This window comes from Anolis carolinensis, chromosome 6 (genome assembly GCF_035594765.1).
Source record: "Anolis carolinensis isolate JA03-04 chromosome 6, rAnoCar3.1.pri, whole genome shotgun sequence".
Lineage (NCBI taxonomy): Eukaryota > Metazoa > Chordata > Lepidosauria > Squamata > Dactyloidae > Anolis > Anolis carolinensis.
This window is the reverse complement of record NC_085846.1, coordinates 96448005-96520093: the sequence shown is the minus strand read 5'-3', so window position 1 is coordinate 96520093 and position 72089 is coordinate 96448005. Positions and strand designations below refer to the sequence as shown.

Below are 72089 nucleotides of genomic sequence, written 5' to 3'. Positions count from 1 at the left end.
CCTACTGTGCTGTGAATTTTAGATTCACATTAATGGAGAGAGCTTGCTTGAGATGGAGGAAGAAAATGCACATGTTGGGAGAGCATATTTGTTTGCTCAGCAGGAGGCACTCTCAGAATGATAGGTCTTGGCTCCCAGTCTCACATGTATGAAAATTCTTCATATAGAGATTGGAACTGTAATTTCCCTCTGTTTCATTTATTTACTGGTTTGTACACAGTATTATATGAAATGAGCTCCAATTAGCCCCCTTGTAGTCATTCTCCGTGTTAATTGCTTACAATGCTAAGCATGTGGATAATGAAGTGAATTTATCTTTCTCCTCTCTCTACACCTTTTGCTCCCAGTCCCTACCACTCCTTGGAATGTTAAAATCAAGCACATTGAATCCACGAGATTTAGAAAAGCGATGTCTTACTTTATTTTGATTGGAACTTGCAAATTGATTAATGTTTAATATTCTCTCTGGAATTGTGGTGGTAATTAATTACTTTTTTAAAGGAACTTTCCAAGCTCTGAATATGGTAAGAATGGAATTTAAAAAATTTGGAATAGTTTTAACCATGTCAACTCAAAAATTTGCCATTGGTGGCTGCGCGGAACCCTATCATATATGAAACAGGAGAATATTCTTAATTTTACTCAGAATCCAACAAAGCTGGAATAATGTGTTGTCAAAGGCTTTTATGGCTGGAATCACTGGGTTGCTGTGAGTTTTCCAGGCTGTATGGTCATGTTCCAGAAGCATTTTCTCCTGACGTTTCTCCCACATCTATGGCAGGCATCCTCAGAGATTGAGAGGTCTGTTGGAAACTAGACAAGTGGAGTTTATATATCTATGTAAGGTCCAGGGCAGGAGAAAGAAGTCTTGTCTGTTTGAGACAAGTGTGAATGTTGCAATTGGACATCTTGATCAGCATTGAATAGCCTTGCAGCTCCAAACCCTGTCTGCTTCCTGCCTGAGGGGAATTCTTTGTTGGGAGGTGGTAGCTGGTCTTGGTTGTTTTCTGTCTGAAATTCCCCTGTTTTTGAGTGTTGTTCTTTATTTGCTTACTTATTTATTTATAGCCAGAAGAGACAAGGAACTATTTTTAAACAAGCAATGCATGGAAGTGGAAGAAGACAATAGAATAGGAAGGACAAGAGACCTCTTCCAGAAAATCAGAAACATCAAATTGCCATCAGATTGGAAAAAATCAATTTATATCCCCATACAAAAAAAGGGAAACACTAAGGAATGCTCAAACTTCCGTACAGTGGCACTTATTTCCCATGCCAGTAAGGTAATGCTCAAGATTCTGCAAGGCAGACTCCAGCAATACATGGAGCGAGAGTTGCCAGATGTCCAAGCTGGATTAAGAAAAGGCAGAGGAACGAGAGACCAAATTGCCAATATCCGCTGGACAATGGAGGAAGCCAAGGAGTTTCAGAAAAACATCTATTTCTGCTTTATTGACTATTCTAAAGCCTTCAACTGTGTGGATCATAATAAACTGTGGCATGTTCTTGGTGGTCTGGGGATACCAAGTCACCTTGTCTGTCTCCTGAGAAATCTGTATAAAGACCAAGTAGCCACAGTAAGAACAGATCACGGAACAACAGACTGGTTCAAGATTGGGAAAGGAGTGCAGCAGGGCTGTATACTCTCACCCTCCCTATTCAACTTGTACGCAGAACACAGCATGCGACGTGCGGGGCCTGACGAATCCAAGGCCGGAGTTAAAATTGCTGGAAGAAACATTAACAACCTTAGGTATGCAGATGATACCACTCTGATGGCTGAAAGTGAGGAAGAGCTGAGGAGCCTTATCACCAAGGTGAACGAAGAAAGTGCAAAAGCTGGGCTGCAGTTAAACATCAAGAAAACCAAGATTATGGCAACCAGACTGATTGATAACTGGCAAATAGAGGGAGAGAACATGGAGGCAGTGACAGACTTTATATTTCTAGGGGCGAAGATCACTGCAGATGCAGACTGCAGCCAGGAAATCAGAAGATGTTTACTTCTTGGGAGGAGAACAATGGCCAACCTCGATAAAATACTGAAAAGCAGAGACATCACACTGGCAACGAAGGTCCGCATAGTGAAAGCAATAGTATCCCCCATAGTAACCAATGGTTGCAAGAGCTGAACCATAAGGAAGGCTGAGCAAAGGAAGATAGACGCTTTTGAACTCTGGTGCTGGAGGAAAATCCTGAGAGTGCCTTGGACCGCAAGAAGATCCAACCAGTCCATCCTCCAGGAAATAATGCCCGGCTGCTCACTGGAAGGAAGGATATTAGAGGCAAAGATGAAGTATTTTGGCCACATCATGAAAAGGCAGGAAAGCTTGGAAAAGATCATGATGCTGGGGAAAATGGAAGGAAAAAGGAAGAGAGGCCGACCAAGGGCAAGATGGATGGACGGTATCCTTGAAGTGACTGGCTTGACCCTGAAGGAACTGGGGGCGGTGATGGCCGACAGGAAGCTCTGGCGTGGCCTGGTCCATGAGGTCACAAAGAGTCGGAAACAACTGTGTGAATGAAGAAGAAGATAAATTGCCTTCTGCCTCAGACAAGGTCAGCTAGGCTCCTTCTACACTGCCATATAATCCAGATTATCAAAACAGATATTTCACATTATCTGCTTTGAACTGGATTATATGAATCTACACTGCCATATAATACAGTTCAAAGCAGGTAATCTGGATTTTATATGGCAGTGTAGATGCTTTAGATGCTTTCTGAGCCCCCCCCCCAATTCCAATTTCTAAAAACCACAGGAAGACTGGAAATATGTGTGATATCGTGGAGAGGGGAATCAGAGGTCACTGACTGCATTATAGGGAGTAATATACCATGCACATACTCTGTGATATACACATTTTCAGAATTTATTAATGTATTTTCTCTCACAATAACAAAGTGAATTCAATTATTCAGGATTATTTATCATTTTATACATTGGTCATTAGTTAAAAGAGGAGCCAACTATACCAAACCGGCGTTCAGTATTTTGCCAGATATGAATAGATTTGAGGAGCCTTGTTTCTCTAAATGAATTATATGTATCTAAATGAACACCCAAGAAGAGAGGTTTTGTTTCCAAAAATCTCAGATTGCTTGGCAGTTAATCAAACAACTACAGTCAGGAATAACTTATTGTTTTTTTCACAGACATTGCATTTTACAGAAATTGGCTTTCTAAAACTGGGAGTCTTTTAAATGTGTTGGATGACAACTCGCATCATTCCCAGCTACCATGGTATTTGTTGGCAATAATGGGAGTTTTAGTCCATCACATCTGGAAGATGCTATGGTTGGGAAGGCTGGACAGAAACAATTCATGGAGTTTGCAGAAATAGGTCTTATGTTCAGAATAGCTTTCCAGTCATAAAATTTATATTCAGTGCAGATAAGGTCCAAGCTTGTCCCTGCTAGCCTTGGTGGATACCAACATCGTGATATTTTCTTTTGTTAAGCAGGCTTTATCTGTTGAACTCACCTTGCGTACTCACAGCTCTGTATAAATAATAACCCAAGCCTTTTCTTTTTCAGTGCACAAAATGTTCCAGGGGAGATAATGTCTGCTTTCAACAATAATAGTCAGGGGTCAAGAACATGGAAAATGGCAACTAAAGTTGGGGAGAGATACCATTCATGGTACTCCTGTGAAACCACCATTATCAGGACTAGCTCTCACCCAAGAGTTAGCAAATGCTTGGAAAAGGTAGCCTACATATCCTAAGAAACCCTTGTTAGTTCTTAATTTATTTTTGTTATTGACAAAGTGAATTTGAAAGAGGGCAGCGTCTATGTAGCAACAAGCACAACCAACAAATGAAGTTCATTTTTAAAGGATCCTTTACAAGGATCCATGCCACTTGTTGGGAGACATTTTGCAAGTATCTATGTACAAGTATCCAAGTTTCTCTTGGAGCCCCAAGAAATGTTTATATTATATGTTATATATTATATAACAGGCATGGGCAAACTTTTGGACACAGCGGTCGCAATGGGTTTTAAAATTTGACAGATAGGTCGGCCAGGGGCAGATGGATGGAGAATGTTTGTGTGAACTAATTTTTAAAAAATGAACAAATTCCTAAGCACACTGCACATATCCCCCCCCCCCCGAAAGAAAGAAAGAAAGAAAGAAAGAAAGAAAGAAAGAAACAAACAAACAAACAAACAAACAAACAAACAAACAATAGGTCAAGGTAAAGGTTGTGTCCAACTCTGGGGGTTGATGCTCATTTCCATTTCTAAGCCAAAGAGCCGGTGTTGTCCGTAGACACCTCCAAGGTCATGTGGCCGGCATGACTCCATGGAGCGCCGTTACCTTCCCACCAGAGTGGTACCTATTGATCTACTCACATATGCATGTTTTCAAACCCCCCAGATATGAACCTCCGACCTTTTGGTCAGCAATACTGCCATTGTGCACTTTTGGAGGAAGAGGAAGAAAGATGAGAGTGGAGGGCAGCCTGAGGTGTGCTCTTGGAGCAGGAGGAAGAGGATGAAAGAGAAGGGAGGAGGAAAACAGCATGACGGCACCACCATGTGCCCTTGGAAGAGGAGGAGGGGGAGGAGGAGGAGGAGGTGGTGGAGGAGGAGGTGGTGGTGGAGCAGGAGGAGGAGGATGAAAGAGAAGGGAGGAGGAAAACAGCATGACGGCACCACCATGTGCCCTTGGAAGAGGAGGAGGAGGAGGAGCAGGAGGAGGAGGAGGAGGAGGGAAGTGCAGAGCCCCTCGATATGCCTCACGGAGTCCCAAGGGCTCTGTGGAGTACACTTTAAGAACCACATTACACCAAGTGTAATGATTCTGGCTTGAGGTGAGCAAGACCTTTGTGGATCAGAGAAACTAGCAAGGTTCACTCCAGATAATTTTTACTACAACTCCTATGATCAGTGACTGTTGACCACACTGTCTGAGGCTCATAAATGTTGTGTGGGAAACACCTGTGGACACAAGACTGCCTAGCCTTACTGCCGCTTTTGCTTTTTCAATGTATAGAATTGCACAGTGTGGATGTAATTGGTTTAGTGGTAGTAGTGAATAGCAAACAAGTTGAACATGATGTATACCTCTATATATTTTTTATTATATTGTAAAAACTAATAACCAATATTTATGTTGCCACAAAGATTGTTGATGATACTATTCTAACTCTTTCTACAGGAGGAAATTACAGCACAGATATTGCTTGATTTTAGATAATTGGTTTTGACAGATTGGCCATAACAGCATTGCTACTTGTGCCACTGCTTCCAGCTATGCCCAGCTTCTGACACAGAGGGCAAGCCTAGCACCTACAGAATAATTGGCATATTGAAAAGAATTGGGCAAATGTAAGTCGAATAGGTTTGTTTCCCAGAGGATTTCATTGCGTTGGCTTGTACACTTAACAGCAGCGTTAGAAGTAATTGCTCCTCCTGAGTCCAACATCATGCCAGTAGCCTGTTAGGATCTCTCAGAGAGTTATGCACTATGTTTAATTTGCATTCACAGCGAGCTTCATAATAATTCCTTGAGAATTCATGCTGTGAGTGTGTACGAACAGCAGAGCAGATTTGGAGGCTGTGTTGTAAATGTTCGCATTCCAAAAAAACAAAAACAAAACCCTCCACTACACCCAGGCTAATTTAGTCTACAGACTCCTGGAAAGAAAGAATAAATTGTATTTGCTTCTTTGTTGGTAGTATGGGGAATATAGTATACAGAAGAAAAATGTGGATGATGGAGAAAGAAAGAGATTCCTTGGGAATAAAGACTGGATTGCTGTCTGGTTGCTTTGCAATGTATTACCTTACCTCTTCAGAATTCTCATCCATAGCTTTATGTTCCTTCATATGTAATCTAAACAGGATGTTGTCCTTAAAACATCTGCTTTAGCTAGTTAATTGTGATGGTAGAATAGAGGTGGGCCACTGTGGAAGGCTTGCAGGCTATATAATTGGTTGCTTACTGCTGATTTTTTATTTTTTTAAAAAGGTTATTTTAGCACCGAAAATGGGCTCACGATGGACAGTTATATTCCCTGGGGGTTTCTTAGACTGGAGTTTTCCAATTTTAGAGGCACTGATGGAGTGATTGGGGTCTTCAGAGACATAACTGGAGAACTTTAGTAAGCCTCGGACTGAGCTTTCAGTAAGAAGGTTCATCCAGTGCAAACTCTTGGATAAGCAACCTCATATGGCATGGCTAAGTCCTTAAGCATAGCTTGGAAAAGTGAGGTTTCTGAGAAGTAACTCAAGAAATCCACAATACAAAATGTGCACTGTTGATCTTGGGAGTTGCTTTCTACATCAAAACTTTTCTAAGTGCCGAAAAAAGACTCCAGAAAGAGACTTCAGCAACGTTTTGCTAAATATATCCAGAATATAGCTGTTAGCATCCTGTCTGGTTGTTCCATGATTGATTGATTTCTCTCCTTCTCAATTGACAAAGAAGCTCAAGATAATTTACGAGAAAAAAATGAAATTTTATTACATTACATTAGGGCTGCATCTAATTCTAGGATTCATAGAATTGCTTTGTGATAGCAAATGTTTCCCTTCTAAAACTCCCAATGTTTCATCCCATCTCACTTTTGTGATTTCTCACGAGTGGTTGGCCTGTTACTTATCTATGTGTCATGGGATCACATGAAGATGCCTTATGCAAGAAACAACCTGCCCTGTATGAGTCAGAACACTGGTCCAGCGGGTCTTCCCATCAGATTTGATGGATTACAACTCTCATCACTAACCATGACTGCACCCTAGACATCATATGGAGGGCACAGAGTTGCAGATGATCAGCCTGTACTTCCTGGTAGTAACTCTCCATACTTCCAGCTCTGCCTGGAGATGCTGGAGTTTCAGCTTGGTTCTTTTCCATTCAAAGCATTTATCCTGCATGTACTGAACTACGGTTCTTCTTCAAGCTTTCCATTCTTTTCACAGCACATAAATCCAGTGATTCTCAACCTGTGGGTCCCCAGGTGTTTTGGCCTACAACTCCCAGAAATCCCAGCCAGCTTACCAGCCAGTTTACCAACTTGGCATAAGCCAAAAAGGAGGGAGTTTAGGATTTATTTCATAGAAAAAATGGAATTTGCAGTGGATTCATTTAGATAATGATGATGTGTTAAAGTGCAATCCACAATAAAAAAAACCCTCTTATCTGATCTTTTCTTTTGTCTTGAACCTTCACCATCAAATGTGGCTTTGCTGTTTGTGGTTAAGCAATAAACTCAGAAATACATTTCTTCACACCCACATGACAGTCCTTCAAATATTTAAGGACAGCTATCATTTCACTTCTGAATGTTCTGTTTTCTAGATTAAAGATATCCAACATGCCATTTAGAGGAAGAGAGAATTATGACAGCCTCGTGACTGAGATGCTGGAGATTGAATCTGGCAGTCATGGCACAAATGTGGTCCACCACTAACCTCTCCCTTTTACTTGTTATCATCGGCCATAGCATTACCAGTAAAATGGACAGAACACCGGCACCACTTTTATCAGATCATTCTATCACGTATGTCTATATCCATCTTTCAGTTTCCAAGTCAACCTCCAAAAGTACAGGCCATAAAAACCAGTGACAAAGCTTCTGTTGGTCAAAGAGGATTGCCAGGCTGTTTGGAGAATTCGAGGAGTTGCAGTCCAAAATGTAACTTTTCTAAATTATATTATATTAGTCAAGGCTTTCAATAAAGCAGTCAGATTTTGCACCAGAAGAGTTGCAAATATAATTGTGTGTGTGTGTGTGTGGGGGGGGGGGGGTTGTAAATGGAAGCATTAAAATAAATTGATACTAAAAATAGTATTCTTCACAATTCAGAGCTAGTCAGATGATTCTCTGCCCTTTTACCAGCTTGTCCTCACTTTATTCGTGCACTTTGCTTTTATGATAGGCACTCTATCCAAGCATTCCTATAATTGGAGGGTCTGGCTGAATGTGGAATTGTGATTTCTGCTCCATGAGCAGCTAAAAGATGTGTATAGCTATGGCTAGGAAAGGAACTTAGAAGAGTGTGGCATCCTTAGGCACATTTCTCTGGAATCTCATTGAACAATCCAGGATCTTTAGATGTATATTCATGTACACATATGATTAATTCTATATTCCATTTATTTCTGCTAATTTTTATTTTTGAGTAAACATGTGTAGGATCAGGCTGTCTATGTATGAATGAGGCATTCACTTGGGCTTGATTTGGAAATCCCAGAACTGTGATAGCCAGATGGAATTATCCTTGTTTAGAAACAGTAGACTATGAATGCCCAGTATCCGGGTGCCAGATGCCAGGGTCAGACAATAAGAGAGAGCTGCTAACTAATGACTTCACGCCTTATTGGGAAGTCCACCAGAAGCATCTGGCTAAATAGAGTTGGAGACAGGATGGTGGGCTAGATAAATAATGTCCTGATTCAGCAAAACCTCTTTTTATGTGCTTAATCTCTTCCTAGGCTTCATTTCTGCTCCACTGAATGTCCCATCATAGCTATTTCGAATATACCATAAAATAGCTTTGGCATTCCAGATGCTCAGAACTGCCTGCCTTGCTAAGTTATGCCGGAGTTTATTTCAAATGTTTTGGGATGCTTTTCCTGTGTTGCTTTGAAGTCTTGGTTAGCATTCTATATTTCAGTGCTGGATATAAGTCTCCATTATGAAAAAGTTCCTGATCCCTGTCTCCTTAGGTTCACTTATGCACACAAAAATGCCAACTCAGTAGGTCATACTTTGGGATGATGGTAGAAATGGGAGTGAGGGGGCAGGTGAATGGGAACTTGTTTGAGGTTCTTAATTTACAACATGCTAAAAATAGATGTTCTCTAGAGCACCAAAAGACTCCTCAAGCATTGTACCAATGCCTCTGAAGGACAGAAATAAATCAAAGTTCATTTGATTGGATCATCCTTATCCTTCCTGTTCCTTCCAGTATCCAGGTGTAAGTGTGGATCTCTATGTGCCCAAAATAGCACCACCTTCACATAAGAGGGAATTATCCACATATTCAGAGAATGCTTGAGATCTGCAGAAGTGTAAAAAGGAAATAGGACTACTTGAGTGCAATCTATGTGGAGGGTCAAGAGATATCTTCCCCACCTAACACACAGAGAGAATTGCACATGTTCAATGACCATGAAATGCTGAGACGAGGTTAGGGGGATGGAAAACAGGATTGAAAGGCAAATGGGATAGCGTCTTATGGGAAAGGCATGACTGGTCAGCTGGAATAGTGGAGAGGGGTGCTCATTTTGCAACATTTGGATGCAGGTCTCACTTGTGGCAGTCTACTGAAAGAATAAAAGGGTTTGTTTTACTGTTCAACAGTCTACTTGTATGGAAAGTGTGCAAATCCAGAAATTTCTGACAACTGAAGAAGGATAATTTTTGTTAAGGCTGAAGCACATTGGACTTTTTAAAGGTTTTCACCACCACACAGCACATGGAACCTAATCTCCATCTCTGTATTCATTGGGATCATAGGTTTTCCAGTTCTTTGCTTTGTTCTTGTCTAATGAATAATTCCATTATTCAGTATTGTGAAACACTCTAAAACACTCCACTTTTGTTGAAATTTCTGCATCATCTACGCCACAAGCAGTTGTGGTCAGATCTTGGACAAGTTATGTTTATGGACTGCATGCCCACTGGTGGATTCTGAGAGTTACTTCCCTTGTTATGGTTTAAGGATCTCTGGGGTCTGTCATTTGGTGGTAGCATTTAAGATCTATGCCAGATCGATAGGTGTCCTGACCTGCACACAAAATTACCATTACAGCAAGGTTTCTTGTGGTTAGCCATGACAGGTGACATTTTCACACATGTAATTTACATCACCTTTTGAGCCTTTCCTGGCTGTTTACACAATGCCTTGTCTCATAAACAGTAACCATTGATGGAAGGAGTTTTCAGCCCTTTACCCTCTCTCTGTGCCAATGAAAATATGCTGTAGAAAACAACACTAAAACACAAGAGAGATTGTTTTGGCAAGATGAATAAGCATTCTGCCCAAGTAGATTTTGCACACAAAAACATAAATGCAAATATTCTTTGCTTTCAGTAAGACATTCCCAAGCATATATGGTTAGAATTGTGATTTTACTGTCATAGATAATGATGTAACTCTTCAGAAATGTCTTTCTCAAAATTATAAATATGTGTTTTTATTCATGGTTCAAATATTTTAATATATTTTTCACCCCTAATCATAGTGCTTTCTAAAAAGCCAGTTGGTGTCATGATCTGAGTGAAGGAGTCAGGGTGTATCTATACTGCATAATTATTGCAGCTCGATTCCACTTCCATACATATAGAATCCTAGGATTTGCAGTCTGAGCTTCTTAGAATTCTCTAATGCAGGCCCCAGACTCTACCATTGCTGCTTTAAGTGCAGAGAATTTACAAAAAAAAATCCCACAGTTCCATAAGATGAAACCATAGCATTAAAGTTCTATATTTATATAGCATGGATCAATCCTAGGAGTCTGGCAGATCATGATTTGAATCCCTGCACAATCATACAAACTTATTGGGTGACCTTGAGTGAGTAATAGAATAATAGAGTTGAAAGAGATTGCATGGGCCATCCAGTCCAAGCCTTTGCCCAAAAGCACAATGAAAATACCTCTGACAGGTGGCCATCCAGCCTCTGTTTGAAATCCTCCAAAGAAGGAGTCTCCATTACATTCTGAGGCAGAGAGTTCCATTGCTGAACAGCACTTACAGTCAGAATGTTCTTCCTAATGTTCAGGTGGAATCTTTATGTACTGTTGTCAAGCTAGGTGTCAACCATTCTGTATCGTTGCATTTCATTTTTTCTGTCTGAATGTAGTATTACATTTGTGCCTGTTGAAATTCATTTTGTTAGTTCTCTAACCTGTTAAGGCCATATTCTCTCAACCCCTATATAACTATTGCCTAGAGAACTCTGTTACAGATGGAGACAACTTGAAGGTGCATAACAACAACAACAACAACAACAACAACAACAACAACAACAACAACAACAAGGCTTTGTAATTATTGCTGTTGAAGATGAAATAGTTGGATCATTAACTTAGGAACAAAAGAAGCTGCCTTATATGGAATCAGACCTTTGATCTGTCAAATTAATCTGTCTAATTGATCTGTCATCTACATGAGACTTTCCCAACTTCTTGTTATTGTGTTCATAGAAGTCTTATGATCATCCTAAGGCAAACTGGTTTCTTTTCGCAATTGTTATTTAGAGGAGTTCACTTTTGCCTTCCTCTGAGGCTGAAAGAATGTGACTTGACCCAAATCACTCAGTGGATTTCCATGTCTGAGTGGGAGTTTGAACCATGGTCTCCAGAGTCAAGGTCCAACATTCAAACCACTACACCAAGGTGGTTCTTCTTCCCAATTTTGCACCTTTCAGTTCCATCACCGCAAGTCACATGCTGAATAGGACTGATGGGAATCAACACAATATTAACTTATTGCATTCATATGTCACCTTTCCTCCAATGACCTCAAGTGGACATATATGACTCTCTTATATCCATTCTATTTTACAACAGCCTTGTCAATTAGGTAAGATTGGGCATAGAGTGGTTGGGTCATATCCATCTTCCAGGCCTCAATTCATTGTGCTATCCACTGAATCAGGTCACTGACTACATTTATAGGGTATCAAGTTATCAAAGATTGTCCATAGCTGAAAAGTATCTTTCCCATGACAACCCAGTTATTTGCATCTTGGACCGTCTGCATGCAAAACAGGTGCTCTAGCTCTGAGCCATACCCCTTATCATTGAATCAAGGCATCTTGGAATGTGAAAATCCCACCTTCTCTTTCCAGCCTCTGATGATCAAGGTATTGATGGCAAACCAACTGCCTGACAAGCCAAATCTTATTCCTGAAAGTGTGGAATGACAAATGATGCTGCCAGAAGGGTAGAATAATCAATGTCTCTCAACTCTTCTGCACTTAGGATGTGATGAAAAATGGGTTGCTAGGAACCATGTCAGTGTTTTGGAATGTAATATAACCTTCAAAAAGGCCCAGTTCTCACCACCCTCCTTCCAGTTTAGCATGGGGAGGAAGAAAATTGCATCAGCACTCCAGTGCTCCGGTGGTGATGTCTGATAGATATAGAGGAAGAGGCAAACCGAGAAAGCTTCAAAACAAAACAAAAAAGAAACTGTCTCCTTGAAACTGACTCCTCATTACATTTTTCCTATTGATCCTGAACATAGACTCATAGAGTTGCAAGGAACACTAGGGATCCTCTGCTTCAGCCTCTTGACAGTGCAGAAAGCCACCCTTGGGAGGTACCCATCTAAATTATGCTTCAAAGCCTCCAATGGAGCAAAGTCTACAAGTCTCCATGGGAGTCTATTCTAGGGTTGAACAGCTCTCGCCGTGAGAAAATTCAGAATGTTTTGTTGGAATCTCATTTCTTCTGATTTGAATCCATTGGTTCAGGTCTTACTCTCTTCAGCAGCAGAAAACAATCTCACTCTATTTTCCACCTGACAGTCCTTCAGATATTCAAAAACAGCTGTTTCATCCCCTCTCAGTTTCAGTGGTGGGGTGGCTCTGATATCAAGTTGCCCATTGACTTATGGTGACCTCATGAATTTTATAGGGTTTTCTTAGGCAGGGAATACTCAGAAGAGGTTTGGCCAGTTCCTTTCCCTAAAATAGGCTTGCATAACCTGTGACCCTCCAGGTGTTTTGGCCTCCAATTCCCAGAAGCCCTAGCCAGCTTGCCCATGATCAGAATTTCTGGGAGGTGAAGTCCCAAACACCTGGAGGGCTGCTCTGAAATATACCTCATAGAACCTGGCATTCATTGATGATCTCCCATCCATGTACTAACCTGAGCTATGTTTGCTTAGCTTCCAAAATCAGATGGGATCTGATGGAGCATTAATTCATTTTTCTCTCACTTTGAATGAGCTCTCCATGGTGCTTGATTAAGTTAGGAACAGTGTTCAGCACCTTGGAGAGCTCCTTTAAAGCCGACATGAAAACCTCAAGTGGGTTTAATATAGCCAAGTTTCCCTGGGGCTAAGTTAGAAAAGGTAGCAAAGTTTCCATTTGTTTTAGAATATAAAAAGAGCCATGTCGGATCAGACCAAAGGCCTGTCTAGCCAAAGGAAAATAGAAACCTGTTGTATATTGAATTTAGATCATTAGGCCCTCAAGCCCAGAATTGGGGAAACTGACTTGGCAGCAGCTTCCAGCATTTCAAACTGGATTTTTTTTATTAGTTCAGTGTGAGATGTCAGGATGCAATATGGCACTTTCTGGTACCAAACAGGTCCTCTTCTGAGTTCCAGTTCCCCTAGTTTGCTACTCCATTCAGTGACTAAGCAGTTACCAAAAGGGATTCCATAATCAAGGCATGGGGACAACAGCATCCTTCTGCTCACGCTCCTCAATCCCAGAGGTGGTATCTGTTTGTGTACACTAGTAGATGTAGCCATTATACCTGTGTGCTTTTTTTTCCAGATTAAAGGACATCTCTTCCATTTCCCACAATAGCTACTGGCCAAGGAAGAGGCACAAAATGCTGTCCCTAGCTGTGGTTAAAGTCAAGACAATGAGAGGAGAGGAGAGGAGAGAAGAAGAATAGAAGGAGAGAGAGCAAGCAGGCACCGAAGGAGAACAATTCTGGCTTTTTCAGGCCAGAAATCTATTTGGGGACATTCTATTTGGGGGCCATGGCTCTTCCCTGGCGGCTTATATTGTTCCCAGAAGAAGGTTCACTGAGAGGGGAAGGGGGATTAACCTGATTATTGTGTTGTTGAAGGCTTTGGGTTGCTGTGAGTTTTCTGGGCTGTATGGCTATGCTCCAGAAGCATTCTCTCCTGACGTTTCACCCACATCTATGGCAGGCATCCTCAGAGGTTGAGAGGTCTGATGGAAACTAAGCAAGTGGGGTTTATATATCTGTGGAAGGTCCAGAAGGAAAAACTCTTGTCTGCCTGAGGCAAGTGTGAATGTGGCAGTTGGCCAGCTTGATTAGCATTGAATAGCTTGGCAGCTTCAAGACTTGGCTGTTTCCTGCCTGGGGGATCCTTTGTTGGGAGGTGATTAGCTTGCCCTGATTGTTTATTGTCTGGAATTCACCTCTCTTCTGAGCATTGTTTTTATTTATTGTTTTTATTTTAGAGTTTTTAAAATACTGGTAGCCAGATATTGTTCATTTTCATGATTTCTTCCTTTCTGTTGAAATTGTCCACATGCATGTGGATTTCAATGGCTTCTCTGTGTTTTTGGGGGTAAACTATTTGGGCACCATGGCTCTTCCCTGGTGTGTTGTCGAAGGCTTTCATGGCCGGGATCACAGGGTTGTTGTGTGTTTTCTGGGCAGTATGGCCATGTTCCAGATGTTTTCTCTCCTGATGTTTCGCTCACATCTATGGCAGGCATCCTTAGAGGTTCCACCTGAATATTAGAAAGAACTTCCTCACGGTTAGGAGAGCTGTTCAGCAGTGGAACTCTCTGTGCAGAATGTGGTCGAGAATTCTTTTTTGGAGGCGTTTAAGCAGAGGTTGGATTGCCATCTGTCAGGGGTGCTTTGAATACGATTTTCCTGCTTCTTGGCAGAATGGGGTTGAACTGGATGGCCCATGTGGTCTCCTCCAACTCTATGATTCTACGATACTATGATGATGATGGTGATTATTATTATTATTACTCTTATTGATTGTAATATTTCCATACCACAAACAGTTTTTTCTGTTGGTGGTATGGAAATATTACAATCAATAAGAGCTTTACATATACATACATTGAGAGAAAGAAAGAGAGCATTTGCGATTCTAAGACGTACCCCATTTTTAAAGGTAAAGGTTTTCCCCTGATGTTAAGTCCAGTCGTGACCGACTCTGGGGGTTGGTCCTCATCTCCATTTCTAAACTGAAGAGCTGGCGTTGTCCGTAGACACCTCCAAGGTCATGTGGCCGGCGTGACTGCATGGAGCGCCGTTACCTTCCCGCCGGAGCGGTACCTATTGATCTACTCACATTTGTATGTTTTCGAACTGCTAGGTTGGCAGGAGCTGGGGCTAACAGTGGGTGCTCATTCCGCTCTTGGGATTTGAACCTGGGACCTTTTGGTGTGCAAGTTCAGCAGGTCAGCGCTTTAACACACTGCACCACCACCAGGGGCCCATTTTTAGAGTTGTTCAAATAAGGATAGATTTTTTTTTGGTGTCAGGAGCAACCGGAATTGCTTCTGGAGTGAGAGAATTGGCTGTCTTCAAGGACGTTGCCCAGGGGACGCCGGGATGTTTTGATGTTTTACCATCCTTGTGGGAGGCTTCTCTCATGTCCCTGCATGGAGCTAGAGCTGATAGAGGGAGCTCATCCCTGAACCTGGCAGCCTTCAGGTCAGCAACCCAACCTTCAAGTCACAAGGCTTTTATCCCCTAGGCCACCGAAGGCTCCTTATCCTAAAATCGAAGAAATACAGAACTGTTTGATTTCTTCTTCAGGGAGACCCAAAGCGGTTCACACCATTTACAGCCATGCCATGGACACGCCTCCCCAGGTGTGGTGGCTCTACTCTCTGCACATGCTCAGAGGCGGCTCGGGTGGCCCCCTCCCCTGCCCCCAGCATCCCTTGCCATTTGGGAGATGGGCTGGGGGGGAGGGCGGGATGAGCCTTCCCCCTCCTCCCCTTGCCGGAGCCACTCCTCTCCCCCGGCCTCCCTGGCGGGCCCGGGGGCGTGGGGCGAGGCGGAGAGCCGGCCAAGGGGGAGGTGGCCCCTCCGGCAAACCCAGAAGGAGGCGAGGCTGCTGTCAGTGGCGCCGGGGGGAGCGGGGACGGGGAGGAGCCGCGCCGAGGGGAAGGAGGGGGCGACCCTGGGCTGGCAAGCAGTCGCCGCCCCTCCGCCCCTCCGCCCGCCCTGCCTGCCGTGGAAGCCGCGGCGCCGTCTGCTCCGGCTCTTCTCCTCTCCGGCGGGGCTCGGAGGGGACGATGCATCGGGCGGTGCTCTCCCTGGCGGCTCTGCTGGGCAGCCTCCTCCTCTGCCTCTGCCTCGCCTGGCTCTCCGCCGACGGGTCCAGCGGGGCCAGGTAAGCCAAGGCAGCCCCAGGGATGGCATGGCAGGGATGGCTCGGGGAGCGGGGAGCCGGGAGAAGGGGCCACGACTCCACTTAAGTTTGGCTTCTCTTGCTTCCTCCCCGCTCGCTGCCCAGGGGCTGGGAGAAGGAGCTCCGGGCCACGACGGCGGAGAGCAGCCCCCGGGTCATGATGATGATGATGAGGTCCCTCCGGTCGCCCACCGCGCCCCTCCCGCGCCCTCCCACCGGGTCGCTCGCCCCCAACAGGTACGGCCCCTAATCTCTGGTTTGGAAAGAAACACGAGTTCCAGTCCCCCCTCTTCCGCCACTTCTTCATCCTCCTCCTCTCCCACCACGTCTCTCTCCTGGTCTTCTGACTCCATCTCCTCCAAGTCTTCCTTCTCTATTTCCCACTCCTTGTTCCTCCTCTTTCTATTGTCCTCCTCCATCCTCCTCCACCTGCTCTTCCTTTGCTCCATCTCTTGCTCCTTTCCTTCCTCTTCTTATCTTCTTCCTCGATCTTCCTCCACTTGCTCTTGGTCTTCTATATCTACTTCTCCCTTTTCTCCTTTCCTTCCTCCTCCGCTTGATCTTCCTCTTCTCTATCCTTTCCCCTTCTCCTTTCCTTCATCTCTTCCTCTTATCTTCCTCCTCCACTTGCTCTTGGTCTTCTACATCTACTTCTCCCTTTTCTCCTTTCCTTCCTCCTCCACTTGCTCTTCCTCTCTTATATCTTTTTTCCTTTTCATCTTTCCTTCCTCCTCCTCCTTTGCCTTTTCTTCTTCTTCCTCCTCATCCATCCTCCTCCACTTGCTCTTTCTCTTTATCTTCTCCTTTATTTCCTTCTCTCCTCCCTTGTTCTCCTTTTTTCTCCTCTTCCTTCATCCTCCTTCACCTGCTCTTCCTTTGCTTCATCTCTTGCTCCTTTCCTTCCTCTTCTTATCTTCTTCCTCCATCTTCCTCCACTTGCTCTTCTACTTCTCCCTTTTCTCCTTTCCTTCCTCCTTCTCTATCCTCCACTTGCTCTTCATCTTCTATATCCTTCCCCCTTCTCTTCTTCTCTTTCTCCTCTTCTGCCTTTTCTTCACCTTCCTCCATTTTCCTATCCACTTCCTCCTCTATTCTCCTCCACTTGCTCTTCCTCCTCTTTATCTTCTCCTCCCCTTTCTCATTTACTTCTGCTGTCCTGTTTTGCCCCTGAAACAGCCTCACAACACAAGCAAAAGTAACCAAAAAACCCCCTTAAATTCAGCAAAATAGTAATAATAATTCAAACAGCAGTAAAGGAAACAGGAGGTAAAGTTCAAAAGCAATGCAAGGCTTTACAGCAGACGTGAAACAAAAGTCTTTGGCAACAAGTCTTCACAACAGACAAGAGCAAGAGTCTTTGGCAAAAAAAAGGCTTACAGGATACAGGAACAATGGGGCCTCATCACACTTAAGCATTTCTCTACTTTTATCAACTTTCAATGCTTCCTGCAGAATTCTGGGGTTTGTAGTTTAGGGAGGCCCAGAGCTTCTCTGGATGAGCAGTTTAAAGGCCCCTCCCTAAACTACAAACTCCAGAATTCTGCAGGAGGCATTCACAGCATTGAAAGTGGGTGGAAGTGAATAAATGCTCAAGTGTGATGAGGCCCCAAGAGTCTGTGGCAAGAAGTCTTTTGCAAAGCCAATGCTGGAGCCATAGCGTAGAGACCAGAAGATAAACACACCAAGTAGGTCGGTTACTGCCAGCACTGACTACTGGCTTTGCTGCTAATTTATAGCCCTGAGCGCCCAACACAGATGTTCCTAGGGCGAGGTCTGATTGCTCAGCATTTTTGCTGTGATTGTAGCTGACCTTCTCCTTTCTTCTTTTGCCCTTCGCTGTTCTAACAATGTGGGGACTTGTAGTATGTCTTCCTCACCTTCTTCTTCCTCCTCAACACTTGGCCCCAAATCCCCAAGTGCTACCTCTTCAGCCTTCCGTTTTACCTCTTCAGAAGCAGAAGAGTAGTCCACAACACCTCCCTTCTTCTCCCTCCTTCTTCTCCTCTTCCTCTTCCTCCACCATCCTCCTCCATCCATTTGCTCTTCCACTTCATCTCTTCCTCTGCACCTCCTCCTCTTCCAATCTTCCTCCATTGGCTCTTTTTCATCTTCATCTCCTCTCCTCCCCCCACTCCTCTATTTGCTCTTCCAATACTTTATCTCCTCATCCCCTTTCCATCTTCCTCATTCTTTTCTCTCCTCTTCCTGGGTCTCTTTCTCCTCTCTGGCTTACATTTGAGCAAGATAGTTTTGCTGCTCCAAGACTAGCACAGAGTAGAGTATATTGAATGCCTGGATTATGGAAGGCAATCCTGCCTTCCTCCAAGCAAGCTGGAATTTATGGTATTGTGATAAACTGCTACTACCAAAGTTAAGTATCCTTTATCCAAAACACTTGAACAGAAGAGTTTTAGATTTTACATTTCAGATTTTGAAATACCCGTATTTGCATATAAATACATAATAAGTTGCATTGGATATGGCAAGTACAGTAGAGTCTCAGTTATCCAACATAAACGGGCCGGCAGAATGTTGGATAAGCTAATATGTTGGATAATAAGGAGGGATTAAAGAAATGCCTATTAAACATCAAATTAGGTTATGATTTTACAAATCAAGCACCAAAACATCATGTTATACAACAAATTTGACAGAAAAAGTAGTTCAATACGCAGCAATGTTATGTTGTAATTATTGTATTTACGAATTTAGCACCAAAATATCACGATGTTTTGAAAACATTGACTACAAAAATGCATTGGATAATCCAGAATGTTGGATAAGCGAGTGTTGGATAAGTGAGACTCTACTGTATAACTAAACATGGAATTCTTTTGTGTTTCGATAAAGCTTTGTACACATAGCCTGAAGGTGATTTTACACATTTTTTAAAAAAATGTACATAATGCAAAATTTGTTTACATCAAATCCTCAGAAAGCAAAGGTATCACTATCTCAGATACCCATGTAGATGAGTTGGAGTTTTGGAGTATTTCAAATTTTGGAAATCTGGGTAAAGAATGTTTAATCTGTGAAAATCTGCACTCCTTTTCCATCCTGCCCCTCTGCTCTCTGATATACTGGACCAACACCAGGACATTACAGTTGCATAGAGGGTGCATCCACAATGTAGAATTAATGCAGTTTGACCCCACTTTAACTGCAGTGCTTTAAAGCTGTGGAATCCTGGGGTTTTAGTTTGGCAAGTGATCAGCAGATTTTAGCAGGGAAGGCTAAAGACCTTATAAAACTATGAACCATGGCAGTTAGTAGGGTCAAACTGCATTAATTCTACTGCGTAGATGCACTACAAGGTGCTCAGTTGCAGGCAGAACTTCTTATAACTAGAATTTTTAAATTGTATCATGTAATTCTGCACATATTGTCCTAGAATCATAATCCAGAGTTCCAAGGGCTTTCTCCCCAGTGAGTGAGTCTAGGATTGGACTTATAGTTATACAGATACTAGAAAGAAAGGCACAATAGTACAACCATTCATTCAAAATGGAAATGTATAACATTAAAAAAAATCAGAACCATATCACATTGAGGCTAGCAAAGTCATGATGGTAAATCAGCCTGAAAGATTGTCCTTTCCACCCACTTTTGTTTTCTGTCTATCCTTCTTGACTTATCCATCACTTGGCTTTCCTTCAGCCGTTTCTGCTGTCAGTCACCATCATGGAGATTAGGTGTTTCTCTTTCTTTTTCAACCACTCTAATTGTGATCTGAGAGGGAAGAGTATTTTTCCCTTAGACATTTGGTTTCTGTGCTTCCTCCTCCTTAATGGTCTCCTACTCATTAAACTCCTCCAGCTTAAAAACTGTTTGGGGATTTGGTGCAACTATTTTTTTTTCCAAAGAAGGGGATGCCACCAGAGAATGACTACATTTGAAAAGCTGTCTGATCCATGCTTCAACTTTAAAGAGTAGTTAAAGGCCCCCTTGTTGTTACGTGCCTTCAAGTCATTTCTGTGACCCAAAGGCAAACTTATCATGGAGTATTCTTGGCAAGATTTATTCAGAGAGATTTCACCATTGCCTTCCTCTGAGGCTGAGAAAGTGTCATTTGCCCAAGGTTACCCAATGGGTTTCCATGGCTGAGTGGAGATTTAAACTGCTACAAATTATGTTGTAAAAACATCAGAAGATTCTGTGCCATTGGGACATGGGAATTCATTTCTGAATTAAAGAACTCCAAAGCCAGATTGCAATGGGAAACTGCTCAGCTATATCTCATTGAGTATTCAGCTCTATTTCTCAATTTTGTTCTTGCTGTTCTCACTATCATCACACAACATGTCTTAAGCACTTCACTTATCCACGGATCTCTGTGTTATTTTTCAGCACTAGTTTGGTGAATAGCTACTGTGTATAAGGGAGCCCCCAGTGGCGCAGTGGTTTAAACCGCTGAGCTGCTGAACTTGCTGTGGAGCAGGGTGAGCTCCCGCTGTTAGCCCCAGCTTTTGCCAACCTAGCCATTAGAAAACATGCAAATGTGAAATCAATAAGTACCCCTTTGGTAATGGGGTACTTTGGTAATGCAGTCATGCCAGCTACATGACCTTGGAGGTGTCTGCGGACAACGCCGGCTCTTTGGCTTAGAAATTGAGATGAGTACCGACTCCCAGAGTTGGACACGACTAGACTTAACGTCAGGGGAAAGCCTTTACCTTATAAGGAAATTATCACTGATTAAATTGTCTGCATTTTAGTTTCTTCTGTCTGTCTTCTCTGTTAACTGCTTCTCTCTCTCTCATATGGGCATACACATTTTTTGGTGCATTTCATGCCCTCTTGACCACTAAACATATACCAGAATAAATCTGTTAATATCTAAGGAACCACAATGCTTCTTGGTATTTTAGGACTTTAATATACTATAGAGGCTTTTGAACTTTGGTTCTGGAAGAAAATCCTGAGAGTGCCTTGGACTGCAAGGAGATCCAACCAGTCCATCCTCCAGGAAATAATGCCTGGAGGGAAGGATATTGGAGGCAAAGTTGAAGTATTTCGGCCACATCATGAGAAGACAGGAAAGATTGGATGCTGCGGAAAATGGAAGGAAAAAGGAAGAGAGGCTGACCAAGGGCGAGATGGAAGGACGATAGCCTTGAAGTAACTGACTTGACCTTGAAGGAACTGGGGGCGGTGATGGCCGACAGGGAGCTCTGGCGTGGACTGGTTCATGAGGTCACGAAGAGTCGGAAACGACTATGCGACTGAGAGAGAGAATATACTATAGTCTGTTGTCTTGTGGCAATCATGTTGTTTGAGCAAACAAAAACATATTCTTATTGGAGTTATCACTTTCATATCTCATTACAATTTCACAATGTTGCTGCTTTGGTATTGCGAATTCCTGTTGTTAGTTCTCTGCACAGTCTTGTTTCCTTTATGTTTTCCATATCTAGCACATGCATACTATGGTTTATTTTTCTGTTTTGTTTTGAGACCTTCTTCCACTTTACAATATTGGGAGTATAACTAAAAAAAACCCCTATTTAATATGAAATAGTGGTGGAACAACACCGATATATTGGATTCAATCACAGGGTTTTTTTTTTTCATAAATGAAAAGAGACATTCCAATCAAAATTCGAAGTGCAATGCAATCACAGTACAGGCATCACATTGTACCATAAGTGTTTTTTATTGTGCCATAATTGCATCATGTGATGAAGTTCTCAACTACTTTTACTGCACTTTGGTCCCACTTGAATTGCCATCACTTCGCCTTTGGGATCCTGAGATGTATTTAGATTTTTCTGCCAAAGAGCTCTAATGCTATTAGTAGACTACAAAGCTCGGGTTTTTCTAGCAATGGCAGAGGGATCAAACTGCTGTAGTAGTCCTCTCTGAATGCTCTCAGAGTTGTGTGTTTGTTTTCTCTTTGACTTCTCTTTTCATATTCCCATCCACTGCAATTTCTCTTTACAGTCATTCATTGCCATTCAGCTTTGTGTGCTAACTGTATAGTAAAGGCAAAGGTTTTCCCCTGAAATTAAGTCTAGTTGTGTCCAACTCTGGGGCTTGGTGCTCATCTTCATTTCTAAGCTGAAGAGCTGGTGTTGTCCGTAGACACCTCCAAGGTCATGTGGCCGGCATGACTGTATGGTGCACCATTACCTTCCCACTGGAGCAGTACCTATCAGTCTACTCACATTTGCATATTTTCGAACTGCTGGGTTGGCAGAAGCTGGGGCTAACAATGGGAGCTCACCCCTCTCTCCAGATTCGAACCGCCAACCTTTCAGTCAGCAAGTTCAGCAGTTTAACCCGCTGCGCCACCATATAACTTTATAGATAAATGAAATTTATAATTTGAGAGGACACAGAAGAGAAGGGAGCCTTTTTCACACAACTGTTTGATATATAAGTTTGCAAATAATCAAAGCAGTGGAGTTTTGCAGGTGATGCCACTACCAGCCTTCTGCAGCTTCATGCCTTCTAGATCTGTAAACTCAGCCAGGGGACATGCTGGCTGTGGATGATGGGATGTGTAGTCAGCACACCTGGAGGATGCCAAGCTGGAGGAAATTGGTTTATACATTGAAGCCGATCACCTGAACTTAATCCCTCTTCTGTAGGTGAAAAGAAAGACTGCTTTGGAGAGTCTATAAAACCACCGTTCTCTGGCATTTCAGGCAGGGCCTTGGAATTGATGTAACAAGGGGTTTGCACAACACTCTATGACGCTCTGAATCCTGGAAATGTCTTCATATTCCCAGCAACACGTTCACACTTGGAGGCGGAATGTTACTTCTTGTCACCCCAGATTTGGATGGATGTGGAGACAGGCTTTTCCTCAGCTTTGAGAACATTCTCCCCATCATCCCCACCAGCGTATGATGCTCTGTATGGTTTTTAAAACCTCAAATGAAGCAGAATTGCTCCTCCCTTGTAGCTATTTCCTCAGCCAATACATGTATTTCCTCAGCCAATACAAAGGCATGCCTTTGGAGAGCCTTTTTTCAGCATTCAGCTGACATTTTTCTATTACTAACATGGAAGCTTCCACAGAACTGCCAAAATACAATATCAGAGAAGGCTTTCTGGATAGACTCAGAGAGATTAAGGGTGCAAATGGATTTAAGGTTGCACTTCCTTTACAATTAATATAGGATTTAGTGGGTTAAGATAGTCTGGATGCAGGAGCTTGTGAGTCTTTTCAGTTTAATAAAGGAAATGAGAGGGAATATGTGGGCATTTTGTTTTGCTAAAACTCCCTGATCGGAAAATTAGGGGGTTTTTTTGGTACCTCGTTGGCCTTCTCTGATTGCTATGTTATGTCAAAGGACTTCTTAGTTCAGAAAAGTGAAATATTGAGTGGATTGGCTCCAGGATCTGAAGAAATGGGCTCTGTTCACACTAAATGCCTCTTTCCATTTTTTGGAAGCCCCTTCCCCCCCTCGAATTTACCCCATTGAGCAAGTTCCTTCATGTAGCAAATAAAAGAAATAGAATTTTCAATTATCTAAACCAAAGAAAATTTGATTTAATCGCTCTACAAGAATCCCACATAATTAATAAGCATACAAAATATTTAATGCAAAAGAAATTAGGGAAAGAATACTATGCTTTGGGAGATGAGAAAAAATGTGGTGTGGTAACACATGTCAAAGAAGAAATACCATCTAAACTGATCTTCAAAGACAATAATGGGAGATTCATAGGGGTAACCATTACAATAAATAATCAAACAATTCTAATCTGTAATATATATATAGTCCCAGAAGGGACTCAGGGCGGCTTATATATGGTGCCAGGTGCCTAAAATTACGCATAAAATAAACACACAGTACAATACAAAATAAAACCACTAGTATATAAAACAATAATTTGAACTCAGAACAGCGCCAATAACCTAAAGTGTCATCTGTCAACAATGCTGGGAGTTGCAGTCCATTGACATCTAGAAAGCTGTCGTTTGCTTGCCCTTGATACAGAATACACTCAAAGCAGTTGGTAAAACTCCCCAAAGGAAAATCTTTCCCACCATGGCACTGAAAGGTCAGAACATTTCCATAACAAGTTCACACTAAAACGTCAGTATCAAAAGAGCTAGTTAAGCATTCCTTTAAAAGCAAAGTGGAGCTCTCTCTTGCCCTCCCAGTTAGCAGCAGCAAGCAGCGAGAGTGTGGCCTTTCCAAGAGCTTCAAAGGCTGGCTTGTGGATCTTAGGTTTTGCTGCAAAGAAGGTGGAACATCTTTGAGCTAGGTGCTGAGCAAATTGGTGACTGTGGGTCTATTTCTAAACCCTTGGTGACCTTCTTCTCCATTTCTTCTGATCCCCTAATTCTCATTGCTTCTTTTTATCATCATCTTTATTTATATCCTGACTTTTCCCCAAAAGTAAGATTGAAGGAGCTTATGAATGAAAAGAAATGCAATAGAGTTGGCCCTCCACATTTGTAGGTTTAACTTTTGTGGACTTATTCATGGACTTGGAGCAATGGGTTCAAATTACAGGAAAGAATATTCCACATGAAGATTAGGAAGAAGTTCCTGATTGTGAGAACTGTTCAACAGTGGAACTCTCTGCTTTGGAGTGTGGTGGAAGCTCCTTCTTTGTAGGCTTTTAAACAGAGGCTGGATGGTCGCCTGTTGTAAGGTGCTTTGTGCTTTTCCTGCTTGGCAGACTGTATTGGATGACCTATGTGGGCTCTTCCAACTCTATGAATTTATTATTCATGACTTTGATCAATATGGTCTCTAGAACTCTCTAGGTCAGTTGTTCTCAACCTGTGGGTCGCCAGGTGTTTTGTCCTACAACTCCGAGAAATCCCAGCCAGTTTACCAGCTGTAAGGATTTCTGGGAGTTGAAGACCAAAATATCTGGGGACCCACAGGTTGAGAACCACTGTTCTAGGTCCTCCAGTGGAAGTTTGCCATAAAGTGGCATTGGCGGACCTAGAGATTCCTAAGGACATGTTCTCTCAGATAATAAATACAATGTTTTTTTATTTGCAGTTTTTCCACTTTTGCAGAGTTTAAAATACAATTAAAGATGTTACAATGCCCAATGATAATCCTGCTTGGTAACAACCTGTTAGAAGACAAAAGGGAATATAAAGACAGAAAGCAAGCAGTCACTTCAAGCTCTCTAAAATTAAATTTCTCAAACCTACGACCACATCAGATGAGCTACTTGGCCCATTGTACACCACTTGTTCTCCCTTTTCAGGACGGAGCCCATTACACAACGCACATGTACTTCTGGCTGCGCTCCATTCAGAAAGGGGAAAACAAGTAGCAAATGCCACAGCCTTGGCAACACGGGAGCCTTCCCATGTTGCCTTACCAGCAATGGGGGGAAGCCGGGCAGCAACGCTTCTCCCCATGGATCACAGTAGGTCACGCAATGTTCTCCATGCATCCTGCCGGGAGCCCATGGGCCTTTGTGATAAGGCCCTAGTGACAGCCACTGAGAAGCCCCTATCTCACAGGTTTATGTCACATGCCCACATCTGTTCCTTTTGCCTAGTGCAAGTTTTAAATTATTTCACTACAGCAATCATGCTCTAGTGTCCAGGGTTTTCTTCTGTTGAACCTCCTGCACCACACTTACTCTATTTGAAGTGCTCATGAACATTTTACATTTCAGTAGCTTCAGAAATGACTTCATTGTGTGTATATGAGTGTATGGGTGTGAGAGAAACAGACGTTGCTGAAAGAAGCAATAGCTAGTCGCTTATTTTGTGTATGTGCACGCATTTATGAAATTATCGCATTATTATTTCCTTAGTTGCTCCCATCCCGTCTCCAACATCTTTTCCCAAAGCTGTGGAATAATTAGCTACATGTAATTAATTATTAACAACACTACAGAGACCTCTGCTTTCTTTCTTATGTCAGAATACTGTGTCCCTGAAGACAAAATAATTATTATAAAGAAGAGGAACCATCACTTAACGCATAAGCAATGGACTGCTATATACATTGTTCAGTAAACATTGTAAATCGACAACTATCATTAATATTATTGTTTCCTTCCCAAACACTTCTTGATGGCAGTGATCATATCTGTTGGAGCATAAGCTCCATAGCAAACATCTGCCAGGACACAAATGCCCAATTGCCATTGAATGGAAAACATGGTCTGAGGATTTCTTTCTCAGTAAATACATTAATGATGAGGCTATTAATTTTGTTCCAGTTCCTTGAATCAAAATGGAATAACAAGAAAAAGATTTACTGCTATGGCACTGTCTCTACACAGTTACCGTACATGTTTATATTTTTGCAAATCCATTACAAGCTGTCTAATGTATTGCATGCCAAAGAGTGCCATGTGGGCAAATCCAAAACTTGGAAAGTTACTTGGAATACAAATGAATGTAGAAGTCAGTTGTTGATAACTGAGTAGTAATAGGATGGTTATCTAAGAATCAAAGCATCATCCTACTGTTGCTTAGATATATGCATGCCACTGTGTTCATTCTTCATAGAATTAATATTCTGAGGCCATGCCACCATCACATTTACAGGGTTGCCAGCCTTTGGGATGGCCTCTCTCCAATGCTCACTTTCCTAGAAGTAGGGGAATCAGAAGTGAGGATTTTTAATCCAGACCTGAAAGTCCCTGGCTGAAATGCCAAATAAGGAGAGGAGTGGGTTTATTTTAAAACGGAGCTTAGATGAAATACTTGCAATATTTCATTCCCCCTGAAAGACCTGGATGAAGAGTCTCTGAACACGCGTAAGCATGCTCTACTCCAGAATATGCAATTGCTATCTCCCAGATGTTGCTGGACTACAACATCAACCTATTCTGTCCCATACAAATCCTTATATCAAGAGAAAGGTGGAATAAAAATTAATAATTGTCACTGATGCAGGATGATAGGCAGTGCAATGGAGTTACATCTTGAGGAGCACATTTGGCTGATTCTTGCCTATGGAAACAAGAATGGGTCTCCGTAGAGAAAGATGTCATCGCATTCTTGCTAAGCACTGAATTCAGAGCCACTATCAGTCCACTCAGCATTTGTAATGTGTTTTCCTCTCTGGGCACAGCTCTGATTTGATTAGCTTTCCTTTTTGCTGAGCTGGCTCCTTTAGGCTTGCGCTGCCCGAATTGTACAAGAAAGGAGGACTGGCATTTGAAGGGGGTCGGAGTTTTTCCTCCTCAGATGTGCAGTTTTCATGCCTTGGAAGGGGGGGGGGGTCAATCTATTTGACCCTAGAGCTGCAAAAATGTCCTTTGTTTAATTTGTGCAGCCCCAGGCCTAATTTCCAGATCTTTGTGTAAAAAGGTCAATTGAGAAGAGCCTCTGGCAAGAGCCATTTGTCCTTTCTCCTGCAAAAGAGATGGGGAGACAGGGAAAGATGGCAAGTGGCTAATAAGCGAAAGGCACATTTTAGGCAGGCAATGGCAGATGGAGCCTTGAACAAAGAACATGGAAATATTTTTTATTATGAATCTCAAAAACCCCTTCATTCACCTACTGCCTTTGATCACTATGGGATTCTGGGAGTTGTAGGTAAGTGGGGATTCTGGGAGTTGTTGAGATTGACCTCACATCTTAAAGAGTGTTTAAAGATAGCCCTCTTTATGAAGATGGCATTTGTTTGAAGTGTTTGCCTAACCTATGTGTGGCATAAAGGTAAAGGCTGTAGATTTTTAAGTGAGGTATGGTATAATGCAACTTGTCCCATTATCAGTCATGATTTGCAGAAGTTGGAAATCTGTGAAGCTTCCCTAATCTCACTACCTCCAAACCCATTTTTTTTTCTGCTATATCATCCCCCAACTCAGCCATTTCCTGGCTGTGGAGGAGTTTGTGCCCCAAAGAAACATTCAGTTATTTTTCTATAGCTGGACATACAGTGATGGCCGCTATCCTCTTGAGGTGCTGCAATGGTGAAGGTCCCCAAGGCTGATGCCATTTCTGTGTGTCCAGCTCTAGGAAGAGAGGTGGACACTTCTCGGCCTTTCATTCTGCTTTCCATGAAATGGCCATGTTTGGAGCTTTATAAAGCTTTAAAAAACAGATATGTGGGGAGGTTGGATGGGAGATGTATCATAGTTATGTGTGTAGTACATCTTCTGACTTCAGTCAAGGAACTATAAGGAGAGGAAGAGTGGAGACCTTGACATTGCTATTGGTAATTTCCAGCTGGACAGCTCACCCACCAGGCACTAGATCACAATTCTTCCTAATCAGAAGAAGGTTTTTTAAGAAGTGGTCTCATCACAGCCTCCTTGAAGCCTGTGGGGACTCTGTCCTAATGTAGGGAGATATTAAACACTTCCCCTGACCCACTCCACCAGTCCCCCTCTGGCCTATTTTTTGAGCCAGGAAGGTTAAAAGTCTAGAGCACATGTGGTGGCACTCACCTCTCCAAGAATCCTGTCCACATCCTCAGGCATTTGTTGTAATTCTATTTACATTGGCATTTAAAAGATCACTTCTCATTTTATATTGTTACATATAAGTTAAGCTATGGAATTTTATGCAAGCTGGTATCCTCTTTTTTCCTTGTTTGAATTTTTTTGATGATATGCGAGGAGTCACACTCGATGTAGTCCAAGAAAGTGGCTGCCAATCTTTGGAGAGAAATTGAAGCCCCGTCAGATTAACCCTGAGAGAATTCAGCCCAGAAAGGGTTCCCCATGCATGGCATAATCCTTTGATTAAGACTTCTGTGGTCCATTCGCACCACATTATTATAGTGCTATATTTCACTTTAACTGCCATAGCAACATCCTATGGCAACCTGGAATTTGTAGTTTGAAGAGGCAATGGGGCTCTGTGTCTGAGAATTTACAGTTTCCCTTCCTTCCCCTCAAATGCAAATTCCAAAATTCTGAGGCACATTGCCATGGCAGTTAATACAGAATCATAGTGCTATTATTATGTAATGCGAATGGACTCCTGGTCACAAGCTACCAACGAATCTGTACCCTATCCCCATCTTAGATAATGACTTGTTTGTCTAGCTTTTACGAAAACAGATTCTTTTCAAATCAAACAGTGCTGGAGTCTCAGCTTATGAAGGATATGCCAGATGGGACAGGTAATGGGGTGTGGTTAGAAAGATGCCAGAAAATAAAGTCTTGATTCAGTCACTCAGCCAAAACATTAGTGGCAATTTTGCTTGGAGCAGGAGGAGGGAAAAACACCCAACAAATGTCAGAGCATCTCTTACGTAGTTGCCGTGATTAATGTCTTAAGACAAATTGTTACTTCTGCTGTTTAAGATTTCACGGTCCATTCACCCAGCATTTAGATTGCATATTACCTTATTAATCAAAGTGTCATGAACCCTAAAACGGCAAAGTGGTCTCATTATCTAATTCAGCAAAATTAGAAGCAGAATACTTAAGAAGTTAAAAGCATGTATCCTACTGAGGAAGAGAGAGTTTCTCCTCAACAGTACAAGACTAGTTAGCTTAATTGAGTGATGTTAGAAGTACAATAGGATGGAAAGTTGCCATCCAGCTTGATGCGGTGTGCCAGTCTTCGGATGGTAGGAAATGCAAAACACCAACAGAAGGTGGGTTCTTTATTTGGGGAGGAAGGAACATCTTGGAAAAGGAAGGGGCGTGTTGCTAATTTTTGTTTTTTTGTTACCCTCCCCCAGGACTCAAGGCAGCTTACAAAACTGAAACAGATACAAATAAAAAAGCTCTTCTCAATAAAAGCATATCAACCTTAGAATATAATCAAAGCACAAAGCAATTAAAACCATATCCATGAAAAAGAAATACAGTACAATTATTCCAGTTCATTTATTACAGTACACCATCATTATTTAAAAAAGGCTTCTTCCCTTAGAAGATTCATTTCTCAAAGGCCTGCTTTTGTCAGCTTTACATTGGGTGTTCTTCCTGAGGTCCAGCTACCCATATGGCTGGTACAAAACCATAGCTTGGAAAATTTCCTTTAGGAACTCCTATGCAGTTATTGGGATATACTGGAATTTTCACCCAAAGAAATATGGACTTTCTCCAAGTCCCACATAAGAAAGGGGTGAAGAGGTGGTATAATACTGGAGATAGGAACAGGCATTGATGCCCACCATTGGTCAAGGCAGGCTCGTATAGAAGCCTTTGTTGAGGTGTGTGGAAATGGTCAGGTGTTGAAAAATAGAGCTCCTCTGTCTAGCACCAGTCCTTTCCCATATCCCTTAAGTTGGACTCCTGCTCTCAAGTAAAGTTAAGAATGCTGGCCTATCCCTTATGTTAAAATGAAAGGTATATACCTCACAAACTCTGAGGATGCCTGCCATAGATATGGATGAAACGTCAGGAGAGAATACTTCTGGAACATGGCCATACAGCCCGGAAAACATACAACAACCCAATGTTGGGATTAACTCCCAGGAAGATATAACTTGCAGAAAAGATTATAGTCACACATTACCTGGTCCTATGTATGTCACAATTTTTTCCCTAAAGATCAAAGTCACTGGTACCCTGATATATCCAGAAAAGGTTATAGCGAGATTCATGCAATATTTGTTTGTACGAGACATGTTTCCCAAATATGCACATGCATAAATGACTCCAAGAACAAAAAAGGAAAATAAAACAAGAGGGAAAAAAACATATCACTAATCTCGCCTGAGACTAGAACAGAATTGAGCAGTCTGACTCAAGGCTATTTGTTTTTCAGCTATAAATAATCATTGACTTAATTTAAAGCTTGCCACTGTTATTCGGACATAATAATGCCTGTGGCAGTCATGGCTGGAGTTGCTTTACTTTAGCCCTGTTTTCTGCTGTGCTCTCTCTTCCCAAATATTTGAGCTGACGTACCTGTTTTTGACGACAGCATAACATTTTTGCATCTCCAGCACAACCTCATGCGGGAGTAGCTGTAAATATGCACCATTCATTCATAAGCAATTGCATTCTGGCATATTGATTCTGGCTGCTTGTACTGTTCTTGTAATGCTATTTAATACATCTACAATTCAAGCACTACTTGCTGTTGGACTTAAACGATCTGCTGTCCATCTAAGAGCCAGTTCTGAACATTCCCGTGATTATTTTTTTAGTATGGCATTTTATTATCTCCAATATATTATGTGTCTGTCATTGATTTCTAATGAAAAAAAGTGAAGAGTTGGAGGACCACCTACCTTGATGTGGAATGAAGTGGCTTCTGACAAAAGCAACATGGTGGAGCCCCACGATCCCTGTTTCTCTTCCTAGAAGCATAACTAGATGTAATAGTTTGGAAATGTCCTATTGATACCTTTAAAACCATGAACCCCATCTAGGTTAGAGGAAGGCCCCATCTAAAATGCCATATAATGCAGTTTGGGAATTAGACTTGCTTAGCTGCATTGAACTGGATGATATGACAGCGTAGACTCATATAATCCAGTTCAGTGCATTTAAACTGCATTATGTGGCAGTATAGATGGGGCCAAAGACTCAGTATAATATGTGGGCCAGTCTTTCCCAATCTGGTATCTTCTAAGGGTGTTGGGTTGTAGCTTCTAGTCAATGGCTATACTAATTTGAGTATGACACAAAGTCTAAAATATGTGAAAGTCAACAGGATGGTGAAGATTGTAGTTGGGAACAATATATCCAAGCAGGAAAGTTTCCCCTATTGAGAAGGCTAACAATGGCAAGGTTTCCAATCATGTAGGGCAGTGGTTCTCAACCTGTGGGTCCCCAGATATTTTGGCCTTCAACTCTCAGAAATCCTGACAGCTGGTAAACTAGCTGGGATTTCTGGGAGTTGTAGGCCAAAACACCTGGGGACTCACAGGTTGAGAACTACTGATATAGGGAGTGTCCACATTCAAGTGAAACTCCCATTCGGAGTCATAACATTGCGCATCAATGGCAGCAATAGGTCCTGTCTGTATAAGTTAATTTAATGTGCTTTGTAAATGATTGAATGCTGTGACAGCTGGCAAGTTCATTGAAAATGGGATATTGAATGAACTCCACATTTTAGTCTGAATTCTAAAGCAGCCATCCATGGTACTCAGCCTTATTGGCAAAATTCAGCTCAGCCTTTGGATAGTTCCCTTAAAATTCAGGTTAAAACCCAGAGTGGATTTATTCTGCGCTGACATTAGAGCTATCAGTTGCAACCGAATAGATTGAGCTATAGTTCAGGGCTTTGATGAAAGTGGAATGAATAGAATTTTGTGCCTGGAGCATATTCTTGCCATTTTGAAATGTGAATCTAATCTCAAAAGACCCAGAACATGGGTTTAAAACACATAGTATAGTTCAGTGAATTTGAAGATGCTGCAAAGGTTCAAGTCTAATAATTGTGCAGATGGGAGGCCGCCCGTGTCGGCTCCTTTGTGTTTCCTCATGGAAGAAAGACAAGATATAAATGCAATAAATAAACTACAATGGTATTATCTGAAATTCACATTCATGCTTGAGAGAAGCTTTGGAAATGCCATTAATATTTATTGTTAATATATTCCAGTACAGCTCAGAAATGTAATTGTGTCAGTGCTATAGTGAGTTCCAGTTATTCTTTTAAAAATTACATTTCTGATTTACATCAGAATCAACACAATGCACTGAGTGATATAAGCAGAACCAATTTTTTTAAAAATGGAACATGTTTCTGATGGTAACTCAAAAGCAGTCCTTCTCCAGATTGAAACTGCAGAATGAAAGTGAAACAGATTTGAGGCGCATTTCTTTCCCTCCCCAAGTGCTTGCTGCTGCTTATCTTTGCTCCACAGCAATTCATTGTGCTGTTGCCAAGACCATTTTTTATTCTTTCAAAGATGGATTTTCCTTTTTATGTAAACAGAACACCTTCTAATCAAACGGGGACTCAGAAGTCTGAGCAAGTCTCAAAATGCAAAGAAACGTGGAACAACAATTGGTCATCATCTATCAAGAAGAAAAGGTAGGACCACCGGCTTCTGTTTTAAAATCCATTTGGTTTACAGCCAAAAACGATGGGATACAATCCTAAAAAGACAAATATTTCCCTGCAGTTTGTTCCATGGGTAAAATGTTTTTTGCAGACCAGGTTGAAATTAAGATTAAGTCAAGAACAGAGATAGCAATGTTACTCTGAAAAGGTAACACAATACAGTTAGTTATAGCTCCAAGGGTTCATATGTAGTTATAATTGTAAAAGTAATTCTTTACTTTCTTATTCTAAAAGTAATTCAGTGGTTAAGTAGTTGCTTTTAAAGAAGTAACTAAACTAGGAAACTTCAAGACACTGGTTCGTGGTTCAAATATGGCTAAGTAGCTAGGTCACATGCAACCTGTAGTTATGAAAGTAACTAAACTACTATCGTCGCTTGGCACAAGAAGCAGTGCAATTTTAGTTCTGAGGCAATTGTATTATTATGAGTTTGTCATTTCAAAACTAATTGATAGAATTGCTTTGACTATTATTGTTTGTGTGTGTGTGTGGAGCGATTTGAGAAACTGCAAGTCGCTTCTTGTGTGAGAGAATTGGCCATCTGCAAGGATGTTGCCCAGGGGACGCTCGATGTTTCGATGTTTTCACATTCTTGTGGGAGGCTTCTCTTATGTCCTCGCATGGAGCTGGAGCTGACAGAAGGAGCTCATCCATACTCTCCCCAGGATGGATTCAAACCAGCAACATTCAGGTCAACAACCCAACTTTCAAGTCAGCAGTCTTCCGGCACAAGGGTTTACACATTACACCACTGGGGGCTTCTTGACTATTATTGTAATGAGTTATTCCTACATTCTGGTCATGCAGTGGCTGTATCTGAATCCAGGAGCATGTACAGAGTCCTTTGGGTCAGAGCTGAAGCCAAGGACTTGAGCCAGAATTCATATGTATCAGACAGAAGGCGATGCTCTGTTGACCAGCCAAGGACAGTTCAAGGTCAAAATCCTATTTATTAGACCCAGCTAGAGGTAACCCACTATATCAATGGTTGAATGATTGTACAATGATTATTTTTATTAGGACAAGAAGAGGCTCGAAATACATTATGCAAGCTTTCATAGCTTGAAGACTTCTTCTTCAGGAATTGATGTAAAAAAATCATGTTAGGGAAAGAAATATGATGGCAGAGAGTCACAGAGCTGCTTCTTTCATGAAATGTTAAAGTTTAGTTTTAGATGGTGGTGGAGGGAGGTTTAATGCAGGTAAAGGCTTTGTTGGTCATGCATCACTAGAGACACAAAAGCAGGATATATATTTTTTTTCACCATTGTAAGAAACAAAAGTACAGTAGAGTCTCACTTATCCAACACAAACGGGCCGGCAAAACGTTGGATAAGCGAATATGTTGGATAATAAGGAGAGATTAAGAAAAAGCCTATTAAACATCAAAATAAGCTATGATTTTACAAATTAAGCACCAAAACATCATGTTATACAACAAATTTGACAGAAAAAGTAGTTCAATATGCAGTAATGTTATGTTGTAATTACTGTATTTACAAATTTAGCACCAAAATATCATGATATATTGAAAACATTGACTACAAAAATGCGTTGGATAATCCAGAACGTTGGATAAGCGAGTGTTGGATAAGTGAGACTCTACTGTAATTCCTTTGTGATCTAGCTCATATCTAGCTCATATCTAACATTGGGAAATTATTTTTTAGATGGAGCCAGAGGGTTGAGGAAGCTGTGGTTCAAGAAAGTAACTTTTCTCAGCTCTGTGGTCCTGTAGCACCTTCCCTCCACTGAGCCCTAGCACTGTTGGCTCTGCAATACTTCCATTCATAATGCTCATAAATGTTAATGCAGCTACTCGCAGTGCCAAGCAAGCTGCCACGAAACTGCCAATGCTTTCCTTTGTTGTTGCTGCTAGATTTCTTTCTGTATGTATTGATTTTTATATTACAGGTTTAAACAAGAAAAAATTACCATAACCTATTTCAGCAGGAGTTCTCATTTACAGCTGAGGATGCTTGCATGAGGCCGTTTCTTCCTCCCTCCCACCCTCCCCTCCTCTTTCTTTCTTTCTTTCTTTCTTTCTTTCTTTCTTTCTTTCTTTCTTTCTTTCTTTCTTTTCTCCCTCCCCCATCCCATTTTGTCCATAATGTTTCATTATGAAAATGAAAAAAACATCAAGAAAAACAGGTTTTTCTGTTCTGGCTTTTTCCTACTTTTGATCAGCTCACATTGTCTAAGAATGTAAATCATGAAGCTTCTAAGCCTGGTCTCACTCAAGATGGCTCGGGTGAATCACAATAGGACAGAATAGATCCTATAACATGATGGAAAGTAGCAGCTATCTCATCATGCAATTGTGTGTGCTGCCATTCTTGGCAATCACTGTTGAATGTTGTCTGGAGAAGGCTGAGATCTTAAGTACCGTATCAGAGTTTGCCACCAGAATAGCTAATGTGGATAACCTCAACTTTGGGTTTGACTCTGCTATTGTGTCCCAGGCCCCTTCCACACAACTGAATAAAATCCCACATTCTCTGCTTTGAACTGGGATATATGGCAGTGTAGACTCAGATATTCCAGTTCAACGCAGATATTGTGGGATTTTCTGCCCTGGTATTCTGAGTTATATGTCTGTGTGGAAGGGCCTCAAGCCTGGCCTTCTGGAGTCCCTCAAATGACCATGTCTCCATCACCATGATAATATCCATTGCTTTTGTATGTATTTCCTCTCTCCCAGTTCTAAAACACAAACATGTCTCTCCAAAATGTCATTACTGGCAGTAAGATTTTCCAGCTAAAGAGTGTGGGTATTTTGGAACCTATGCTTTGTTCCAGTCCATGATTGGAATGCTTTCCTCACATCCTTTTCCTGCAGGCAGGGGGTTGGATGGCCCTTGTGGCCTTATCCAGCTCCTTGATTCTCTGATTCTAACTCCCTTGAGTTGCATCACATGGTGGAAAGGTAGGGGTTCTTGCCTGTGTGAGGCGAGAAATGGTAGGTAGGAGATGCAAGTGTGTGGTTGCTGACTGCATACATCATCCTGGTATCGGGCAGCAAGGCAGCCTTTAAAGTGTGAATGACCACATTTGCACAATGCTGAATATGGCATCCCTTTGCCTGTAGTTGTTACACGAAACTACAGGCGAAGAATTCCCTTCACCCTCTGCTTACCTATAGCAGTGCCAATACTTCCTAATAGTGTACTATTTTATTATCCCAATCTACTTGTGCTTGGAACTCATAGGAAAAGTGGAAGCAAGCTTGATTTATTTAGAGTCATGACAGGTCAGATTAAAGTCTTATCCAGTAAGTTTGTGTCAGGTCAGGTCATTGTAAACAAGGTTACATCAAGTCAGATTTTGAACCATGAAGCTTGACTGGGCAAAACAAATCCAGATAGAGGAATACTTTTATCAGGATCCTGGATGGCTACCATGAATATGTACTTACTGTAGCCCTCCCTTTCTGAGTACAGTCAACTCTCCCCATTTGCTGATTTGATTAATATCCTCTCTCTAGGAATGTCTAGGTTCTCCAGCACAATTTTATGGTTACCTTTCACTGGAGGACCTAGACCAGGGGTCCCCAAACTAAGGCCCGGGGGCTGGATGCGGCCCTCCAAGGTCATTTACCTGGCCTCCACCCTCAGTTTTATAATATATTTTTATATCAGTTTTAATAATATAATATATTGTATATACATATAACATTGATAAAAATATTATAATGTTATACAATATAATACTAATAATAATACCACATAATAATATTAATTATATGTTATATATTACATATAGCATTACAGTATAGTGGTATAGTTCAATACAGTAATGTATAATGCTAATATTTTGCTATGCTAATAATATGATATATTGTATGTACATACAGCTGCTCTGAGTCCCCTTCGGGGTAAGAAGGGTGGGATATAAATGTAGTAAATAAATGTAGTAAGTAAATAAATAAATAATTTTAGACTTAGGCTCACCCAAATTCTGAAATGACTTGAAGGCACACAACAACAACAACAACAACAACAACAATCCTACTTAACTTGACTATCTCCTTGGCCAGTAGCAGGCCCACACTTTCCATTGAAATCCTGATAGGTTCATGTTGGTTAAGATTGTTTTCATTTTTAAATATTGTATTGTTCTTTCATTGTTGTTGTTGTTGTTGTTGTTTTGCACTAGAAATAAGGCATGTGCAGTGTGCATAGGAATTTGTTCGTATTTTTTTTCAAATGATAATTCGGCCCCTCCATAGTCTGAAGGATTGTAGACCGGCCCTTTGCTTTAAAAGTTTGAGGACCCCTGACCTAGACATTCATAGACCAAACACTATAGGCATTTGTAGGTCTTCCAGGCAAATCTGTGGTCGGCTTCCACAGTCTTGTGCTGGATAATCTAGAGATTCTTAGGGAGGTGATTTCTTGGTTATTTTTTTTTCCACTTTTTTGTGGACCTGCTCCCCAACCCCTGCAAGAGGGGAGGTTCTCAAGTTAACAATTTGGCTTACTTACTTCCAGATAGCATGGCCAATGATTATGGATTATGGAATTGTAATCCATAATCTTGGCACTTGATAGATGGGAATTTAAAATGGCATATTATATATGCAAAACATCTGTGTTGTCATGAAGCCCCATTATTTTATCTTGGCCCATCCAGGCCCATCCAGTCAGTGTCGATGTCTGTCAGTCTGTTTCACTACCGTTGTTATGTGTCCTGGGATAGAGCTGAGAGAGTGACTTGCCTAAGGTCACCCAATTGATTCCTATAGTTGAGTGTGTTTGCACCCTTGTATCTTGGAATCCTAGTCCAATGTTAAAAATATTACTATGCTTCCTAACTTGTTTCACTGAATGGGTTTGCGTACTCTAATCTGGAATGAGGAATGTGTAGGTCACTCCGGCTGTTGTTGGAGTGTGGTTGCCATGCGTCCTCACCAGCATAGGCAGTGGTGAGGGATGATGGGACCTAGACTACTTCCCTAACCCATTAATGTGCAAGCTATCCCCCCCACCCTTCACATAGAATTGGCTACAGATGGTCACAGGATGCTGTGACGGATTGAATTTATCATTTCTGCCATTGTAACTAGTATAGCATGTCTTTGAGATGATTGGAATTTATATATTCATAGGTAAGACTGAAATGTATAAATGCCACCACTGTTTTCTTTCCTGGTGTGCCCTTTAAGCAAAACATTTTATTCAATCTGCCCTATCGCTGTTGGGTTGCGTATTAAACATATTTGTCATCTCTTGACCACTGAAGGGACCGAGTTAATGCAATCTTTCTGTTTATTTATTCTTCAAAACTCTCTCGGGTACAAATAATTAAACATTTTTCTCCCTCAAAAATAAGTGGAAATAGAGCAACAACTTACCAGCAAGGACTGCCTTTCCCCTTGTTTGGATTCTGTATATGAAAGGAAATAGATGTTTATAGATCAACCTAAGCTGTTTCATGTTCAGAAATTAAAAATAGGAAAGAGGAAGAAGTTTCATTTATCTGTCAATGTCACCTGTTTTCCATTGCATCGCATGCTGTCAATGCTTATAGACTCAACCAAATCATGCCAAATACCACTTACCAACCCAGCCCTGTTTGCTGAATTCAGACAGGCTTTGTGGAATTAACAATAAAAGTCTCAGAGCCATGCAGTGCGTAAAGGTATCTGCTTCATTGCCCATCGGGATCTGACTTTCTTCCTACTGTCTACAGAGAAATAACTACCCAGGGAGCCTTCACTGCATGAAAAGACAGGTAAAAATAAATACATTTTCCAGTGGACAGCATTGCACCACTTGTCACAAGCAGCTTCATTCTCTCATTCCTTTTCTTTAACGCTTGTGGCACAATGTGAGGATGAAGCAGCCGAATATGTCCTTTTCACATATATTACTGTGATTGAAGACCAGTTGTATAGATGGAAAAGCTGCCACTGATAATTACTTCAAAACCTTGGTATAAATGGGACACACTGGCTGAGGGACTGAAAGTCTTTAAGGAAATAGAAGAGTCATAGTACATCATGCCTAAATCCCCAGTTGTCCTGTTTGCTGTGGAAGATTTATGGCTCAAGGTTTGGAATTGTTCTGACACACATCAAAACTAAAAATAACTTCCAAGAATTGGTATTTATGTCAGATAACTTAGGTGTAGCCACACAAAAGGGACCAGGTGACCCATAGGTTTGTACTACTTGCCTGTACCTGAATTAGCACTTCGTACCTTTGTGTTGGATACAATGCATGCTGTGTTTAGCCATTTCTACTGCAGTAGGTTTCATCTCTTTATGATTTTCTGTGCTGGAATCTTCCTGCTGTACAACAGCAGTGGTTGCAGTTAAGGAGGGAAAAAACAAACTAAGGGTGCATCTACACTGTAGAATTTATGTAGTTTGACCCCACTGTTAACTGTCATGACTCAATGCTATGGAATCACGGCGATTGTAGTTTTGCAAGGTTTCTAGCCTTCTCAGCCAAACTTCAATTCCCATAATGCACAGCATTGATGCATGACAGTTAAAGTGGCGTCAAATAGCATTACTTATACAATACAGATGCAGCCTAAACCTGCTGCCTGTGAGCAATGAGCTATTTCTCAGTGCCTTCCTTTTGGCTACCATTGTCGTCACCTCCTATGCCAATATAGTTACATAGGTAGTAGTCAAACAAGTCACTTGTTACATTTTCACTGATGTTTTAAATGTGTACGCTGCTTAGGTGTTTTGAAACATTAAGCAACTTGTAAATAGGTAATTTAAAAATTAACAAGCACAAATACCTCCTTATTTGTTGACCGGTATTATAAAATAATAATAATAACAACAACAACAGCGATACTTTATATTCCGCCCTTCTCTCCATGGGGACTCAGAGTGGATTGCAGTATAAACAGATACAGGCAAACATTCAATGCCTTGTTACAGTACAATGAGACACACAAACAAAGGCAAAGGTTCCTCCTTTCATTTTCGGCTTTGGAGGCAGTGCTCATCTCTGGCTCTGGGGGAGGGACTCTTCTGCATTGTCACCTCCTGATCACGTAACCAACCAGCATGACTGGTTGGAGCATATTATGCCTTTTCCCCAAAGCAATACCTATTTATCTACTCATATTTGTATATTGTCGAACTGCTGGGCTGGCAGGAGCTGGGGCTAACAGTGGGAACTCACCCTGTCCCGTGGATTCAAACTGCCAACCTTCAGGTCAGCAGTTCAGCAGCACAAGGGTTTAACCCATTGTGCCACCTCGAAATAGTGGGTTCACTCCTTCATCCTACCACAACCCAGGACCTTTCCACATGTATTCTAGAGAGCATACTCTGCTGGATAAAGATCATGAGAAATATAGTCCAGTATATGGGAGGCGCTAGATTGTGGAAGGTTACTCTGTTGTGTGTTTAAAAATGTAGAAACTGCCGTATACAAGATCAGACTATTTGTTCATTTAGTCTAATATATTTAGACCTCTCAAGGATTTGAGGCAGAAAAGGACTTTCTTTCTTCTTTGCCTCTGAAGTAGTCAAAGTTCATTTTACAATTCCAACATTGCCTAATTTCCACCTCATTCTGCTGCATGTATAGTCCACTCCCCCATAATGCTGCATTCCTTGTACCACCACCATAAGGAATGAATAAAGGACATCAAATGAAAGATGCATATGGGGAAAGAAGTTTTTTAACTGCCTCAGTAAATCCTCTGAAACTCAGAGTGTAGCATTTCTCCTCTGTGTAACTAAGGCAGACCAAACAGACATTGTTTTCTTTCTGGGTGACATGTCCTCTTGTCCTTGGGTTGTGATGAACAAACTCAGTGGAGAAGAGAAGACTCCCAGGGCTTCCCAGAATAGTTTTATATTCCCTGTGAACTAGAAGGACTCTAGAAGAAGAGAGCTTTGCATAAATATATATGCTTCTTTGATCACAAGGGATTGGGGGAGAACAGAGGATTCTATATCACACTTGGAACATAAAAATGCAAAAATTATCTTCAAAGATCATTTTCAATTTGTTTCCCTACCCACGCCTTATCCAATTTGATGCTGAACTATAGCTCCTTAGATCCCTTGTAATAATGGACTGTATTGAGTGGGGATGATGGGAGTTATACAGCAACACAATCTGGAAGATTATTTTAGCAGATCAATACGTTCCGATTCATCTAATGCTGCTCTTCTTATGTTCTTGTAGCTGCTTACAGATTTTACTATATGGGTTGGATCCTCGGTTTTGAAAAATTCTGTATCTACTAAGTGAAGAGCACAAATTTATACACTCCTGATTAACAATGCATCCCATCATTTATCAGCACATATTTCCCTCTCCTCTTGCTGTTACACATACATTATGATTTCTAGACTGTGCAAATACATAGGTCCTTCATCTGACCGGAGCGGAGGAGGAATGCTTTGATGCTCTTTGAAGCTGAACGGTGTCTCTGTGGCTTTCCAATATGTTCCCAGTCCAATGACATCTCTACCAGACTCTGACAGTTGTTCTCCTTTTCTGATCTCCAGCGAGCGAATGTCCTTAGGCAGTGTTTCGCTTTTAGAACCTCGCAGGAGTTTCCCCTAGATGGCAGAATTGCCCCAAGTCACTTTTGTCTCTTCTCCCTCCCTCCCTCTCTGTTGTATCTGCTTTAAAGCCTTTCCTCTTAATTTATAGAGATTTCCTCCCTTAGGCGCCTGTCTTCCAAGTAAAACTATTTTGTAGTGTATGATAATATTCAACACCAAAGGAAGAAACTGTTCAGCAATTTCCCCCACAGCCTCTTAATGTATTTCTTCTGCTTGGTTGAACTATAGTCTGACACGAATATTACCATACTTTTAATGTAAGTGGTAGCTTAGTAAAATCAGCTATGTTGAGATGATGAGCTTTTAAAGAAAGTTTTCTGCTTTGAAAGTGCCTCTAAGCCTATCTTCTGCTGAGGTTCATGACACTGAAATAGTTATGTTAAGAACAAATGACTTACCTTATAGACCCATGTATAAGTTGACCTCATGTAAAAGTCAAGTGCAGGTTTTGGGGCCAAAATTATGGATTTTGATATAACCGTGGATAAGTCGATGGTCAAAAATGACAGAAGTGGCAGGATGGCTTATTTTTGGGATGGATTAAGCTCTTGCCTTTCACCACTCTACTCAAAAAAGGTGATGATTCATTCTCTCTCTCTCTCTCTCTCTCTCTCTATATATATATATATATATATATATACACTAGAGTCTCACTTATCCAAACTAAACGGGCCGGCAGAAGCTTGGATAAGCGAATATCTTGGATAATAAGGAGGGATTAAGGAAAAGCCTATTAAACATCAAATTAGGTTATGATTTTATAAATTAAGCACCAAATCATCATGTTTTACAACAAATTTGACAGAAAAAGTAGTTCAATACACAGTAATGTTATGTTGTAATTACTGTATTTATGAATTTAGTACCAAAATATCACGATATATTGAAAACATTGACTACAAAAATGGCTTGGATAATCCAGAGGCTTGGATAAGCGAGGCTTGGATTAGTGAGACTCTACTGTATATGGGTTAAGGAACAGGGGGCCGGGCTGTGGTGCAGGCTGCTGAGCAGCCTGCTGCAATAAATCACTCTGACCATGAGGTCATGAGTTCGAAGCTAGCCCGTGGCTGGGTGAGCACCCCTCAATTAAAAAATAAAAAATAGCCCCTGCTTGTTGCTGACCTAGCAACCCAAAAGATAGTTGCATCTATCAAGTAGGAAATAAGGTAAGTGTGTGTGTGGGGGGGGGGGGGGGGGGAATTTAACTAATTTATGATGTTGGAATGAGGAAGTGCCATCACAGTGGATGATGAAGCAGCTGCTCCCCCTGTGGCCAGAATCGAACATCCCCTCAGGAGAAGGTTAAATTGCCTCTGTGTCTGTCTCTGTCTCGGTTCTATGTGTATATGGGCATTGAATGTTTGCCCTATATGTATATAATGTGATCTGCCCTGAGTCCCCTTCAGGGTGAGAAGGGCAGAATATAAATACTGTAAATAAATAAATACTCACACTGACTCATGGATAGGTCAATTCAGATTTTTTGGGATCCTTTTTGACTAACATTTCTAGACTTATACTTGAGGTTATATGCGTGTTCTATATTACTTCTGGACCATTCCAACTATGCCAAGCAATCCATCTTTTGTGACATGCCTTCTAGTTACCTTCATCTGAGGCCGAAAAACTATGACCTGTCCAAGGTCACCAACAGATTTCCATGGTTTTTGAGTTCTACACTCAAACAACTACACAACATTGGTATTACACTACATGGGTTATTGAAGATATGCTGTATTAGTGACTACAGAGCAGAACCTGGAAACATTACTTTTTAATGGCAGTAGCTCTCAGAATCCTATGGAATGGCTATGCTTGCTAGAGAATTTGTTGACCATGAAAGGAATATTTCATGGCCACTGACTAGAAAAATTCAGAAATTGTCATCTTTAAAAAGAACAGTTTACCCAGTTTTGGTCCAATGTCCAATGAAATCAATTAGATTTAAGGTAGCTAAATTCAGTTGGTTTCAACTTGTCTGCTGTAAATATGTGTAAGTCTGGATCCAAGCCCAAGAGCTTACACATCTTAGCGATGAGATACAATGAATAGTGATCAGCTATCCACATCTTCCCTTCTAGGTCTTGTATATTTGAAAGGAAATTACCTTTAATGGTGTCAGACAACGCCTCATAGATTTCCTCCTCCAAATTCTGTCTGTGCTTGTGCTTCACCATCTCTTACAACCAGCAAAGACACAAACGAATAAATAAATAGTTTAATCCCAGTTTGTAAATAGCATGGGCTTAGTATGTTCCATTTTTTCTTAAAAGCACAATGGTCCTACTATTAAAATATGGGCAAGAAAATGCTTCTGTTTGGTGTATTGGTAAGCTGTTTGAGGTACCAAACCCAAAGGGTTTTCATCAATGATTATTCTTCATCCTGGTGCGGTAGATCAGTGTTCTCGTCCTGACCCAGTATTGTTATCTCTTGGATAACAATGGAATCAAGTTTTAAAATGACTTTAAAAGACTGAAGAGTGGGTCAAAACTAACAAAATCAATTTCAACAGGATGAATGGTAAGATAAAACATTTAAACATGGAAAACGAAATGCATAAATATAGGATGGTTGACACCTAGCTTGACAGCAGTATGTGTGAAAAAGATGAGGGGTCTTAGTAGTCAACAAACTGAACATATGTCAACAGTATGATGCAGTGTCCCAAAAAAGCATGTACCAACAGAAATATAGTGTTTGGACTGAGAACAGCCTAGATAGTGTTTAGCATGGAGAAGAGGAGCTAGAGAGGTGACGTAATAGACATCTTTAAATATGTGAAGGAATGCCATGTGGAAGATGGAGCAAGCTTGTTTTCTGATGCTCCAGAGATTGGGATGCAGACCGGTGGATTAAAATCACAAGAAAAGAGATTCCACCCAAATATTATTAAGAACTTCCTGTTTGACAGTGAATTAGATTGCATTGGAGAATGGTAGTACTTTCTTCATTTGAAGATTTTAATTAGAGGTTAGATGGTCATCTTCTTGGAGTGTCTATTCCTTCATGGGAGGGGGTTACACTGATGGCCCTTATAGTCTCTTCCAACAGTACACTAATTTTTTGGCTCAGAGTAAGTCCCATTGAATTCGGCTTGCACTTATTCTGCAGTGACAAGTATATGATTGCTCTGTAAGAGTCTTTTTAAGGTTGTGCATAGCACAAACACTTTTTTTAAATCTGAATCAAGTCTGAAAGATGATGTCAAACTGCAAAAAAAGTTCATTTGTGGACATTGGCAGTTTTTACAGTGTTTTGTTATCTACAAATGTGACTTTCTGCTTTAAAACCTCATGGCAGATGAAAGTCCATTTTACAAAAATATCAAACACCACCAGTCTTTAAAAAAACAAGACTGACATTTTTCAAAGAGTCCAAGAAATAAAGAAAGGAAGGAAAATACAAGGCAGTGAACTGATAAACGTTGCTTTCACAAAAGGTTGTTTCTCAAAAATCTTCAAAGTTTTATTTATTTATTTATTTATTTACAGTATTTATATTCCGCCCTTCTCACCCCAAAGGGGACTCAGGATGAAACATTCAATGCCATTAGACATACAGACAGAGAGAGACGAAGACACAGAGGCTATTTAACTTTCTCCAGCTTCCAGGCTTCTTGAGGTTATGCTCGATTCCGGCCACAGGGGGAGCTGCTGCTTCATCATCAACCGGATTGAGGATTGCTTCCTCATTCCTTTCTGCATGCTGCTGGACGATTTTTATGGTGTTGTAAATTAATTAAATTTACATCCCTGCATAAGCGGTACCTAAATTTTCCTACTTGATAGATGCAACTATGTTTCGGATTGCTTAGGTCAACAACGAGCTGGGCTATTATTATTTTTTTATGGTCGGGTGCTCACTCCAGCGTGGGCTGGCTTCGAACTCATGACCTCTCCGTCAGTAGTGATTTATTGCAGCTGGCTACTAACCAGCTGCGCCACAGCCCGGCCCTTTAAAAGTGTGATTCAACAACATAGAGCTTTCCCTTGGCATGAATATGGGGAGAGTTGTTTCTGTCACAGCATGTCAGTAAGATTGGGCTTTAGTTTGAATTTTAAAGGAGCTATCTAAAGTGTTGAACCCTATCAACAGGAGGAACACAGGCTTTAAAATTTAGACTGAATCCTGGAATAAATTCACCACCCAGCTAATGTGTGAATAAGGGCAATTACTACCCCTAATAAGTCTAGAAAAATTAGGAGGCCATGCTGGTGGATCAAAGATTCAACTTTATCCAAAAAATGAATTTCTTTCCCACATCTTGATATATCAGTATCTGAAGAGAACAGTGGGCCATGAACTCAGGACATATATGCTCTAATGTAATAACTTTTTATCCAACCAGTATTTGTAGAAGATATTTAGGCTAACTTTGCACAATAGGCTTCCAAATTGACCTTCTGTAGACTCCTTCCATGTAAACCATCCAGTCCTCATTTCTTCCTATCAGAAAGTCCTTAACACTCTATGACTCTATTATTATGTAAGATCTGTGGTGTGGAGAAACAAGTACTCCATCCTGCAGGACATGGAAAGGAAGCTTTCATTGCTTCCTAACTTGTCCCTGTCTATTCTGCTGTCATTCAGAGCCTTTGCCCCATATACCAGTCTACTCCCAACCATGAGCTTTCCAGATGAGTACAGCTACCACTGTCCCCAGGAAGCAAGGCACATCTTTATTTTATTCAGGGAGGCTTAGGGCAGTTGACTGTTTGCTAAGGGAGATGGTTTTAAAATCTTGGTAGTTGTCCTTTTAATTGATTTTAACATAGATATGTTTTCATGTAATAAAATGGAGGGGGAATTATCCGTGTCTTTTAAATTTTATTCTTGTGAGCTGCCCTGAGTCCCAGTTTTTTTTTAGAGAAAAGCAGGGTATCAATAATTAATCATTCAGTTAGTCAGTCATCCAGATAAATAGTCCAGCACTGTTTGGAAAGCAGCAGGTTGAGGAAGGTTGGCATATATTGAAGAGTATAATGTACAGATAGGAAGAGGACAAAGATGTGGTGATAGAACTGGGGTGAACCTAAGGATCAAGGGATGAGCGTGCTCCACTGTGGAGAATTTAGCTTCGACTAGAAATACACCAGATATTTGCTTTACTGAATCTATCAGGGACAGATGTGGGGTTTTTCTGGTCCTCTGGATATTTTGGACTGGAGCACCCAGTATATTGGCCAGTGGCTGGAACTCCTGAAATATGAAGTCCAAAACATCTGGAGGGCTTTTGTTTTCCCGCCACTGATTTCATACTTCCTGGAACTTTTTTAATGTGGGTCTGTCCTCAACATTGGTTGACAATGTTGTTTTTCATTTTACCTGTGTGCAGGTTCTTGCAGGGAAAGAGAAAATGTCTTCACCTATGGCTTTACCAGTTGTCATTCAGACATGCTGATATACAAATATAAGTACAAGAGCAATGTCAGCTTAAGTCCCCTCCTTGTTGACCAGTGTAGCTTACTCCTATGTTAGCGTGCATATGATAGGTTGGATGCAGCCTTTATTACTTGAGAGAGCTCAGTGACAATCACTGCCTTAATATTTCTTAGTGCTTAAAAATTAAGTACACATCTGATTGATAATTTCTGAGAAGACTCAACTGCACAGTAGTTTGATTTTACCTTACTATTTGTTTGTGTGTGGGTCATTTCCCAACCTAGTCTTGTGCAGAGCTTGAGTCTTCTACAGCCTTCCTTGTTCCACGTCCCATGCCAGATTTAGTCCAACAGTAACATACTTTGTGAATTCACAAGAAGGAAGAGAGAATGATAATCAACACTCCCCTTTTAAAGTATGTATTGGGTTCTCAGATGTTGTTTGACTTCCACTTCAGAAAGCTGTGGCCATCAGGGCTAATAGACAGGAATTTGAGGAGCTGTCCTCTAATAACATATGAAGACTAAAGGTAGGGAACAATTGGAATACAGCATCTGCTAATCAGAGTTGTCACTTTGCACTGTCTCTGTGTGCCTGTCAAGCGTATCAAAGGAGATTTCTACTTCTTCTTAAAATAATCTGATAAAAGGTTTGGCTTTCTTTAAAAAGCACATGAGGGGGAGGCATTGGCTCCATTTTTCTGTCAATCAGGAGCTTTATCTCAAGAATCAACAGAAAAGGCGGAGATATTTCTTAAGTGACTGAGTGCTGAAAGACATCTGGGAGAGCTTTCTTTTCTGGTGTTGCCCAGAGTTTGCCTTTGGTTAAAAGTGGCCATGTCCACATCACCAACAGAAGAGGACACATGGTGCTTACAGATTCTAATTTATATTTATGCATGCAAATATAGAAATAATTGCTGTAATTTAGATATAATAGTTCTAGCCACAGAAAGGAAGACTCCAAGTTGGCATCTCGTATGCTTGCTCAGCCTGCTGTCAAATGCTAAGAGGATGCTTTCAAATAGATTAGTGACTTCCTGATATTGTTGGATTGTAGCTTCCAGATCCTCTGACAATTAGGCATGTTGGCTAAGGCTTCTTGATGTTGAGGTTTAGCATTGTCGAGAGACCCAACTTGGAAGGCACTGAAATGGTGAGCTGAGCTATTCTATAGCAGCTGTCAATGATATAAGGCTGTCAATGAAATTGGACATGGCAACCTTGCTTTAGTTATGAACAGGGAAGTATCATTTAACAATTAAAGCTAAAAGTGAACTAAAATTTCACTGATTCTGAAATTACTACAGTAAGTACAGATTACGTGGAAAGAATGATGCATATTCCATATAATTAGCTTGTAGTACAGGCATTAGCGATCATATCTGTAAATCAATCTCATGTCTACCTTCCAGTAACCAACTATAATACAAAGCATGCAAAAATGCAACATTCATAAATGAAGACAGTCATGCGTCATGGCAGACACCTTCCGCCATTTGAATGAGTTCCTCATTAACATGTTATATGCATTGTTTAGGTTGTCCTTAAATGCTTCCGAATATCTAGCCAGTCAAGTAAATCCTCCTGGTTTATTCCCCATTCCCTTTTTGTGGGCGAAATATTACCTATGTCACACACATTCTCTGAAGAAAAAAAGTTAAGTAGACTGCTTCTAATGTTTTAATCTTTTTCAGGTATTCTGAAGACTATTATTTGCAGATAGTTGGGAAATTACAGAACTGCACGTGGAAGAAGAGACCACAAGAATATGCCAAATTCAGGTGAGGCTGCAGTCTCATACCCACTTACTGAGCAATATGTCTTACCAAATTGAATGGTATTTATTCTTGGAAAAAGGTATATCATATTGAATCATAGAATCCTAGAGTTGGAAGACACCAGAAGTCCAACCCTCTGCCTGTGGAAACACACACTCAAAGCATTCCCAACAGATGGCCATCCAGCCTCTGCTTAAAAACCTCCAGAGAAGGATTGGTCTAAGTTTCTTTAGGTCAGAATACTATATCACAGTTATGAATACATAACCTGCTGTTGCACATTCATGACAGTAACATATTCATGGTTTCCTACATAGGAACTAAGATCCCCATGTAGGAACTGTTAAAGTCAACCAGGTGACTTTTTGGCTTACAGTACAATTCATTGTGTAGCATCATAACTTCAGTCCTTATGTATACATAAAAGCCATACAAGATTCTGGCTTTTATTCAGAGAGCTATCTATGAGAATGTGCGTTACTTGAAATAAGATTTTTTTTAACCAAAAAGCCTTTCACATAGAAAGCTTCCTGTTGCTAGTATTTTACTATGTCAGGAATACAATCTTTTGTTGGGGCAATTTTCAGAAGTGTGAAAGATAAGCAATCATGAGTAACGCTACTTTACACACCTTCAATCTTTACTTGTGGAATGAATAGCAAAACTAGTTTAGGCTCAACAGTTTCAGCAGTAAAAGTGCTGCAACAATTGATAGGTGAAATGCATATGAAATAATTCCTAATAAAGAGTGTTTGTAAGCCACTGACATTGTTCTTACTAGGGTATAAGATGTCAACCGGGCTGGGCTGTGGCGCAGGCTGGTAAACAGCTGCTGCAATAAATCACTCTGACCATGAGGTCATGAGTTCGAGGCCAGCCCGTGGCGGGGTGAGCACCCGTCAATTAAAAATAAAATATAGCCCCTGTTCGTTGCTGACCTAGCAACCTGAAAGATAGTTGCATCTGTCAAGTAGGAAATAAGGTACCACTTATAAAAGTGGGGAGGCAAGTTTAACTAATTTACAACGTTGGAATGAGGAAGTGAGGAAGTGCCATCAGAGTGGAGGATGAAGCAGCTCAGAATAGCTCAGCTCACCCTGTGGCCAGAATCGAACATCCCCTCAGGAGGTTAAATTGCCTCTGCGTCTGTCTGTCTGTTGTCTCTGTCTCGGTTTGATGAGTTTATGGGCATTGAATGTTTGCCCTATATGTACATAATGTGATCTGCCCTGAGTCCCCTTCGGGGTGAGAAGGGTGGAATATAAATACTGTAAATAAATAAATAAACAAACTGACTTAGGATGGCTGAAAAGGGAGATTCAAGAGCATCAATCCTAACTAATTTCTTGTGGTTATGTATTACCTCCAGTATTAGAAAAATTGTGAATGGGGTCTGTTTGCAGGAAAATACTATTGCTCTTCTTTTATCTCATATGAACATTAGCTGGATGTATATGTTTAGAAACATTGATCTTTTTATATCCAAAATTTATATTTTGTTCCATGACTGAGCTAATGAAATGAGAAGGGAAGAACACCCATATTTTTATTTCTTCATACAGCGAATTGCCAGGAATTCTGAGTGAGAACTATTTCTTTAACAAGTTCCTGTTTTCATGTTAAGTGTTTCTCCTCAGTCTCCCTTTTTCTTTTTCTTTTTTTTGCACTTTTCTGAAACAGGATATTAAAATTTTACAGAGCTCTTGCTTTGACAACACATCAGAGCCTAGCTAGAGTTCTGATCTTTTAATACATCCGAGAAAACAGACTTTCCTTGTTAGCATGTACTACGTTTCCTGAATGTTTTAGTTTCAGTGTGAGGACATGTTGTCTCGTGTTCCCGTGAAGAATGTCAGCTCCATTATAGAAACAATTGAAGCAACCTTTTTTGGAGCATCTACATTCCAGGGGACTCAGCTGAAAACTTGGAAACATTGCTTTTGGGGCTATAGCTGTCCAAATGTCCAGCAAGGGCATTGGCCGTACTGTATTCTGACTCTCAGTCCATTCAGTACTACCTGAAACAGCCCAAGACTGAGAAATGAAAAAAAAAACAATAAACAAGCGACAAACATTGCAAGTGGAAACAAACAGACTGTTTTTCTGCCAGCTCTTGATAATTCACTGATGCCAACATATCACTGCTCAGCACATGAGAAAACATGGTAAATTTGGATTTTCTTGTTTTTTTCCTTTCCTCACTATTTTTCATTTATCTGTCTTTAAGCTTAAGGGCAGAAGCTGTTTGTTATTCCTGTTGTTGCTGCTATTGATATGGAAGCGCTGTGTGAGTCTTTCTAGCTGTCACATCAGATCATTGGTCGGTCGACAGATACCACCACCTCAGGCCCTCTGATCAGTTTTGTCCTTGTTACAGGTGCTCTGAGTGCCAATAAAACCAACAAAAAGCAGACTCCTCTATGTTTTCTAGAAGTATGCTTTTGTATTTACAGCAACCCAAAATACTAATGTAATACTAGGCTGCATCAATAAAAGCATAATGCATAATATCAAGAGAAGTAGTTGTGCCACTCCGTTCTGCTTTGGTCAGACTTCACCTTGAATAATGTGTTTAGTTCTGGATACCCCAGTTGAAGAAGGTTATTGACAAACTGAAACGTGTGCAGAGAAAGTCAACCATAATGAGCAAAGGTCTGGAAACCAAGCTTTTAAGCGGAATGACTTAGACTGAAGTAGAGTATGTTTATCCAAGAGATGAGAAGAGTAAGAGATGACATGATAGACATCCTTAAATGCCTGAATGGATGACATGTAGAAGATGGAGTGAACTTGTTTTCTGCTGCTCTAGAAACCAGAACACGAAGCAATGGATTAAATTTAAGACAACAATTCCTCCTAAACATTAGGAAAAACCTCTTTACTGAAAGAACTGTTCGATAGTAGAATAGACAGCTTCTTAGGGTTATAGTCTCTCCTTCTTTGGAAGTCTATAAATAGAGGTTTGATGGACATCTTCCAGGAATTGTGTATGTGTGTATTCCTGCATGGCAGTGGGATGAACTAGATGGCCATTTTGACACCTTCCAATTCTAAGATTCTGTTTGACAACAGACATTATCTAAATGTCTTGCAGACAACAAATCCTATCTGATCTTGGAAACTAAGCAAGGCCAAGCCTAGTTAGGACATGGAAGGAAGGCTGCTGGGTAATATCAGATCCTGTAAACCACACTCAGAGGAAGGCAATGGCCAACTGCCTCTGAATATTCCCAGCATAAGCAATAAATTGACAGGCAACTTGAAGGCTCTTTGATGCATGCAAATATGCACAACAGTGTATGGTCTACATTCCCAAGTATCAATGCAATCTCAATTCAAACATGTTTGGGATGAAGTCATAGGCAGCAGCCTTTACCGGCCAAATTGTCCTTCTGTTGGGATAATCCTCTTCTTCTGACATGGCAGAAGAAGCATTTGCCTCAACCAGTCTGTTGATCAAATTAGAGAAGAGCTAAAGCGGGATTAGAAAAAAAAGGAAGGATCGAAATTATGCTAAACCAAACTTCCTCCAGCCCAAGGACACAACCATTATGCCAACACAAAGCTGGATAATTTACAAAGGTAATTTACAGCATTCTTAAACTAGGAGAGTTTCAGATTCAACACCATTTTTGTAGGCCTAATGTTGGCTCAGATGGGCCCCAGTCATCTTGATGGGTTAGGATTAAACTCTATATCAGAAAAGCCAACCATAAATACAAATAGGCTGAACGGAGTCATGAGGGAATGGATTTATGCTTTTTTCAAAGTCCAATCAGAATAGTAAAGGAAATAACATCTGTAACCAGCTCATCTACATTGACCTAAACATGACACTTCCACTTGAAAGCCAAAATCAAAGCTGTTTACTGTGCCCTCAAAATATTAATAGGCAGCAAAGGGTTTATCCTGCTATCATCACTATTAGTGATTTGCTTTTTTGAAGTCCTTTTCATCATGCATGCATCCTGTCTGTTATTTGACACTGTATCTAACATTCAAGAAGACCAATATTTAATTAATGAGCAGCTAGAAGTGGTAAGCACGCAGAGTGCTTGACATCCATCACCGGCAAATGTTCCCTGACACATCATTTAAAACGAAAGTTTGAAATGGGGAAGATGTCAATCACAGAAGCGCAGTCACAAATCAATTCTCTTTGGCTGCTCAGTGAACCACACAACATACTAATTAACCTACATTTCTGTGTATGTTGCTCTCATAAATAAGGTCCTTTTATGACTCTAGGCTTGAAGCAATTGTTGAAATAAAAGAGGGTTCTTTAGGGTAGAATGATGGACGCATCATGGGCTTGTAAATGGGATAAAAGCAAATGGGGAAGAAGCAATTTTAATTCAGAAGCAAATAGATTTGAATGGAGAAGCAGTCGGGCTCACCTGAACTTGTCCAGTACTTTTCATCTTGCATAGTTCCCAAAACATGTTTATCTTCGAGCATGAATTGGAGTGAGTGAAGAGCTGTGATCTGGAGCACAGAAGCAGTAGGAAAGGAAAAAATAAAGCACCGTTTTCCTCTGCCTCCTTAATGGAGAGATGGACCATATGCATCCTTACACCAGAGGATTGGTCTAAATAGCATATGTCCAAAACATCCTACTATGTCTGAACTGCAGTATATTGTTGGAAGGAAAGCAGAGATGGGTGCTCATAGTCTTCCCTTGGATAGCAATTATCGAGTAGTGACGGTGCCCTGTTGCTGATTATTACCGTGACGGAGGCTGAATGTTATTCCTAAAGCAATGTTGCTTCATTATTTGGAAATTACTGGCATGCTATTTCTGTCAATTTTTTCAGCAGGTTCATGTTGGACTGTAGTGTATAACAATGCATTAACTTGGCCATGTTATTTATGTTGAATGGTTCTCCATGATCTTTCCCCTGTTGCATTGTTATATTCTTCCTTTCAAAATCTGCATTTAAAGCTTTATGTCTAAATAAAATTGTATTGTTGATGTTGTGTGTCTTCAAGTTACTTCTGACTTACGGCAAACCCAATACAAACCTATCACTAGGGTTTTTGGCAGGATTTTTTCAGAGGGGATTAGCCTTTGCTTTCCTCTGAGGTTGAGAGTCTGTGACTTGTCCAAGGTCACCTAATGGGTTTCCATGGCTGTATGCAATTCAAACTCTGGTCTCTCAGAGTCCATCACTCTAACCACTATACCATACTGGCTCAAATTGCATACTGTAAAGTATTTTTTTAAAATAGAATGTTTTGGGCTAGCCAGGGAGGAAATCAAGCTTCTTTAACTTGCATGCCAAATACAGTAGAGTCTCACTTATACAACATAAACGGACCGGCAGAATGTTGGATAAGCGAATATGTTGGATAATAAGGAGGGATTAAGGAAAAGCCTATTAAACATCAAATTAGGTTATGATTTTACAAATTAAGCACCAAAACATCATGTTATACAACAAATTTGACAGAAAAAGTAGTTCAATACGCAGTAATGCTATGTAGTAATTACTGTATTTATGAATTTAGCACCAAAATATCACGATGTATTGAAAACATTGACTACAAAAATGTGTTGGATAATCCAGAACGTTGGATAAGCGAGTGTTGGATAAGTGAGACTCTACTGTATAAAAATCCTATCTCAGTTGCAGTAATGCATTACAACTTTGTGGCTTCAGTGTCCAAAGAAAAATTCAAGAATTTGGTTATGAGTCAACCAGCTATGAAAGCCCTAAATCTATAAAAGTGGAAATGGTATATATAAAGATATTTGCTCGTTAGATAGTGTTGTTTTACTGTGAACAGTGGAATTGCTATTATGTCACCCAGACAGTTTACCATCGGATGAAAATCCTGCTGTTTAATAAGGATAGAGTTCTTAGCCTGAACCTATTTTAATGGTTTCACTGCCATTGGCATTATGACTTGTACACATTTGTTTTAAATAGGACTGTTTGATTTGAGATGATATTTCCTATTATATTATTGGGAAGCATTTTAATTAAAAAATAAAACCAATTCACACATTAAGCTCTATAACAAATGATAATTTATGATATTCAAAACCCTGAGTGGAATAGTCTCTTGCGAGTCATACAAAAAGAACCTAGGTGAAAAACTCTGCTTATTAGAAATTAGATGTAATTGTAGATACACAATAGTACGAGCAGTTCTTGTTATTGATCTATCAAGGAAGAAATATTAATACCTTTAAAATATCATTCTATTATTTCATGCGTGTCACTAATGCTGTAAATGGATATTATACTATCTGGCTGCCTTTAACTAGCTTAGTTGACCATAACATTAAACTGAAACAGTAAGTTGTAGTGATTTGAGCATTGGACTATGGGTCTGGACACTAGGGTTTGAATCCCTACTCGGCCATGAAACCCACTGGGGAACCTTGAGTAAGTTATACTTACTTAGCCTTCAAAGGAAGACAGTGGCAAAGCTTGTTAAGAAAAGTCTGTCCTAGGGCTGCCTTAGGTTGGAAATGAAGTAAAGGAACCCAACAACAATATATTCTGTTTTTATTAGTCATGTTTTTTGTTATGAGACATTTCTGCTTATATTAAAGCATTTCTTTTTTATGGTCTGAGTAATAAAGCAGAAGCACACACCATTTTTGCTAATGAATGCCATATCCACCAAAAGAGCATTTCCTTTGATGTTTGGATCTTTGACAAAAAGTATTTGCTTCTCTTAACTAGAATCAAATGCTCTAGAATTCATCTTTAAAATGGAAACAATGCCAAAGAGGCCTAAATGCAAGACTTCAGGCACGGAGTGCATTCAAATGATCAACTTCATGAGTTCAATTTCATGGCTTACTGAAGTAGTGCTTGCCTTGGATCGTATTCTTTGCTGCTGTTACGGCACAGTTGAAAAGCCAAATGAATGCAATATTCATTGCAAGCAAAATAGAGTTTTCTTCTAACTAGAAAACATTTCTATCCACTTCCAACTTTATTGGTTTATTTTGACTGGCTTCTTTGCATGATTGCTTAAAGTCCTACATACGCTTACTTGGGAATAAGCCCAGTTGAAATCCATTGTATTTAAGAACACTAACAGCCCCATCATGCCACAGAATTGCTCTGGAGGAGCTAGAAATTCCTAGAGATGTATTGTCTGAAGGGGGACATTCAGATAACATTCAGGAAAACATACTATAGAATCATCTGAAGCAGAGTCCTAGGGACCATTTTTGGTTGGTTAAGTAAAACTGCAGATATGGGTTCTGAAGTCACAGCGATCTTCTTGTATTTTCCTCCCATTGTACAGGCAGTCCCTGGGTTACAGACTCAGTCTCTGAGTTACAAAGTGAGTTACATTACAGACTTAGAATGACTCATAGTTAAGAATGGGGGTGAGACAACAGGAAGTGAGGGAAATCTATCCCTAGGAAAGAAAATTCACTCCTGAAAGAGTTATCAAAGGGGAAAGGTGTCTCAATTGAAGCTTTATCACCAATCCTTGTTTCCACAACAAGTTAAATTAATTACAATCCAGTGATCACAAGGACAGAAAATGAGGTGAAATCTTTTGAATAGGGGCACAAACAACAAAACAAACACCACAGGGGGGTTAACCCGTCCCTATGCTAGCCAAAGCTTATATATATTCAAATTTTATGTCGCCTTTCTCCAGGGAGACCCAAGGCGGCTCACAACATCTTAGAATAATATACATAATGGATAAAACCATTACCTAAAACCAATAGTAAAAGATCCAGGAATGCTCCACTGCGTCCAGATTATAAACAATAAAAGGATAAAAACAGAATCAAAATTCCTGTACGACCATAAAGTGCAGAGTTCAATTAATGGTTTTTTTCAAATAGGAAAGTCTTTATACCTTTTCTAAATGATATCAGGGTGGGCACTGATCTGACTTTTTCTGGCAGTGCATTCCATAACTTCAGAGCCACCCCTGAAAATGTGCCTTTTCTAGTGGCTTTAAGGTTACAGTTGAGATGAGGGTCTCCTTGCTGGATTGTAACAGTCTGCCCAGTCTGTATCATTGGACAAAATATCTCAAGTAATCTGGACTGAAGCCATGCAGAGTTTTATAGGTCAAAAACCAGCACCTTGAATTGGGCCCAGAAACAAATTGGAACCCAGTGGAGCTGTTTCAGCATGAGGGTGGTATGATCACTGGAATCAGCACTGGTGATTAACTTGGCTGCTGTTCTCTGGATCAATTGAGGTTTCTGGACTTCAAGAGCAGCCCCACGTAGAGCTCATTACAGTAGTCCAAATGGGATGTAGCTACTGTGTGTACCACTGTGGCAATATATTTATATGGCTGGTGTTACGCTTAAAAATGTACTTGTTTTGACTTACAAACAAATTCAACCTAAGAAAAAACTTACAGAATGAGAAGAGGAAATGAGAACAGTGGATGTTATTTGCCCCCCCCCCCCGCTTCCCGGTCATCCAGCCAACTTTTGACAATTTAAGAGCATTTGATTGGAAAACATATACACATGTCCTAAAATAGCAGACACACTGTCATTGAAGTGGCATGCCTGGCAAAATATCTGAATCACCTGGAACTGGATCACAATAACACACTTACAAATATTGACATTATTTGGAATAGGCCAAATAATCCTGCAACCTCTCACTGCTTCCCAAATTCTTGGGTAGTATCAGAGCTATTAATGGTAAAACAGTTCCATTCAATAACATATGTTAGATATGAACCAGTCAAAAATTGTCATCATCATCAATATAAAGAAGGAGCTGGCTATGTTTGTCATTTTTTTGTGAATTTCTCTCTCTCTTTAACAACATTCACTATAATGACCATCTGCATTTTGTTTTGCAGGTCAGAACTTACTTCCTGCTGTGATGCCATTCACAACTTTATCTCTTCTCAAAATAATACCCCACTGGGAAGCAATATGAGTTATGAAGTGGACAATAAGAAAACCATTCATATCACTGAGGAAATATTCAAAATGCTACCTGAGGTAAGGAGTGCACCATTTTTATGGCTACATATGTAGAATACGTTTGATCTTTCAAGTGTTCTGGTTGGTAGTTAAACAGAAGACAATTCATGACACCAAATTTCCTCTCTCATTCCTCCTTCCTTTTGACCGCTATACTCTTTTTCTATGGCTGGGTGGTGACCAAATATTTTGGTTTGTATTTTAAAATGAGTGAACTGACATGGTGTAATGGTTAAATGTTTGATTGGGGGGCCAGGATAAGTCATACTCAGATTTTGAGGAAGACAAGCATCTGAATAAATTCTGTCAAGAAAACACCACAAAGGTATCACCATAAGTCAAAAATGACTTAAAGACCACAAGAAATCTTACAGTGTTGTAGTGAGAGATTGGTTTTGTCCCAAATCAGGTATAGAACTGCAGGCTCAACATTCCTTTGCCCAGTTTTGGTTGAATTCAGCCTCCCTCTCTTCTGCCCTTCCCTTTTGCATTACAGCCCTGCACCAGCTTTTTGGAAATGATGTTCAGGATGTGGCAGAAGCTATAGAGGAGAGAATGCAAAAATAGGCTGGGCAATGTACCCACAATGCCCGTCTCCATTTTGGATGAAATTTTGCTGTATACTTAACACTGTTTCCCTCTTTTTGTTTTTAGTCACAGCCTCTGGATTATCCTTTCAAACAATGTGCAGTGGTCGGTAATGGCGGGATTCTGAAGAACTCCAACTGTGGAGCTGAGATTGACAAATCAGACTTTGTATTTAGGTGAGTGAGTGCATGACGTAAGGAACAAATGAGGAAGATGTGCTTTCTGTTGTTCATCAAAACTAACGCAAGTCAACTAAATCAATGAAACTTGCCTAAGAGCTGTCCTGTCAAATTCCCATTGATGCAGTGAATCTAGTTGAGATTAAGGCCTCCCGTTTGTCTCTGCTGATGGAGATAGATATCTGCCCCATCCAAACCCTCTTCAGGTGGGTCATGCTCTGTTAAAGTCTAATGGGCTTTAATATAAAAGTTTGGAAATGTTAATTTTTTACTACAATACCCAAAATCTCCCAGACAACTGGTTAATCACTCCCCTTGAAACCTATATAAGTCCATGGCTGTCATCACAGCCCATGTCAGCAAACACTAAGTAAATTAATTGTGCAGTGCAATTTGGAAGGTTAATTGTTGTGCAGAAAATCTTTTCAGAGTCATGGTATTCATCTGCACCCAGAAAGACATTTCTAGCATTACCAATGAGACTTTCTTCCTGGGAAGGATGCTCTAGGCTTGCAGCCTTTGATATCAGACTAAATTGATGTACCTTTGATTGTCTGAGAGATATGGAAAGGTTATAAAGAAAATAATATTTACCTCTTGTCAAATTGCAGGTGTAATCTTCCCCCGACTGAGGGAAGTGTCAGTCAAGATGTGGGCAATAAGACAAACCTTGTGACTGTCAACCCGAGCATCATAGCTCAGAAGTGAGTATGACTGCAGTGTTGTTTGCGACTTGTGCTTAATTGCTTGGTTCTCCAATTTAGAAACTCCTTGGCATGCCACCATGGTTGCTATTGAATTCCAATTGCTTCATTAGTAGTCCCAAGTTTCCCCTTAAAAGGCCGGCTAATGCAGATTGAAAGCCCTTAAGCTGCTCGTTCTTTTGGAAAGAGGGGAAGCTTTCTGTGTGGAAGTAAATACAATGGCCCTTTGCTCTTTGGCCTCACAAGCTCTTAGCGATGAGGAAAGAATAGCGGTGCACAAATTACAGGCTTCATCTAAACCAGCTTTGTCCAATCTCCTGCTGTTGAACTGGGATATGGGAGTTGGTTGCTGTGTGCCTTTGAGTCAATTCTGACAGCCCTAAGGTAACCCTGTCATGGAGTTTTCACAGCAAGATTTGTTCAGAGAGGGATGCCTCTGCCTTTCTTTGAGCTGAGAGGATGTGACTTGGCCAAAGTCAAACTGGGCTTCCATGGCCTAATGGGGATTCAATTCCTCATCTACCAGAGTCCTAGTCTAGCACATGAACCACTATGTGACACTGGATTTGGGAGATCCAGGTTCTCCCTCTGAGACTTGAAACTTATTGGCTGACCTTGAACCTATCACTTTCTCTGTCAGTCTTCATTCATGGGGTTGTGGAGAAGGTAGGTGGCAAGGGAAAAACCATGTATGCCATCTTAAACTCATTGCAGTAGTCTTACTTGAACATCACTAATGCATAAATTAGTCTGAACAATTCTTAGAATTATCAATGGCAGTATATTGATCATTGGCACTCCATAGCATTTGTTACCTTAGGGAACTCCTAGCGATCAATGTTAGATGCTAGACTTGTGTGCAAAATTCGTCCTTACCGTTTCTTCCATGTCTTTTATGTCTTCCGTTTATCCAGAAGTATGAAACAGAAAGCTCCCTCCCCACACGAAACTCAGCTCGACACAAAAGCCTGCTTTCATGTGGAACCGAAATTTCATGTGTGCATGCTTCTTCTCTTTCTCCTCCTCCCTCTCTCCCTCTCTTGTGCCCACAATGCCCTGCATTCACTCACAGGAGTCTCAGCCGGACAGCCCCACATCCAGGCCTCAGCATCAGGGTGGAAGGAACCACCTCCCCTCCTTTTTTTCCAGGCATGTGTGTGTGGGTGTGTTACTGTGCTGGCGCTTGGCTGCAGGCAGGCACTAAGAGGTGCGTGTGTGCTTTCCAGGCCTGCCTGCGCCCCGCCACACACACACTCTCTTTCCAGGGAGTGTGTGTGTGTGTGGTGTGAGGCATCCAGGCAGGCCTGAAAAGCTTGCCTCTCAGTGCCTGCCTGCAGCCAAGTGCATGCACAGTTACACACACCCCCACCACACACACACACACGCCCTGCCACCCACCACACTCCCCGAGTTGAAAGGAGGGAGGGGTGATTGTTCCTTCCTGCTTTCTTGCTGAGTTCTGGATGTGGGGCCGCCCGGCCATGACTTCCATGAGTGAATGTGGGGCATTGCAGGTGCAAGGGATGGAGGGAGGAGGAGGAAGAGAAGAAGCACAGTGCCTGCCAGGCAGCCGAGTGCCTCAGGAAAGGGATTCAGTGGGTAGGACCCCCCCCCCCCATAATGGACCGATTTTCGGGCCCCGAAACAAAACAAACAAAAACAACCCTCCCAATTTTGGAAGGCTTTCCGAAAAAAGACCGGGCCTCACAACTAAAGATGGAAACAAAATGGGACAAGCTTTTACCTGAATGCACACCATTAATAGATGTCACTTAATCATAGCATGTTTTGGTATCAGTTAAGAATGTTCCTAATCCTTTGCATGTTTGCAGGTATAATAAACTGAATGAAAAGAAAGCCACTTTCCTGGAAAACATTGCAAGCTATGGAGACGCGTTCCTTTTGTTACCAGCTTTCTCCTTCAGGAGCAACACTGCCACTTCGTTCAAAGTACACCACACTCTGAGAGAGTTCAGTGCAAAGCAGAAGGCCATCTTTTTCTACCCCAGATACCTCAAAAATCTAGCTCAGTTCTGGAGGACTAAGGGCGTCAAAGCTTACCGGCTGTCATCGGGTTTTATGATCACCAGTGCCGCTGTGGAACTGTGTGAGAATGTGAAGCTGTATGGCTTCTGGCCTTTCTCAAAAAGCATAGCAGGCAATCCTATAAGCCACCACTACTATGACAACCAGCTACCTAAGCCTGGATTCCATGCGATGCCCAAAGAGTATAACCAAATTCTCCAGCTCCATGGAAGAGGGATCCTCAAGCTACAGCTTGGCAAATGTCACACTGAGTAGGCCAAGGTAGGTGCTGTTGTTTCAGAAAAAGGGGAACTAAAAAAAAACTCAGGACCACATTTCCTCAGGGAAGACCTGTCAGGAAATGGAGGCAGTGTTGGCCATGGTCAAAATTTGTTGGCACTACACCCTTCTCTCTATTCCCCATCTCTGCTGACTGAGTTGCTCAGGAAGGAACAGATTGAGGACTGTGTTTGCCCCAGGCAAGGTAGGACTAAGGTGATTGGGACCTTGGGGCCCCTGTGCTATCCAAAGCATATATATAACTATATATATGAGGGTGGAGTTGCATGTAAAAATATACCTGTTCTGACCTGCATACAAATTCAGCATAAGACTAAACCTACAGAACCTATCTTGTTCACAATTTGGGGACTGCCTGTACATTGCAGAGGAAGGGAAAGAGTATTTTTGCTTGAGGGTGGATGTTGGATCCCATGTCAATACAGTGATGAATCCAACCCAATTTCTAAATAATTTTAGCACCATGGATAGCTCAATCAAGGCTAGGAAAACATGGCATGGATTCATCACTCGACCGCCGCAAGAGTATACCACTGCTGTCACTGCTAAGAGGGTTTTTAAACATCAGACCAGAGACCTATGGATCCTATTTTGACTATCAAGCACTTCATAAGATAAGAATGGTTTCTGATTATAAGAAAATCTTAGCAACAAAAGTCTTATATGAGACTGTTCTTGGATATTTCCTGAAAACAAAGCAGGGAAACCTGTATCCTGCTTGATATCCTTGAATTCCAGTACCCGTTCCTGGAATGTTACAGAAAGTACATGAGCTGTGTACGTTTTCAAATGCACCTTATAACCATATATCTGAATAGATGGATCTGAAGTGAAAGATACAAGTGGGCCTCCAGATATTAATGGACTGGCTCTAGCTGATGGAGGTAAAGTAGCTGAAGTCCAGCATCTGGAGAGAGCCTTCACCCCACACATTCTGTTTAGTATAGATAAAGTGTGGGATTTATATGTTTTTGGACTGCAACTCCAGAATAGCCAATGAAAGGAAATGCTGGGACATGTAGTTCAGTATCATCTGGAAGGTCATACAATTCCCACCCCTGGTGTAAAGCAGTCCTATGAGGCAAAACAGGATCTTCTCCTTTAAAAGAAGAGAGAAGAGGAAATCATTTTGATTGAAGTGCTCAAAACATGAAATTAAATGATACTTTATTAATTACCAAATGTCAGAGCATCAATCACAGCTTTTAAAATAAGACAAAAGTGAAGTGCTGTGGCTTATTTTTCTTTCATCAGTGAACTGACGCCTACTCTCTCTCTCTCTCTCTCTCTCTCCTTTTTAAAGACTTGGGCTTTCTCTGCCTCCTCCTGCCTCTTCCCCTTTAGGCCCAAGGCAGTTAAATGCCAACTGTAGCTTGTTGTATGTATGTTGCACAATTTGCTTGCAAATGAATCACAGTGACATTCATTCTTTCTGTGTTTTTTTCCAGATATAGAAAATATGTGTACACCCTTGTGGCTTGATGTTGGATTTGATCAAATGTCAACTTGTGAGCATTAATTTGTGCCGTTATGATCAGAAATATTTTGCACTTAAAGATGGTGGTCTTATTTCTTTTTCTGGTAGTTATAGTGATGTCTGTGATTTTAGATTCTTGAAATCTGACTTTTTTTAACCTAGACAAAAATTTTCATACCCCAGAATTCCCTCTATAAGATAACAAAGCACAATCTCAGGATAGTTGCTGTCAATAATGGAAAGGTCTTGCTTTTTCGGTGTTATATTTGTAAATATATTTACTGTTTCATTTATGCCATCTAAGATGGTAGAAGGTTGAATGTCTTTGTATGCTGCTGTTTGACTGCAACCTTTTGGCTGGTCTGCAAAGAATTATGCTCGGTTAGACATTCAATCATGTGATTCCTCCACTTCTATTCTGAAGCAGTACAATCCACACAGTTATAACAGAAGCCATAGAAGATTGGTGAACTGCTACATAAAAGTGAACGAGATACTAATGTTCAGAAACAATCTGTGACCAGAGGGAAATTCACCCTAAAATGGGGAGAGGTGCCATTTCAGGGTGAATGGCTCCTCCCTGATCATGGATTGTCCCTGAACTTCAGTACTTCATTCACTATTTTATGCAACAGCTCAACAATCTTTTATAACAGTTACTTAGTTATACAGTATGTATGTATGTAATTAAGTAATATCTCCTGGTCTTGACCTCCTGAGCTCACCTTAACAGCCAGCGGTCACAATGAGCAGAGTACAAAAAAGATGGATTTTCCATGGATGTATTCACCAAAAAGAAAAGCTACAATAAAATATTATGATTTGGAATACAACTTCTGATTCCTACATCCTTGCTTGCTGTTGGAAGGAGCTGGAAACATCACCCTATTTGTTTGTTTATTTTTCTTATGTCCTGCTTTTCTCCCGAATGGGACTCAAAGCGGTACATAATATAAATGAAAATAAAACTAAAACAATATGGAATACAGAAATGTAAAAAAACACCTCTGCTGTTTCCTCCGAGCCTGAGAAGTTGGTTGGATGGAGAGAACATCATCTCCTGAAAATTGTGGATTTTGTATGAGGAGCAATAGGATTTCAAATAGTTTGGATCCAAGCTTTATAGATAAAAATCTTGCTACCCAGTGCAGTTGCTGGCAGTGAGCTGGGGATGGGCATTTTGCCACAATCATAGCTTCATAGTATGTAGTGTACTGTATACAAGTATGTATGAATCTTGATGGTTTTTGTAGTGAATCATGTTTAATTACATTCCAAGGGGCAGACTTTTCCAACATCAGTTTTGTGACATCATCAGAATACTCAGAAGTAGTTTTGCTAGTTCCTTCCTCTGAAATACAATGTCCTACACAGTCCAAGTCCTACCCAGGGATGATCCTACTTAGCTTCCAAGATCAAACAAGATCTGGTGCCTTTCTGGTATTTAGGCCTAAGGAGATACATCTAAAGCTATTTTATATATGTTTTCCAGAAAATAATTCATATTAGGCTCTTAAATTTAAATTCCTAATCTTCTTTTCATCAAACTACCTATTAGAATTAAATTATTAACAGGTCTTGATTAAATTTCTTTCTATTAACAGGAGCCAAGGGAGATTAACTTACATAATGCAATCAAATAAAAACAGTGGTATACCCCCTGGGCACCATTTCCAGAAAATTTATGGAATTCTATTAATCTAACAAGGAAAATATCTGCAGAAGCTGGGTAATAAATTTCTGGACTAAGTGGCTCAATGGGAAAAAAGAAAGAGGTAGGGCTCTGTAGTAATATTCAGTTGTAGATGATATTCATTGACGTTCACAAACTGGACTCTCCTTTGTCTACCATGCAAAAAACCATCTATCACCCATGATTGGGAGGAGGATGACTTCTGTTAAGCTTGGAGTTTGAAATAGTTGCTTTTTGGACTTCAACAGCCAGGTTTCTTCAGTTAGCATGAGCCATGAACTTCAAAAGCATTTGTAAAGAGACTTTTGAGCTTAGGGGAACAATATTTTCAGAATACTTTGGCTATTATTGCCATTGGTAGTGCTCACTATGAATTTCTAAGTGTCATGGTCCAAAAAATTCACTCAATTTGTTATCTTATGATTATATTCAGGCACAATTAATGCTACCGCACAGCAGTTTTGAAGTGGAACATAGACCAATAGATATGTAGTTTGCATCAATGGCGTGGCAATGAGTTTTGGAGGAAGTCATGATAAACCTCATAGATGTTCTCCAAAGAAAGTTTAAAAATGCAAACAACATAATGATAAATTGTGGCTGGGAAAATATTTCCCTTTCCTCACAATTGAGAGACAAAAGACAAACTTGTATAGGAAGACACAGGAAGTACTGGGCTTGAAAACAAAACAAAATAGGGCTTCCCTTGGAAGCCCTAGAGCTGCTACACCACAGTTTGCATATTCTGTTTTTTTTCCTCTTGCTTGTTGCAGTTTTTGGAATTCATGTCATCAGCTGCAAAACTAATTATTATTATACAGGGATCCATCATAGCAGATAGCTTGATGGATCTAGGTAGAATCCTGTGTGTGCCATGTTGATATAGCTCTAGTTAATTTTAGGTAAATTATGGAAGGGAGGTATCCAGTACCTCTTTGCGCAACTCCCCTTGCCCTGGGCTTACAACAGCAGATGGGATCCTTCAGGAAGCATCTCCATCTTGTGGGAACCAAACAATGTTCTGGCTACTGTCCTATTACACATCCAGGAGCTGAGAGGGAAGAAGGACCCCCAGCCCCAGGGGAATAACATACATACAATGGTAGAGATTTAATGGCATAATACAATGGTAGAGATTTAGTGCTCTGGCTGTCTGTTGGATCTTGACCAGCCTTGTCAAGTCAGGACTATTCCCCATGCCAAGATTTCAGGCCTACAATTGACTCCTTATAATTCACAGGGGACTAGCATTAGTTGTGTTATAAGGATGATATTACAAAAGACAGCCTCTCTGATGCCACTAAATATTGCACATCCATTGCAACTGCACGAAGTTGGCTATTCAAATGAAAAACATCAGTTGAGATTCTACATCAGCGGTATAGTTATACTTGATGTTCTGACCCAACCCTGAAACTCACCTTAATAAGTCAGTCTGCCATCCTAAGCAATAGAGTTTTATGATGTGACAAGCCTCCCCCACTAGTGAGTGACAGTGCAAACAGGAACCCCTGCCAAGTCCAGTCATAGCTCTTTGTCACTGTTTCTGGTGGGAGAGAGCTGGTCACATCAGTTGACATTCTCTTGCTCAGCATAATCACTGTATTTGGTATGATGGACTCACTTTTAGGGTAAATAGGTTTGTATGGCAATGGTACCATGCTTGTAAATGTGAAGTAGTTATGCAGTTGTAAGTATGTTGTTACTAACTTAATAAGCCATCAGATACCAAGTCTATTAAAGGAGATAGATAGATGATAGATAGATAGATGATAGACTGTACAAGGCAATACAGCTGCTTTGAGATTCTTTCACCTCACTGAAATGACTGGAGAAGAGGATTCAAGCTCTGAGGTCTAGAAATCATAATTTCAGTCTTGGAATCCATTTATTTCTAAGTACTCTTAATTTTTAAAGACTTTTGATACTTAATGACTTCAGCCTGTGTCTGATTTTAAAACTGTTTTGTTTTAATTTGTCAAATTATTTGATATGCCTTTAGTCTGTTGATCTTCTACTGTTTACATTTCAAATCGTTTTAAAATGTTCTTTATTACTTTTACTTGTACACCATCCTGAGATCTCATAACAGAGGACCGAACATAAATATTTTAATAAAATAAATGTTTAAAGACCTATGTGCAGATGTGGATGTGGGGAAATGAGCTGCAGAGAGCTTTTTAGCAATGGAAATCTGCCTGGCCTTGGGCAAGTCAACTTCTCTCCTCTTAACCTACTGCCTGCTTCTTGGAGTTTGGGGGAAAATACTTTTGTACCTTGGCCTCTTTCCTCTTGAAGTAAGTATCATCTGATAGTCCTGCCATCAGTCCTGTAGAATATATACTTATTCATAGCATGTTCCATTCCCCTGGGATTTGCAATGGAAGGAGTACCAAAGATCACCATGTTATGATACAGTACTTTAAAATGAAAGTTCATGAAGATTAGGACTATCAGTGACAAGCTAGAGGTGGAAATAATGGCTGTTATTCCAGAGCATTTACTTAGCTACATTATCAGAATTCCCTGGGTAGGTAGTGTCTACCATCTTGATCTCCCAATCTGGATCTGTGGTCCAATTGAGTGGGATGCAGTTTCATCCCATCCACCCCCTAAGTGATTTACAGATAACATTCATAAGTAGGATCCTTGTCATAATTGTCCTTTGCATTAAAGATCCCTCTTGGGAAAGGGGTGAAAATGTCAACCCTTAAACCTTTTAAGCAGAGAGCCAATTCACAGCCCCTCAGACAGTTGTGGGGGGCGGACTATCATTTTTTTAATTAAAAAAACCCCCATGAACGAATCTCTATGCACACTGCACACATCTTATTTGTATTAAAAAAAAAACCACGAAAGAACAATACAATATTTAAAACGAAGAACAGTTTTCACCAACATAAACTCGCCAGTATTTCAATGGGAAGTATGGGCCTCCTTTTGGCTGATGAGATATTAAAGTTAATTAGGATTGTTGTTGTGTGTCTTTAAGTCATTTTGGACTTGGGGTGACCCTAAGTCCAAATTTTAGAGCAGGACCAGGTAAAGTACCTTGGAGGGCCACATCCGGCCTGCGGACTTTAGTTTGGTGACCTTTTATCTATTGCTTGTCAATCGACAGAAGGACAAATATCTGTTGGTTGCAGCACCCGCTACCTGTAACTGGATTAGAGGAGGTTCACAATCCCTTACTCTATTTTTTTTGTGTCAGGAGCAACCGGAGTTGCTTCTGGAGTGAGAGAATTGGCCGTCCGCAAGGACGTTGCCCAGGGGATGCCCGGATGTTTTGATGTTTTACCATCCTTGTGGGAGGCTTCTCTCATGTCCCCGCATGGAGCTGGAGCTGATAGAGGAAGCTCATCCGCGCTCTCCCCGGGTGGGATTCGAACCTGGCAGCCTTCAGGTCAGCAACCCAACCTTCAAGTCACAAGGCTTTTATCCCCTAGGCCACTGGAGGCTCCTTCCTTACTCTATTGATTACATAGGAACACAAACCAGTTGCAATTGTGTAAGTCTAGCAATACGCATCTGTAACTGTGATCATAAATTCTAGCCAATATTTGTTGCTATTTCTTCCTATGCATCAAAATTATGTTTCTGAGATTTGGGAAGAATAATAGACCTGTGACAATCTTGCACAATTTACTTCTAGTATTAAAAAAAACAAAAAACTAAAGTGTTGTGAAAAATATTATGAATCTTTGCACATAACCTGTTTTCGGCATAAAACTCTTTTTAAAAGGAAACCTTTCTTGTGCAAAACCCAGATTTTTTTACATTAAAAAAATCCCCAACATGTTTTCCATGCATCACTTTGGGATATTTGAAATTGGGGAGAATCCTAAGAATCCTTTTTTCCTGCGGTTGGGAAGAATGATTCATCCCTGTACACAATATAATAGGCAAGGATATGCATCCCTATGACTGCCTGCTGCTTGTAATCCATATCATCCATTCCTTGCCTCTTTGATCAAAGGCAGTATGTTTCTGGATCTGTGGCAGCCAGTGGGTGCTGCTGAATATGTTCTGGATTTAGTCTGAACTGTACAGGTTCAGAGCCCTAAAAGAGATTTGGTACATAGGATGCTCCTTTAAAGTTCAGTGGATTCACCATCCCACTGACATGGCCTCAAATGTTAGCTTCATATTCTCATCACTGGGCATTATGAGTGTTGAGGGTACTATTACCTATGTATCCTGCTATGAAGCTCTATAATGAAACATTGAGCAAGAGAGACTTTTGGGCAAAATCACCATGGCTCTTCTTATATTCTTAACCCTAACATTGGAATATGTATTAATCAACACAAACACCACACTCTTGTGCAGAAGGAAAACACACAAAGACACACACATCCCCAGAGGGGTCTTTGCGAGGAGTCCATGCCCATAATGTTCCTCAAGGTACATCTCACATGGAACAGCAACCGGCAATTTGCAATCATTATGTAAAATTGCTTTTGTTTTAAAGATCATTTGAGCACAAAGAACTGTTTCAGCCTATGACACACTTGGATTCTCTTTTGTTTTGCCATTTTTTCTTAAAAGATTAGGGGTTTATGGATGAGTGTATTGGGGAGATGTTGGATTTGGGGTATTTTATACCTGACAGTTCTAGTCCTCCTCACTTATTGGCTCCAAAGAGAGCTTGGAATTCATGGTTTGGACCACAACTCCCAAAACTCCCCAACCCTGATGTGGTTTTAAGATGCAACTCGAGATCTAAACTTCTACAACCATCCCTATATTGGACAAAGTCATTAATTCTTCTGACAGTGTAATGTTAGGATGTTCGATGATTATTCCTCTGCCTTTTTGCCTAAAATCTCTTTTCAGTGTATTGCCATCTGGCATTTGATGCTGTAAAATCTAAATGTGATATTATTGTCTATTTCAAATTGCTAAACATCTGACTATATTTGTGTATGAATAAGTCTCTTTTAGTGCAATGTATCGGGAAGAGTGCTGTGCCATTCTTCCATTTTAAATTTTATTGTATTACTAGGTCAACTTTAGTCATTGCCCAGATGATATCATGGATGTTTTGTACTACAGATGAATTGCCTCCAGGTCAACAGCTCTTTGCTTCCATGGTTATGATGTATAAGGTGTTGCATTATCTAGATGTGAATTGGATTTTATTTTTCTGCCATTTTGCCTGGATCGTTTTAAAAAAACCTCATATGAGTATCTTCTGCCTGATCATTCACATGCCTTCATCCAAATCATGATGACTGCAGTCTCAAGCATACTTCCTCCAGAACGAACCTCATTGGACACAGTTGAGCTGACTTTTGAGTAAAAAGGCATACAGTTGTGTTGAAAGTCATGGAATAAGTCATCCACAATTTCTCTTGCTTCCTACATTGCAATGAAGAAAATATTCCAGGATAATAAACCTGGATACAGGAAAGTTGGAAGAATCACTGTGAAATAAATAAATGGAGGTTTCTTGTAAACTCTCCTGATGATAATTTTGGAAACATCTGCTTATGTAAAGGTTTGTATTACTGCAGAACTGGGCATTGTAATGTAATTCTGTTATTACACGATTATGATTATTTTGCTATTTTTGGTGCATTCTGTTTTAATTGGTGTTGTGAGCTGCTGTGTGTCCTACTGTGGTAGAAAAGTGAGACATTAAATTAATTCAGTTCCCCAATGGATATTATCCACCATAGAGGGTCATAATCCGCAATGCTAGTCAGACACTGCTCCGCTTTTCATGGAATCATAGAGTTGGAAAGAATACACACACATAGCACTTTGGAAACAGATGGACACCCAGCCTCTGTTTAAAAAATTTCCAGCGGAGACTTGATCACATTAAAAGTCAATGTTTTCCACTGTTGAATAGCTCTTACTGTTAGGAAGTTCTTCCTAATGTTTTGGTGGAATATAATGTATTGCAGTTTGAATTCATTGTTCTACATCCTTGTTTCTGGACCAGCAGAAAACAAGCCTACTCCCTCCTTAAAATGACATCCCTTCATGTATTTAAATGCTAGCTATAAAGACCCCTCTTTTCCAAGCTAAACGTAGAGGTTTTTCACTTTAAAAGCACAAAATAATTTCTGTGTCTCCTAGAGGGCAAAAAGAGCGCCCCCCCCCCCAGGATAGGAGCAGGTTAAAGTCTGAGCTACCCCCAATATTTTGCTGCCCACAGTTTCTCAAGTCAAAGAACGTAATACCTCAAAACGTAATACCTTTTCCCTGACATTAAGTCTAGTTGTGTCCGACTCTGGGATTTGGTGCTCATCTCCATTTCTAGGCCGAAGAACTGGTGTTGTCCGTAGACACCTCCAAGGTCATGTGGCTGGTATGACTTCATGGAGCACCAGAGTGGTACCTATTAATCTACTCACATGTTTTCAAACTGCTAGGTTGGCAGAAACGGGTTAACAGCGGGAGCTCACCCCACTCCCTGGATTCGAACCGCCAACCTTTCAGTCAGCAAGTTCAGCAGCTCAGTGGTTTAACCCGCTGCGGGCTCCACCGGGGCCTTTATACAACATTCATACAAATTATGCTGCACAAAGTGTCCACTTGATTCTACTTAATATTAGAGTTGGTTCTGCCTCATCACATGGCATATCAGGTAGGAAAGCATAAGTGAGATGGGACTGGGATAATCAATATATAGCCCCCCCCAAAAAAAAAATCCTTATGGGAGCTTAAATACCCTAAAGGCATCAGATCTTAGAAGTTAAGCTAGGTCAGCTCTGATGAATACTTGGATAGGAAACTGGTGCCAATGGATTCCAGGTGCTATAGGCTATATATTGCAGGAAGGAATTGTGGAAAACCACTCCTGAGTATTCCTTGCCTATGAAAGTCATGGGGTTGCTATAAGTCAACAGGTGACTTGGGGTCTTTCCACACAGACATATAACCCAGAATATCCACAATATCTGCTTTGAACTGGTTTATCTGAATCCATACTGCCATATAACCCAGATCAATGGGGATTTTATGCAACTGTGTGGAAGGGGCCTTGAAGGCACATATATAATGCACAAGTACTTCTGAACTGGATTTGTAAAGGAAGTCTCCTGTCAATGTTCCTGATTGTACCGGATTAGCTAAAGAAGAACTAAGACAAGATAACTTTTGCATTGTTTCAGTGCAGGTGGCATGTTTGATTTTTTTTTAATTGCTTCTCTTGTTTAAGTAGCACAGACATGTTAACAGGTCTTGAGGAATTACTCTTAAGCATCCTGAATGAAGACAAATTGCTACTTTGCTGTCAGGACCAGTAAACTTTTTGTTTAAAGGATGACTCTCATTAAACTCTGCTGGAAAACTCTCATTTGCATAGCTTAATTAATTAATGCTCTTAGCCTTATTTAAAAACAAACCAAAAGAGAGAAGAACATTTGCTTTGATTTCTTAAGAATGTTTGCTGCATACCACGGTCATCTGAGGTCTTTATGGGAATAGTGTTGCTACTCAAGAGATAAGGGAATATAATCCAGAGACATGTGCACTGACTTTGCTGAAATACCCTCAGAGATGTTTGA

The 72089-nt window shown here is 40.7% G+C and overlaps 1 protein-coding gene across 2 annotated transcripts; it reads left to right on the top strand.

Annotated features, from left to right (window-relative positions):
• The first annotated feature begins 15640 nt into the window (after window positions 1-15640).
• st8sia6 (ST8 alpha-N-acetyl-neuraminide alpha-2,8-sialyltransferase 6) lies at window positions 15641-71878 on the top strand. 2 transcript variants are annotated; one of them, XM_008112470.2, is made up of 9 exons: window positions 15641-16043; window positions 16167-16298; window positions 32812-32910; window positions 48576-48662; window positions 57477-57621; window positions 58258-58367; window positions 58982-59074; window positions 60907-61381; window positions 62848-71878. In XM_008112470.2, exons 1-8 carry the CDS (start codon window positions 15946-15948, stop codon window positions 61373-61375), a joined length of 1233 nt encoding a protein of 410 aa, XP_008110677.1. In that variant the 5' UTR covers window positions 15641-15945; the 3' UTR covers window positions 61376-61381; window positions 62848-71878. The 2 variants fall into 2 exon arrangements, with proteins under 2 accessions (XP_008110677.1, XP_062840038.1); XM_062983968.1 differs by lacking the exon at window positions 32812-32910.
• The last annotated feature ends 211 nt before the right edge of the window (window positions 71879-72089 follow it).

What these genes read in the sequence shown, in the direction of transcription:
- st8sia6 (XM_008112470.2), top strand. Translation starts at nt 15,946, where the DNA reads ATGCATCGGGCGGTGCTCTCCCTGGCGGCTCTGCTGGGCAGCCTCCTC. An exon ending in CAAGAATATGCCAAATTCAG is followed by an intron (nt 48,663 to 57,476) that starts GTGAGGCTGCAG and finishes TTTGTTTTGCAG; the next exon opens with GTCAGAACTTACTTCCTGCT. An exon ending in TATTCAAAATGCTACCTGAG is followed by an intron (nt 57,622 to 58,257) that starts GTAAGGAGTGCA and finishes TTTTGTTTTTAG; the next exon opens with TCACAGCCTCTGGATTATCC.